Below are 72,089 nucleotides of genomic sequence, written 5' to 3'. Positions count from 1 at the left end.
GTTTTCAGTTAAGAAAAAGAAAAAAATGGGGTCACCAGACCAGTTTTAAAAAATATGTTAAATCCTAACACATTCTATTGTAAAAGTTCCTTCATTTGCATTATCTGCCCTTGCATTTGAGTTGCCTTCCCTTATGTTTTAAAGGTGGAAAAAATTTAATCAAACAAAAGTTTATCTGATTTTTTTTTAAAACGGGTTGTAGGATTCGTCAAACAAATTTTACAGCGGACAAATCTTTACCTGCTAGCTAGTTTTACCATGTGTCAGATTTGCACTCAATGTTTTAGTTTCAGAAACATAAGCCTTAACCTGTAGTCTTAAATGTTTCAGAGAAGAACATTATTGTAAAAGATAACAAATATTTAAAAACAAACGGGATAAAATTTACTATAAAGGGTAAACATTCTTAAGGGGTCGACAATTTGGTCATTTTGGCGTATTTGTAGATCAAATTTTGCTGAACATTATTGCTGCTTACAGTTTATCTCCATATATAATAAAGCTCAAGATAATAACAAAAAACTGTTCCATTCCCAAGAAATCACCAATTCAGTGGTTGTCGGATTCATCTCAAAGTTTTAAGGCCGATAGATCTTAACCTGATGAACATTTTTTGTTTGCTCTAAATGTGTTAGTTTATGAGATATAAGCCATAAACCACATTTTACCCATATGTTCTACTTTAAGCCATGTCTGTCATGTTGGTTAGAAGTCGGGGTCATCGGACATATTTTAAAACTAGATAATCTAGTGATGATTGTGGCCAAGTTTGGATAAATTCGGCTTAGTAGTTTCAGAGGAGAATTTTTTTTAAAATTTAACAGACTATTACGACGACGGATGCCAAGTGATAAAAAACCCACTTGACCTACTTGCCTTGTAATTTTATATGTCTTTTATCCTTGAACTGTGTTATATTGTTTAATTCGACAAAATTTACGTGTTATGAGACTTATTTATTTTTTTGTTTTGTAATATTGACACAGTTCAAACGCTATTCATCGTGTTGCCCTGCCCCTTTTTCGTTTTATGAATTTTCCATGGTTTGACTATTTAAAACACAATGCAATTCCTCTGTAATTCAGCATAGGTGAAAATGTTTTACTATTGTATGTGATTTCTTTTTTTAATTGTGGTTTTTAATGTTGTCTGCTCACGAATATTTTCAACTCCTCATTAAAGTCACAACGTGTTGTAAGTACACAATTATAGGTCAAAGCACAGTTGTATTTGAAGCTTATAAATTTGTTTTTTTTTGGGTTTTTTTTTTGCTGCTTAAGAATTTCAAATGTGAGGTCATTTTGTGTGCCTTTTCACCACTTCGTATGCGACGTCACTTATTTTACTTTTTGAGTTGAGGCCTAGACTAAGTCGGGTGTGTCTATTTTTGGTGTAGGTTTATGAAATGTATCCAGGTTTTGTTTTCTGTAATTAGTTAATACTCCAATTTAATCATGTTTTATCATGTTTATTTGATAAATTTTACTATAACATAAATTGCTCTAAATAATAAGGATGTTCTTATCCAAAGCAGAAAACCCTAGCCATATTTGGCACAACCTTTTTGAACTTTTGATCCTGAGTGCTGTACACCTTTGTACTAGTTTTGACTTTCGACCTTTTATATCTGAGCGTCACTAATAAGTCTTTTGTGGACGAGGCGCGCTTCTGGCGTATTGAATTTTAAACCTGGTGCCTGTTGTTAGCTATTATTCATGTGTTTTTTTGTCTAAAATGTTCTCCTATTTATTTGTATTGTAGTCCAGTAATGTTATACATGTATTGTCATTTTAATGTTATACTTAACATTGCCATTGAAGAGGGAGGTTTGGCATGCCACAAAAACAGATTCAACTCAACATCTTTTTTTTAAACAAATGTTCTGTGTCAAGTCAGGAATATAGCCATTGTTATATTATAGCTCGTTTCTGTGTTTGTTACATTTTAATGTTGTGTTTCCGTTGTGTCGTTTGCTTTCTCTTATAATTCACAATTTACTATAAGACGTGTCACGGTACTTTTCTTTCCCAAATTTATGTAATTGGTTTTGATGTTTTATTTGTTATTCTCATCGGATTTTGTCTAATGCTTAGTCCGTTTTGGTGTGTGTTACATTTCAATAGTGTGTCATTGTTTTCCTCTTAAATATATTTAATGCGTTTCCCTCAGTTTGAGTTTGTTACCCCGATTGAGTTTTTTGTCCATCAATTTACGAGTATTGAACAGTATTATACTACTGTTGCCTTTATATATGACACATGCATTAGCTTTTAGGTTGTAATAAAAGTAGTAACTACTATAATGTATATGCTTATTTATTAAATCTAAAATTTAAATAGATCAAGTATTTTAAAACAAACAACAAATATGACAAACATAACAATTATAAAAAAAAACATATTACATACATGTATATTACAGAAGATATATACAGAGACACGCAGACGCTTATGGAAATGGGAAGTTAGATTAAAATAAGGATTGTTTTGTCATACTATTAATTATATCTTCTTGAGTGGCTATAGATAGCAAAAAAGCTGAGAACGCTTGGGAGTTGTTCAAATAATAGAAACGGTTGTCTGTCACTTTTGAATATAGTTAATGTTGTCAGTCTTTACCGACTTTCCCTCTTTTTCAATCTAGAATTTGTTCTCATTCGGTTTACTTCGTCAAAACAAATGACCTCCATGACACAGCACAGAGTGTCGAAAGTTGCATTAAACACCAATCAAGCAATTTTTAAATTAATTATTCATTCGTTTTTAGAAAAGTGTCCTGTAATAGAATTCTCATTTTGACCAATGATCACAGAACACAAAGGGAGCATTAATCCTGAAGAAATTGAAACCGACACGCGAAACAAGGGAAAAATCACAAATAGACAATCATTTCTACAAAACATAAAAAAAACTGAACTGCAAGGCAAATACAAACGAGGGAAAGTAAATTAAAAATGCAAAAATCAAACGCCACCAATCAACAAAACGTGTGAAAAAATCATATTCGTGACTTGGTGACGTCACTTGCAAAAGAAAATGATTATAAGATAAATAATGGTTTAGTCCTGGCTTTAAAGTGCTATGGCTAAACCTCCGACAATTATGACAGCTGATTATGATGCCTTTACATTGATTTAGGTGAGCAACTAACAAACGGGACCCAGCATCACAAACTTTATAATTATACATCCCAGATTAACAATTTCAAAAATTACAAACAAACTAACCAAGGATTTTAAACAAACTAAAAAATAAATCTAAAAGAAAACGACAACATCAAGTGAAGTTCAATGTATATAAATTTTAACAAGAAAACAACATAAAATAGTTTGTGGTTGATAGTACACACCGAATATATACACTTTGTCGATAAGCTACGTATATATAAACATAAAGGAAATACAAAATAAAACAATACTATAAACACCCTTTATGCCTGGAACGATCCGTAGAACCAACCTTCACTAGGATGGCCCATCGTCAAAAAGTATTAAACAAAAATTAAAAAAAATTATAGCGGATTGCATCATTATCCTTTCTCGGCAAAAGTATAAATATGATATAAAAAAAGTAAAACAAATAATATTTTAAATAAACGAAATCATATAAAACATGACAAATAAACAAGACAAAGGCAATTAGACTCTTTAATACCGGTGAGTCAGAAACATGAACTCCATCAAATCTGGAGATATCGATGAATTGGTTTAAAATATATTTACATGTACATAGATATAACATGTTTAACCTTATTATCAGAAGTTGTTTTAATGATTTTTTAAACCTCTTGTTTTTGATTTTTTGTCAGATATACGGGCTCTTTAGGTTTTCTTCCTATTAGGTCATGAAGAACTTATCCTTTCTTTTTTTTTTCTTCATAATTTTATTACATATAATAAAATGGTATTAATGGTAAATATATGAAAAATTTAGGGAAATAATTTCCAGACAAGTTTTTAAGTGATTATATCTCGAAAACAGGCACACGGACCCGTCATTTCAATCTGCGTTTTTAGATTCTGTACTTATATACGATCAATGTATAACAGTCATTAAAAAAATATTTGAAACAGAGCAGCGAACATCCTCAAATAGCATGTATGTCTTAATCGCCCCAAAAACAATTTGTTTCTCAATATAGGAGCGTTTTGCATGTGTAGTAAAACAAAGCAACTTGTTTAGTAGTATTGGTAACGTCAATGTAATTAATTGAAACTCACCGCGTTTATCAGATTCCGCTAAACTATTGAGCCTACGCTCAGTTATACAGTATTTAAATGTGTTTATTTGTGTTTCAAGTGTAGCATTTAAGCACAAGTTATGAAAATAAAGATAACAAGAATGTGTCCATAGTACAAGTATACCCCACTCGCACTATAATTTACATGTTCAATGGACCGTTAAATTGGGGTCAAAACTTTACTTTGGAATAAAAATTAGAGATATCGTATCATAGGAAACATGTGTACTAAGTTTCAAGTTCATGTGACTTAAACTTCATCAAAAAACCATCTTGACCAAACACTTTATCCTAAACTTCGCTCTATCATTTTCTGTGTTCAGTTTACCATGGAATTGGGGTCAAAACCATACTTTGGCATTAAAATAAGGTAGATCATACCATGAGGAACATGTGTAGTAAGTTTCAAGTAGATTGGACTTCAACTTCATCAAAATATACCTTGGCCAAAATCATGGCAATCAGCTTAAATAGACTAGGCGACAATAGGTGTACATATTATATACAGAGCGCTAAGTGTGTGTATCGGTGAGTATGTAAAATAAAGATAACAGTAGTATACAGCTGTGTAAAATTCATTAATCAATTGAGAAAAACAAATTCGGGTTTAAAGCGAGGTCAATATTAGGTAAATTTGCTACTGATTTCTACCAATTTTAAAAACGATTTCTACAAATAACCACAGCTTGGTGAAATATCTGTATCGAGACCATTGTTGCACGAATGTTGCAAGGTTTAATCTTATACACTTCAGACTTTAGAGTATGAAAATCAGAAAACTTATATTAAGTACATGAAATATAAATGTACTATAAAACACTTTAAAGAAAAATCGATTCAGCTTTTAAATATTAGTCTTAATCAGTCAAATGTCATCGACAGTATGCAATTTCAAGACTTTCATTCTTTTAACAGTATGAATGACTTCAATTTATATAATTTAGTTTTTTTGTGAAATGTAAAAGTAAAAAATTGCATTGAAATCATACACTCGGTAAACAATCCAGCATTATAATAAAAAGAATAGACAGGACAAGTACAGCTATACCCACACAACCAATGTAGAAGGAGGACATTCTAGGATCGTCGGCACTCTTGTATCTCCTTTTGTAAGAGGATAATGACTTTAAATCAACTTTATAAGGAATATTAATAGGACGTACATCATTATTACTGTTAATATTTCCAGTAGGTTGGCTTGAACACTTGATGATGCAAGGAACATCAGATGCAGATATGGTATGCCCTAAAAACGTGGTAGGCATGATTGTGGCATTACCGTATTGTACAACAGGCTTGTTAACCGTGGTAACCGTTTCGTCTGAACTCCTGTTGGGTCCTGTTGAACTTGAACCAGATGCGATACTTACATCATTAGGTGTTGATGCTTTTGTCCCTTTTGTAGGATTTGTTTTGATTTTAGATGTTTGTATGTTATCTGATGTTGATTCCAATTGTATTGATGTTTTATTTGGTATGGTAGTAGGAGTTGTCTTGAATACAGATGTATACGTCGTTATTTGCATTTCAGCTGAAGTGCTTTCTGTCCGTGTAGACATTCGGGTTGAAACGGTAGTTTGCGAATTATCAACGGCTGAAAAATAAAGATTCGAAAGGTGATTTAACTTGTCATGTATGTACATGTTTTTAAATATCAGGTTAAATGATATCTTGCCATTATTGTTCTTTATAGTGAACATACGTATTGTAGAATTAGGAGTTTCTAAGATTTTAATTTAGTGAAGTATATACAAATTGATAATAACACCTTCAACATGTGGCAACATATTATAAAAGTCGCATTTTAAGGTTTGTTTTTATTGGAACCACCGGATGTTTGCATAATATTGACCAGAACCTGCTTACTATTCGAAGTACAATATATATTCCTGCTTGTCGGTGTTGCCTATTCAAAAGTGTTTTATTACGTCTCGTCCTTTTTCTTAACAAATCGATCGTAAGGTTTCAAGGCCTAATTGATAAATATTCCATGTGAACTTCACAAATAATACAGGATAGTATTGACGTACAGATTACAGGTACTGACAATGTTTATCACCTTGATAAAGTGTTATGTAGACAGATAATGTGGTATAATTGCCAATAAGACAACACTCAACAGGAGACTAAATGACACAGAAATTAACAACTATAAGTCACCGTAAGACCTTCAACAATGAGCAAAGTACCTGTGGTAGGTGTTGTCTTGAATTCTGATATTTCATCCGTTGTTCGTGTTTTATCAGATGTTGATTCCAACTGTTTTGATGTTTTAGGAAGTATGGTAGGAGTTGTCTTTAATGCAGATGTATACGTCGTTATTTGTATTTCAGCTGAAGTGCGTTCCGTCTGAGTAAACTTTTGGATTGGTACGGTGGTTTGCGAATTATCAAGGGCTGAAAATCAATATTTGAAAGATGATAACAATTGTTATGTGTTTGTTTACCAAATTTACATATCGAATGAGATTGTATCGTGCTATATACTAGTTTTTCATAGTTATCATGGTTATCTACGTATTATAGAATCAAAAGTTCTTAGGATTTTAATTTAGTGAAGTATCAAAATATACATAATCATATTGTTAACATTGTTATTTAAAATCTTAACTTGAGTAAAACCCATAAGGTATATTCCTTCTTATGACAAATTTCGGGTACGCAAAGCAAAAGTAATTCAAGGAAACGATGAGTGTGTAGTGCGCTTTATTTTTTAGCTTTTTCTCTGTGGTTGCCTTGACATTGCAAATCTCATTTTGTTTGCTTAAGTTTGAACGTCCCTTTTGGATCTTTCGCTCTCTATTGTAATTTTAAAAACTGTGATAATATGATTGAGAATTAAGGAATGTAGATGCAAACCCCTTACCATCTGTCTCACAAATTACTCTTTCTGATGTTGTACATGCATGATTGTAGAATTCACCATTATGAATATATGCACAGATGTAATCTTTGTCTCGATTGTCTGGTTGTTTCAGTTTTCCTGAATATGAAATATTTCAATGATGTTACTAGAACTTACCACTTTCGAATAAATACATTCATTAATTTATAAAATGTAACATAAAAAGAATGCAGTTTCTATACATAATGTTTGCAGTTAAAAGCGCATCATTTTTTTGCAAAACTCTGGTCAAATTTATCAAAACGTTTCAAAATGTGTTTCAATGGTATACATATCTTTATAAAGTAAAGAACATGATATTTAAATACATGTCTTCCTTACCTTTATTTAGCTTATTATTTGCATAAACATACAAACAGACTGTTCACATTGTGTTAAAATGTATGGAAGAGCCATTGATGAAAAAGTAATATCATGATGAATGCAGAGCTGGAAGGTAATTTTCACACAAAATTGTATAGTTTTTTTAAAATCAATATAAAATCATCAAATATTGCATACGTTCACACAACAATGTTTATAAGAAATAGGTTACTTGTTGGTTGCCAGGTATGATATTCAGTCTCTGCTTATTACTGTTGTTCTTTAAATGCAACTGTTATTTATATTGATACATAGGTTTTTGATTCACCAAGTCGGTATTTCCCTGATATATTTTAATTTGTATAATTACACACACAAGCATTTATAGAATATATAAAAAATTGATGTCTTGGAATCTAAAGAAACTGACATTTCTAAAAAGACAGAGGCTTTGAACGAAATATGGGAGGCAAAACAAATGCTTGGACTGAAACGTAATAAAGCACTTAAACAAAAACTGGATAAGTAATATGTACTGTGGTCATGCATGCATACAACCGTAACAAGATAAAGGTAAATACTGTTGAAAATATTCAATATATATTTTTCTGTTCTCCTAGGCCTCTTTTATGAAAATTGATATTTAAACGTTTTACAAATTATTCTAGTCTATAACGGTTGAACCATATTTTTTTGTATGAATGCTTGTATTATACATGCATGTGTTTATAGAATACAAGAATTTATATACAAAGTAAGTTAAAACCTTGTACATAAAAAGATAATATCAAAAACAGAAACAAACAAAAATAATGTTCATATTTAAGAGATTCTTACTATTAGTACTAAAGTACAGACTAGACTGACTTATATAAGTACCATCTTCCCATGTGTATATATGATCTACGTCAAAATCTGTAACTCCTACCCAACAATGTCTGTAGATAAAACAAATAGTGATCGGGTTAGTGCTCAAATATGATCGGAATATGTGAACTTTTCAATCTAAAGAGTTCGAATGTCAACACTAACCTTTACCTTACAAGAAGTTTTACAATTAAATACTTCATCAAATACAAAAATGTGTTGTTAACTCAAACTGATTGAACTGTCTTTCAATTTTGGTCTAAATCTACATAATCTCTGGAAGTTATTCCAGCAAATAAATAAACAAAACCTGCAGGTTTCTACTAACACATTATTTATATTTTAAATGAATATACCTATGGGATCATCTTTGATTTATATATATATTAAACATAGACATATATGAAGATTAAAGGCATGAACCTCTGCGGGCATAATATATTGTTTATTGAGAGTAGTCGATATATAGTTAAGGGGTTTAAATCTAAATAGTTATCAAAGGTACCAGGATTATAATTGTACAGGATTATAATTATAAATAGTTTAATACATGTATTGATATAAAGTGGCGTGTTTGTATTGAAACGCTCATCTCTGCACCGGAGGTTTTTTCTTACACAAATCGAATAATCATGTTCATATCTTATCAACAATCATTCATATATATCTCAAAATGTGCAAGTCCCGCTAATTTTTTTTTATAATATCTTCAATAAAAAATGCTTAATGTTTACAACGTGATGCTTACCCTCAGTCTTATTAAAAACAAACGACGACAACATCTGTAACCTTTCGATTGATATTCCTTTCTAACAAATTCGATTTATTACTTACTCCCCACAGTCTAAAGTGACTGTAATTTCCTCTGCTTCACTTTGTGAATGTGGCATCATAACTAAAGCATTCTCATTACTACAAAGTGTCCTTCCATCACTAAAGCTAACACCGGGATTGGTCTGTTTTAGTCTTTTGAAGCAATGAAATCCAAAACGTGTCCAAGTTGGTTCACATTGATCTATGTTGAGTAAAATGTATAGGATGCACTATATAGTAATCATTTAAAAAGAATTAAACATTCATATTGCTTTCAAAACAGTTATCAACATATTCAAAGTTATACTTCGAAAAATGAAATCAAACAAAAAAATCAACTTACTAGAAGTACAAAATATTACATATTGTCATTATTCTACTTAAAAAGTAAATTTACAAAAATACTGAACTTAGAGGAAAATCAATTCGGAAAGTCCGTAATCACATGGCAAAATCAAATATCAAAACGCATCAAAAACGAATGAACAAAAACTGTCATATTCCTGATTTGGCACAGGCATTTTAAATGTTGGATTAAACCTGGTTTTATAGCGCTAACCCTCTCACATTAATGACTGTATCATCAAGTTTCGTTATATTTAAATTGATGCGTTAAATAAACAGACACAATAAATAAAATAGTCACAATATGGGTACATCAGTCATCATCGTATAACAATTTTAAAAGTAACAATTTATCAGAACACAAACACATCTACTATCTACGAACATATTCATTGATTTGAGTGTCTGACGTCAGAAAACTTTATACGTCACATAAATTTGTCGTTCAATGTGCATACAAACAATTTTAAAAATCACATAGGCAATGTTAGCACACAGGGTTTAAAAAATCAAAAGTATGTAAGAATAAAATTTAGAAATAGACCGAGATTTAAACTAGTCCAAAAGTTATATATAGAATTTATAAGAATCCACAAATAGTTAATTCTACTTCGCGAAAAAGGTAATTCATGATAATCGATCATACATTTTATTTCTGTGAACTTAACAAAAATAGACGAGCACTGTCTGAAAAAGTATTGATATTATATCTTATCTGGACATAGGTTTAGGATAAATGGAAAGACTAATATAGTTGGTACATAATGTCACATGGAAAAGTTTACTTGGAAGATTAAAATCATATTTTAGTTTTGTTTTTTTATCATCAGAGCACTTAGTTCGATATAATTACCTGATACGACGATATCTAGATCTTTCTGGCAAATTAATCCAATGGACTGAAAGCAATCGTAATCAAATAGTAACCCATCAGGAAACAATCCCATACATAGCTGAGGTAGAATAGGTGTACCTTTAACAAAAATATTTTATGGTAAAATTTAAGTTTAATTTTGATACGTTTTATGGACTTGACCCTTTTTTCGTTTATCTTCAAGTTTGGTATTTTTGTTAATGCTTAAAAGTCGTATTGTACATGTTGTATTGGACGAAAGTAGGAAGTATAAAAAGTATATCGTTTTGAACTGTTTTAAATATAATTTAACGTGTTGAATGTTTACTTACTTCCCCATGTCACTGGTTCGTTTGATCCATTGTCCCAAATCCATTCTGCACCATTGCGGAAACGCAGTCCGACCCATATTTTATCACCAAAACTGCAAGAATTTACATATTCAACATTGATTAAAATAAATAGCCCAATAAGCAGCAAAATTTCAATCGCTTAATTTTACGTGAATTTTGTCATACCAACAACTACTGCAACGATTCCTACCATAACCGTTCATCTACCAGTCCTATTGCAACAACCATGCCTACCAAAATCCTGCTGCTATACAACTTTCACTTCCAAACCATTCTTTTCGTAAACTTATATAACTTTGACATATATTATGATTGGGTTGTTTCAAAGTGATGCCTATGAAAGTGAGAACACACATTCGATAATTGAATAATCTTCCACCATTGTGTGAGAAATTATAATCCTAGTATTGTTTTGTAGGAGATTTCCAACTGTTTACTACATTAAAGTGATGTATTGCATTTCTGCGTTCAACTAATTGGGCAACACAATATGTAAATATGGTTACGATTTGGTATAAAGAATAATCATGTAAGTTTGTTTTCAAAACCGGATTATAAAAGTTTTAATATAAAGGATATTTTGTGGAATGTTTTAATTTTCTGTTATTCATTATCCAAATTCCTTTTATATTGTTTAATACCTTACTGAATATATGAATGTTTTGAAGTAAATGCCTGTCGATTTGCAAATGAATTCTTTACCACATTTGAAATAAATGACATACCTGCAGTAGTAGTTTGCTTATATCGCAGAAAACAAAGCTCTTATTTAACATATATATTGTTCCTTGGTGAGCGCTGTTCTTTCATACTTAAAGACAGAATTTATCATTGGGATTTTGTCAAACATGCCAAACAAAAAACAAAGTGTAAAATGTTTTCCTCTATTAGAACAATAGTAAGAATTGTACATTAAATTGAGCATGTTCATACAAAATAATTTCTTCTTTTAAGTAAAGAATTCCTACCGCCAACTTACTTAAATTAACAGGAGATAATGATCATTAAAAGATTGTTTTCACAGTATTTTCCAGTATAAGTATTTATCCCGGCTTAGTATATATCTACGATTTTGATTGGTTAACGCAAAACGTTACAAAACCCATAGCCCCTGGGTGTTGCTAAATCATATCCCCGGACGTTGCTAACCATTATCCCGGGGAACTTCACGCAAGTTTTTTTTTTGTTCTATTGTTGCTCCCTGTGAAATATTGAATTCTGTAGATAATACGTGATGTTTGTGATTAAATATTTAATTCATTAACGATTTTGTCCTCTTATGCTGATCATTGACACTCATTTCATTAAATGCATCACTTGACTGCCACATTTTCAAGGAATAGGACTTCTGACCTAGCTATGCAAATGACCCACGTTAACGTCACATCATCTATAACGTAACTCTCACAACATTGTGCGCCAAATTTGACTAAATCCAGTTCCTATGTCTCCTTATTAAAAACGTCTTATATTTGACAACCCGTAAAACATATGTAAAATTTCCAAATTTCAATAAAACTTTTTTAGATAACGAAAAAAACGTTGTTTTCACGTTACACTTTGTACCCGAATTTCCATAAAACTCGGCCGATTCGGACTAAGACCGGGGATAAATTCGTTAACTACATTCATATCCGTAGATATGGATATTTTAACACGCCTCATGGTGTACTGGGGTACTTCAGAGTGTTAAAATATCCATAGCTACGGATATAAACGTAGATAAATTATAATCTATTGACATTTGATGTGTCTAAACAATAATGACAGACTGTGAAAAAAAACTATTGTTCAGGAAATATTTGTAATTCTATATTCTACTTACAACAATGTATCAACACGTGTTGCCACTGTGCTTGTAGGAGCTAGCATCAATATGGAATTATGATCTTCCATGCTACATCGTATCTGTCCATCTAATGGACTTCCATCAATTATTTTATAACATTTAGATCCATCTAACACCCAGTCCGATTCTTTACATGTGAATGTTCCTAAATATCAATTGATATGTATCTTTTAATATCCATTTAGAGTCACTGACATGTGCTATGCTCTAACTAACAATTATCAAATTGAATACATTACGTTTATAAATAAAAAAAGATCTGGTAAGAGGGACAATGAGACGAACATGAAAAGTCAACAAATATAGGTTAAAGTACAGCCTTTACCGGTGTAAAACCAATCAAACTAGAAAAGCAACGATAATATCTACAATGAAGAAAAAAAAACATTCATGACCCACACCACTACAAGAGGCTCTCAAGAGCCTGAATAGCTAACCTGTTTTGTTTTGCTTCAATTGTTCATCAATGATCATTTTTGCTTTTTAATATATATTTATGTTTGGCTTACTATTTCCATGTAAATGTTCTTTGTATCCAAAAAGTGCATTTTATCCATATTTTAATTATAGCCAAAGTGGCTTTGTTTCTTGATGTACAAGGAAATAAAATACAAAAGTTATACTAAATTTATTTTAGAAGATTTTTTTAAGTTAGAATACATAAACAATTTGTGTAAAATTGTCCTTAAAGGGAGGGCATTTACTCCTGTCGGGGTCTCTTTACAATTTTGTTCAAGTTGACTTGTTTGTAATTTTACTTGTTGAACAATTTTGCTGTTTACAGTTTATCTTTATGAATTCAAAACTGCAAAATGTTCTTTAAATTAGAAGTTTTCTGGCAGTTGTTTGAATTTTCTGAAAATTGCAGGGCTGATAGAACTTAATCTAGTGAACATATTTATCATCTGTCAGATTTGCTCTAAATGCTTTAGCTTTCGGGATATAAACCATAAACTGCGTTTGACCTCTAGGTTCTATTTTTAGCCATCCATGGCAGCCATGTTTGTTGATAGATCATATTTTGGATACAATTTACAAACAAGATATACTAAAGAACATTCTTTTAAAGTTTGAAGGTATTTTACCCAGAAGTGTCAGAGAAAACGATTTGTTAAATAGTTTACGACAGACGACGGACGACGACAGACGCCAAGTGATGGCATTAGCCAACATGAAGCCCTTCGGTCCCGTTGAGCTCAACACGACACCGATTGAAGACCAGGATCCTGACTACGGACAGATGCATACCAAATGCAACACGTTTTAAAGAGGCGTCATTATTTTCATATGCAAAACTTTTATTTCGCGTATGATATATTAGGGTTATGGCGCGGTAATCTTCGTCTCCTTATACAATTTATGAAAATAATGTTATGAATTCTTATTTATGGGTTTAATGTATTGTAAACCAACTTTTTGTCCCGTTTGACCCTTTCTAACTTACTTTGTGTGTTTCAATAAGAAACAAACGAGTTTTACATATTTGCGACGATTTATTTTTGCGGTTTTTATCTCTACCTTTTTTGTGTTACAGTATGTCTGTCACCTCATAAAAAAAAAACACGAATATAAAACACAGGAAAGAATTAAACTAAGCAAATCAGGACACCCTGTGTAGCTGAGGTTCAACAGTATATTCAATAGGATATGTTTTGTTTTGGTTTATCATTTTCGAACACACACACATACACACTAAAGAAGCAAATATGTGTTAAGGTTTATGTACCCTTCTGTAGCCATTTTTCATGCCTCAATTGTATCAAAACTACAGATAAAATGAATAATAGAGATAGGCCAGTTAGTACATATTCCAAGGGGAAACTTGATACAAAACATTCTTTTTTACTGTTTCATTATGCATTTGATAGAAAAAGAGGATTTTGTGGCAAAAAAATCAATTTTTTTATAGGAAATCCACAGCCTTTAATACAGAGATTTTTGTTATAAAATTTGAAACACAAGTTACTCGCTTGATTTTCTATGATGCGCTAGTGTTTATTTTTTACAAAAAGTTCTAAGCAACCTGTAAATTCCAAAACACCTCGTGCTGAGTCACTAAAGTCGAGCGCACCCTAAAAGGTGAACATGATTTTGGCCATATTTATATTTGTTTTAACCAATAACTACATTTATAAACTTGTTTTAGGGAAATCAATGCTAGCACTGCATACAATAATCCTATGTATACTAGTCATCAAATTGCCAAATATGAGAGACCAAGGATAAAGGCTGTGGATTTTCTACAAAAATCTTGATTGTTTTGCCACAAAGTCCTCTTTTTTCTATTAAATGCAATGAAACAGTAAAAAATAATGCTTTGCATCAGATTTCCCCTTGGAATATGTACAAAATGGCCTATCTTTATTATTCATTATATCTGTAGTTTTGATACAATTGAAGTTTGAAAAGTTCGTACAAAAATGGCTACAGAAGGGTACATAAACCTTAACACTAAGTTTACTTTAAGAATACGATCCCTAATAAACAAAAACGTTTCAATCCTGTGCGCCCAGTATTCAGATACTTATAATTCTTTTCAGTATACCTTGTATAAAGATTCCTGGTATAAAGTCCACCTTGTATTCCATCTTTAATTTCCAGTTCAATGAATTGGTGCATGCTAAATTTCCAGTGGCAAATATATATGTCATGCATATTCAATAGGTCTATGAGACCACTAAATTTTTAACTCATTTTGTATTTGATTATGTCCTTGTTTTTACTTGACCAATTGTAAAATATTACTTGAGTGCATCATATTTTTATTTTCAATATTTTGCAAGATGAGCAATTCAGGAGTAGTTTCACAACAAAATTACGACTAAGATTGATCGCAAGTCATGAACAATCCAGTATACTTACGAACGATCTTATTAATAAGTTTATTTTTGTGAAACCAACTCCTGGCTCGTATGAGTCTACAGAATTGACACTTGTTTTGTTCCATATAACACTTTTCTGATAAGAATCAACATTTTCAATTAGTTGGTTTGTAAATATTTGTTCAGTAAGAAAAAAATGCCCTTCTTCCATAATGAAAGACGATCATTAATGAACGACAGAGTAAGTACAAACTCATAGTTGTTGCTCTATGGAGTTTCTAATTATAGACATTAAAACTAGTAAAACCTGAAAACTTAATCTGCAGGCTACATTTGTAAAGAATAATATTAATTTTATTTTACTCAACCATTTTTTGTAGATTTACAATGTATTTTTATCATCCTTTTCATGTATTTCATATTTACACAATTTGCCTGAAACAGACCAGGCGATTTGTGAAATTTCCATTAAAAATTTCAGGCATTTTTCAAAATGACTAGGTTTTTTAGGCATTTTGTAAAATGCCTGACAACTTTAGGCATTTTAAAAAATGCCTGAAAATTCAGTCATTTTACAAAATGCCTAAATTTAGAAAATGCCTGTAACATATACATATACAACTTTTTTCTATAATTGTGATATGCAATATTTTGTACAACCGTTCTATATTAACGGAGAAATAAGTAAAAATGCGCACGAATTGAGTGAACCTTGCCTCGAAATTGTTTAATTTCTCGTTAAATTGTTCACATTGTACAGAAAGAAAGATACTGGACGATAGATACTGACACGGATATTGTAAAACTTGTTTTTATAACATCTCAATACTTGTATTTCTGAGTATGGAACGAAAGAAATGAGTCATGTCAAAATGGAACCGGCCGGTTTCGTCAATGTGTACCACCCGGTTTGGTCATATATTCCACAATGCATAACCCGGTTTGGTCTCATAAAAAAAAATTCTAATCGCATTGCATTACAATTGATAATTTAACTTCAGTGTTTCAGTGTTAAACAATTTTTGTGACCGGGTCGTTGGAAAACAAATTATTATTCTTTTACTTTTCTACATTAGCTAGAGGTATAGGGGGGTGGGGGTTGAGATCTCATAAACATGTTTAACCCCGCCGCAATTTTGCGCCTGTCCCAAGTCAGGAGCCTCTGGCCTTTGTTAGTCTTGTATGATTTTAAATTGTGGTTTCTTGTGTATAATTCGGAGTTTAGTATGACGTCCATTATCACTGTACTATTATGCATATTTTTAGGGGCCAGCTGAAGGACACCTACGGGTGCGGGAATTCTCGCTACATTGAAGACCCATTGGTTGCCTTCGGCTGTTGTCTGCTCTATGGTCGGGTGGTTGTCGCTTAGCCATATTAACCATTTCCTTTCTCAATTTGATCTTTCACAAGGCAACGGCTTATCATTTATATGATTAGTCTCAGATTGAAATAAATGATAAACAAGCACTTGAATAGAACTCTTATAGAACAAAAATAATTTTAATTTTACTTTGCTTTCAAAAATTATTTAACAGCAGAGTAGAAAGAAATGAAATTTATAACGCAAGTTCAGGTTAAAGCTCTCAAATATGCGTTTTCTATATGAATTATGGAAAATATGTTTAAACTAGAAATTAGAGTTAAACTTCACGATCTTAATTTTGTTTGGAATTCTTGATTGTTTTTAGCTCACTTGACTCAACAGGAAAGGTTTTTTATTCATTACTTGTGAATTGGCACCGGTGGACCGTCGTTCATTATCTTTCAATACAATTTTTTACATAAATGTTCACATCGAAAATTACTAGCCCGCTTTTAACAAACCCTTTATAAAATCATATGTCTTTTTAATTATAATTAGGGTATCTAGTTTTAAAACGTTTACGGTGACCCCGATTGTCAACCAAGATGGCCTTCATGGATAAGAAATAAATAAAGGGGGGATGCAAGTGTATGACGTCAATTATTTAAAAACAGCCGTAGACATAGACAATTCGAAAGGGTCAGATGATTATCTTCAAAATGTTGAGATCTACCATTTGTCCATTCACTATAAAATTCTCAAGTTAGTTCTTAATTCAATTCAATTCAATTCAGTAATTTATTGGAAAGAGCTCAATAGAGGCGTGATCCAAATACAGACAATTATAATATTTTAAAACAACACATAAATGAAATAAAGATTGATGGGCCAATTCTATGTATACAACTACATTATAAACTGATATTGTTACCATAAACTTATATGTCAGTATTATTCTAGATTTTCATATATTTACTGAAACACACAATATTTGATATATTTTAAAAGTCTATAAAAAGGACCAACCAGCAAATTTACTATATACCGGATCGTCTAGAATATGCGGTACTATGCAGATAAGGAAAAACTTATATCAGTCTAAAGTTTTAATCTAGCGGTGTACTGCAGTTCATGATATATAAGGCATGGAGATACGTCAGTTTTAATCTAGCGGCGTACTGCAGTAACATTATAACATCTCCATGCCTGATATACAATGTACTGCAGTACGCCGCTAGATTAAAACTGACGAGGAAAGGTAACACACGGCCACTGAAAGCTTTATTTTTTGTACAGCCGAGGTGGTCGTGTGGTCTAGCGGTACGGCTGCAGTGAAGGCGATTTGGCGTCACGATATCCCAGGAACATGGGTTTGAATCCCGGCGAGGGAAGAAAATATATATATATATTTGCGAAAGCAAATTTTTGGTTCTTCCCTCGCCGGGATTCGAACCCATGCTACTGTGATATCGTGACACCAAATCGGTGTACTGCAGTTCATTATATGTGTTCCGGACCATATGAGTATTTGGACCATACGCGTATGGTCATGACCATATGCGTATACTCATATGGTCCGACCATACACGTATACGCGTATGGTCGGACCATATGAGTATAATACTCGTTTGGTTATTAACGGGCCGGACCATATGAGTATTTGGACCATATATGTATTTTTTCAAATATACAATAGAAATAATACGTATTAATTTTTCATTTCATAAAGCTACATAAACATTAAATATTGATGCTACAGTCGCAGTTGATCTTAGTTTGCATCGCTAATTGTATTCGTGTATGCTTTTGTATACTTAGAATGACATTCACACGGTACCATACATGTAGCTTTTCTGCGATTGCTTGTTTTAGCTGCGTGTAGTGATATCGACTCAGACAATTCCGATGTGTCTATGGTGTTTTTAAGAAACTATAGATCTCCAATATCGTAAAATATCATGATTCTTGCCGGTGATGTCACTTACTTTAAACAATAAAATTCCTTTTACAATATGTTCATTTGATTTTGACATCTTCTTATAATTGTACTTACAAATAGTAAGTAATATTAACTGTCTGAAATTGTTTTTTTTTTAATATATAATAAAATGACATTTTAGTGACGTAACAACCAGAAGGGTCACACCTAATAAAGAGTTTAAAAGTATACGTGTTGATTACCCCGACCATACGCGTACGGTCCGACCATACGCGTATGGTCGGACCATATGAGTATATACCCATATGGTCATGACCATACGCGTATGGTCCGGATACTCATATGGTCCGGAACATATGTATATTTAAATGTATTCAAATTTTAACTCAAATCATCCAAAACATGTAAAATTAAATATACCTTTTAATCTAGCGTCAAGAATAATCACTATTACAAGTACAGACATATTACGCAATAAAAGACTGGAAGAATTCAAAGCGTATTTGAAGAAGCAACACTACCCGGAACAAGTAATAAATTACGGAATTCAAAAGGCACGGACCAAAGGACCAATTGCTACAGAATTACGGCGATCCAAAAATACCGAGGAATCATCTAACAATTTAAAAAATATTATTCCGTTTGTCACAACTTATAATCCGCGAGATTATGACATATTTAGTTTCATGCGACAAATTGAAACAAATTTACACAAAAGTGAAAGAATGGACAAAGTTTTACAGAAAAAGAAGATTATCAACAGCACAAGACAGTCAAAAAGTCTGAAACGATATTTAACATCTTCGAAATTTGACTTCAATGAAACTGTGCCAATTGTAAAAAAAATGTACCGATAAACGATGTATGACTTGTCCAAATTTAATAGAAGAAAGTTCAATGTATTTTACGGGTAGACTTTATATACATAAATTAAGTGGTACGAGAAAGGCAAAACGAGTTTGTTAAATTTGTTGTATGCTTTTTTGTGATTCTTCGTTACATTTGTTGTTTTTAGAGTGATATTAAGATGATAACACAATATTGACTGCTGTTCCCCTATTTTTGACATTTTTACTCTTTGAGTATGTTTGTTTTGTTCATACATCGTTGACAATGTAATGGAATTTGATGCGACTGTCATACAAGTGAGAGGTTTAGTTAGCTATAAAACCAGGTTCAATCCACCATTTTCTACATTAGAAAATGCCTGTACCAAGTCAGGAATATGACAGTTGTTATCCATTGTTATCGTTTGATGTGTTTGGACTTTTGATTTTGCCTTTTGATTTTGGACTTTCCTTTTTGAATTTTCCTCGGAGTTCGGTATTTTTGTGTTTTTACTTTTTACTGTTAAGCAAAATATGTCTTGTAAAAGTTCAAACGTCATCTATTCTCTCATATGTTCAAATTGTGAGGAATTCTATAACCTAATAAAACTTATTGACCTTTAATTATGATTTTTTTTTTCATTTCATTGCGTTTTTTCATGACCGTCACAATTTTGACCGGACGTATTATTGTTTACATCCGTCCGTCCGTCTGTCTGTTTCCTTCCATCCGTCCGTTCCTCTATCTATCAGTCATTCTGTCCGTCCGTTCGTTCGTTTATATATCCGTCTATCATTCTGTCCAGCGTAAACATGTCGCGCCGTAACTTGAGAACAGCTTATCTAGTTTTCATGACACTTAACAAAGTTATTTCTTGAAATGGTCAAACGATCTGTAAACCTTTTAGTGAAATCAAATTAAATCTTTTTGAGTTACAGAACTCTGTTATTAAAACAGGAGTGTGGTTTTTTAACATGTCGCGCCATATCTCAAAACGATTTATCATTATTGTATCAAACTTTATATACTTCTTAGTAATATAAATCTTAACTTCTGCACACTTTTTGGTGTTGTTTTAAATAATGTTTATTAAGCGTTATTTATTTTTTTTGTTAAAAAAAAGGGGGGGGTCACATATTGCGATGTATGTCAAAACCTATATTTTAAAATATCATAATGTGAATGTTAAAAACATAATTAGATATAAGTGTTTGCTATAGAGTATTTATATTGCATTTAAAATTAGTTTGAAGATCAGTGAAATAACGGATACGCCTTTCATTAGGAAAATGTGTAGTACTATAATTAACTATGTAAACAAATGTAAACACGCCAAGTTTACTCTATGATAAATATATATGTAAATTCTTTCGAAAGACAGTGTTCAGATCCGTGTTAACGTTGCTTTTCATAAATTGTTGGTTTTAAAAAAAAAAAAAAAAACCGGGTGATTTATGTAGACGAAACCGGGTGATTGTGTAGTAAACACCAATGACGAAACCGGTGTATTTTAATTTGACATGACCCATTTATGTCATTCCATACACAGAAATACAAGTATTCAGATGTTCATAAAATCAAATTTTGCAATCTCCGTGTCAGTATCTATCGTCCCGTACCTTTCTTTCCGTACAATGTGAACAATTTAACGAGAAAGTAAAATAGTTCGAGGCAAGGTTCACTCAACTCGTCATTTTGACATGCATTTTTACTTATTTCTTCGTTAATATAGAACGGTTGTACAAAATATTGCCTATCACAATAGAAAATAGTTGTAGATGTATACATATTCTTCGATATCATTAAAAAATAAGAAAATAAAGAAAAAACTATATTTCTCCTGTCTTATGATGTTCCGTCATTGTGCCGGATGTTAGATACCATCGAGTCCGATCAAATGTTGCCATTGTGGTTTAGACACAGTGAGATTTAAACGTACTTACGGGACACATGTTGAATTTTTGATGTAGGTAAAATTCAATTATAATAATACAAGAAATAAATATATCTATACGTATGAGGATTGAAATCAAATATTCAAATACTTATATGGAGTTATTTTCTTTCAGAACCATAGGTCATTCTTTCTCAGAATAAACCCGGACGATACCATGTTTCAATGAAAAATGCTCCAAGGCATAAAATATTGACCTGTGGAAGGTCATTATTTTCCTTGATAAAAATGCAATTTACAATCTACATCAAAATTATATTGGTCTGATATTACCGATTTGGGAATTTTACTTTAAAATTTCAATCGATGAAAGGTGTAAAAGAAATTGTCATTCATTTGCTCTCATTTTAATCTTAGAAAGTATATATAACGTGAAGATTTGTTAATTTATCACTTCAATGCAGAAACATTATCTTCTCTTCAAGTGTACGTATTTCTTAAAATCTCTTAAAAATAGTATCATATCAATAGATAAATGAGTGTTGTGAGCAATGTTTTAGTTAATGAAGAGTTAATAGAGTATTTGACAAAAATTATGTATCCTGCTTAATTAATACTATAGACGTCAAATTTAGACCATTGCACTTCAGCGTATCCACCAACGCACCACATTGTATCTACCAACGCACCACAGCGTTTATAACAACAAGTTATATTAGCGTCACAATGTCATCATCGCACTTCAGCGTGTTAACAAACGTATTCCAGAGTGGACCATCGCATTTCAGCGTAACCATCGCGGTTTCGAGTCCTACACATAAATGTCCATCTTTAGACACCGACAAGAATAAATACAAACTTGTAAATGAATACAAATCATAATAATTCAGGGGTTTGTTATCTTATGACTTAGTTTCTTTGTAAACGTACACATGTAAGTATTATTGACGAGCTGATTGACCGCTGAAGTGAATAATGACTATCAATGATAGAAGGAAACTGACTAGAGTTCTCATTGGAAAAACAAATAACCAAATCGCAACAATTGTTGCTAAAATATTAGAGGTAAACGCAAACAATGTAATTGAATTGTTATATACTACTGTTGGAAGGCATCTAAGTTGGTGAAATGAAAACTATTAAGAAATGAGAACATTATAACTAAGGCCCTAAAAATTCACATCGAAGAAACATGTAAATTATAAAATATATGCATTTCTGAATTCCAGCCTATTATTCATTAATCCCATTTCATCAATCTCGTTTAAAAACTTTTGAAATAAAAAAGTGTAACAATTTCGGACTTTTTCATACACAATTAAAAAAAAATCCAGTTTTTATTTAACAAATTATTTACATTTAAAACACGGATAATATGGTGTGGTAAAGTATAAAAGACGTGCAGGTAAACTTTGTTCATATACGATAATCACTTTTTTAGGCTTCTTCTTAGAGTTTAGTTCCTTTCTTTGTCGGTGTCGTAATTTTGTAGTTATAGACCGTTGTTTAAAACTTAAATATAGCTTTCCTACAATTTTGTAATGATTTTTTTTCTCGTCTATAGAATCACTAATTTAATACAAGACGCCATCAATATAACAGGACAATAATATAAAAAATCCGGAGATTTCCTTTAAAGACTAAACTATAGAAAGTCAAATTCTTATTTTACTTATGGTCTGAAACTTTTGGAAATTTTATTCAGAAATTACCAAAAACAGCATGTAGTGTTACTTATTTTTGGTGATTTATTTATGATAAACCATGTAATCCTTTGTTGTTTATTTACAGGTTCATGTTAGCCTTTCTACTGTCCCATACGCTTTACTACTTTTATCGAAAGCGATGAATTTGAAGTTTGGTACTTTTGTTATTTCGCTTGTTTTTTAATGGGCTTTACAACTGGAACTGTTTCGTTATTGTAAACGTAAGACAAGAGCACACACGCTATGCTTCCTCTGAAATACTGACCAAATTTGCACCATCAATAAGTCTACCGTATGCGATGGTTAAAACAGTAGGAAATTTAAAAGGTGGACATATCTCACGTTCAAGTTCATGGGGAAAATATCAGACTTGACACATTTTTGCGTACTTTTAGTTGCAAAACTAAAATGTGCATTGATCCAATTGAGAAAGAAGTATTTTTCAATAGTAATTCATAATCTCTGCTTTTTGTAAGTGCAAATTAGCTAAGAACAATAAGATATTGGTTTTCTACCAAGAAAAAAACGTTGACATCTCAGCTCTATAGTCCTTTTATTTCACATTTTTCACTTTTTGCGTAATTTTTGTACCGAAAAAAATGCCTTCGTGGTGATTCATACTCTTTTTTGAAGCGTTTAGGTCCGTTAACTTGAGGGAAATTAACATAGAAAGCGATTTCGGAAATTTGATTGAAAAGGGGGAGTGTGTAAAAATGTATAAAATTCAGAATAATACAGTGATAACGATATGTATTAAAGAAGTAATGAACTTCTGAATAATACGAGCATCATTTATTAGGGTTTCAAGGCGAAAAGATCTAAGACATGAAAAGAAAATATGAAAATTGTCACCATTTTTACAAAAAAATCCAAAATTGTTACAAAAATCTTTTTTTTTTTTCGCAAAAATTACTTCTTTTATTTTTGAAAAGTATTTTTTTGTTAAACGTACATAATTTTTCCATTGACAGCAGGAAATGAATCTACTTGTTAATTTTTCACGCTTCGACTCTGTTGGTCATTTTTCAATTTTGAATTATTTCTCGATTTTAAATCAATTTTCACAAAAATTGCACCGTACGATTTTTTACGCCCGACCAAAAAAGGAAGTTCAGATATCATACTATAACATATAAAAAATTCAGCTGTGTGTTAGGTGGGTGCATTAAAGACACTAACTAAGCGTCTTTTCTGAAAATGTCACTCGCCTATATTGTTTAAAGCCTCATATATATATATATATATATCTGTAATTGTTAACACCGGCGTCCGATGGTCTTCGGTTGATTGTTATATCATTTGTGAATACTGATGAATCTAATTATTTATATGACACAATAAAAAAATACCAGTCTGGTGAAAATAATGACATAAGAATTACAAAATGTATGAAGCCAGACGTCATAAATTGATAATAAGTATCAACTTGTATAGTAAAGCTGGCATTTGTATTACTATAGACAAATATCAAACTATCATAATAAGCTAAGTATTTCCCTTAAACTTGAATTTGTTTAACTACATAAGTAGAAAACTGATTCTTATTTTTTTTATTTTAAAACATGTCAATGCAGTAAATAGCCAAGTATGTATTAATTAATTGTTGTTTGAGAGTTGACTCATTCTCAATCAAACCACCTACTCTTTTTGTAACATGAACATTTTCAGCTCAATTTATTAGCCTTATATAAAAAAAAAAAAAATAAGCATAATAATCATAACTTACCTGAAACAATTATTGGTCCAAACAGGCCCAGTCGTATCAGTGCTAGCAACATTCTCAAAATAATGCTGTTTTTGTCTGACTGAAAAACTGCATCATAGTTTCAATATATATACAAGGTTAGTCGGTCAACAAAAAATTAAAGGCGGTATAAACTGATCAATCAAATGTGAATGCATTGTTTGTTTCATCATGTGTATATTATGCATTATATACATAAGAAGCAAATGTATCTATCATGATTGAAGCACGTGGTTTCAATTGATACTAGTGGTAAAACCTTTTTTTATTCTAAAATGATATTGTTGTATATGTAAAATGAAAATACAGTTCAGACAGAAGAAAAAGACTTTATCTAGTTTACCGTAATAATTCATGTAACTAATTCATTTGCAATTCATTGGACTTGCGTTATATCTTCTAATTGTTTGAGATTGGTATAAATGCTTATGGTGATCGTGATAAGTTTTCTTCTCAATATGTAATAAAGGTTAACAATATAGTTTACATACGAATTTTGCATTCGAAACAAATAGGAATTGATTAATTTACTTGGTTTCTTTTATCAAAAAATGTAAGCTCCTTCAGCGATTAAAATGGCATGTACAGTAAAAAAAGTATTGGTTTTAACAATTTAAGAAGTCTATTCTTATAGAAACTAGTTTATTTGCCGTCCCGGATACCATGATTGTATGTGTGTCCTTACATACAACGTTAAAATGCTGGTTCTGCTAAGAATTACACGTAACATCTTTTTAAACAATAAATATCAAATGTATAAGCAATTACAGCCGTAGAAAGTATACATCCTTGTTCTTTTTACAATAATATAAAGCAATAGACTTCTTTACCCTTTTCAATAATATTCCTCTTTCAAAATTAAAAGTTAGGACGAAATATAAGTGCAAGATATGGAGAGGTTTCCAATGAGACTTTTAAACTCATAAATCGAAAACAAACGGCCAATATTTATCTTTAACAAAAACATAAAAACAACGAAAACACATACTGCAGTACTTGATTCATTTTTCCATTAAAAACATAACCAACTTAAGTTCAAATATCAAATTTGACGAAGGGAAAATATAACTTTGTTTAACAAACAAAATCTACGCCGATAAAACACAAACATATCTGACCCTTGCCTACTTGGAAAATACTACTACATGTATGAGTTAACGTTAGACAACCGTTATTCTTATAGGAACCAACTGTACGCCTATTTTTGTAAAATACAATCCAATATGTTTCACGGAAAATGTTTTAAAAATCTAGCATTAACAACTCGTTCCGCTAATAAGATGACTACCTTTTACTGAATTATTTAAAGTTTTGTTATAATGTTATTATAAACTCATCCATCTAAACGAGGTTGAAATAAAGGATACAGCAAATACATTTTTAACAGATATAAACTAATTATTTTAGATCTTTATTGTTGGGATATCATAACACATGGTTAGTTTTAGAACAATTTACATTAAGCCATTTTATTGGTAAAAACCGTCGATTTAACTTATGAGTACTAACAATGTAAAAGAGCTGTGTAATTTAGGTAAATTTATATTTTGATCTTTCAAATTTAGAACTCAAATGTTAAAATAATGTTTGTTTATTATCATGTGTGAAGTGTTAAATAAAGTCAACAGTAGTATACCGCTGTTCAAAACTCATAAATCCATGGACAAAAAACAAAATCGGGGTAGCAAACTAAAACCGAGGGAAATGCATTAAATATAATAGGAGAACAACGGCAAAACACTAAAATGTAACACACACAGAAACGGACCAAGCATTAGACAAAATCCCACGCGAATAACAAATGTATCATTTAAACTAGTAATTTTGGGGCCCGTAATAGATTGCTGTTCTGTGCGAGCCAATGCTCAGTTTTAAATGCGGTACTTTGGCCTATAAAGTTTACTGTTTATACATTGTGACTGGAATGGATATGTGTCTCACTGGCATTCATACCACCTATTCTTATTTATGGTCACGGATTTCACTAAAACTCTCATATTTAATTTATAAACTACTAACACAAATATCTAAAATAAGAAAGATCTAAAATAGCATTTGACATTGCATTGACTAGATAATATTTGTCAGGATTTTGTTTATCTTTTAATTTTGTCACCATTTAATTTATTATCCTTATTACCTCCGAAGACTGCCGATGTTTATGTAACAAACAAAATAGATTAATATATACAATGTACCTTATATTTTTTGTATATGTTTGATATCATGTTACAGGTACATGAATTATGTTTAGCATTGTGTGCTCTTTACCCAGAAACTTCTCCAAAAAGAGATATGAGGTGAAAAATCCCCAAAAATACTCTCCGTAAATTTCATGAACACCATCACGATTTCATTGATATATACGTAAAGTCTGTGTCTCATCTCACTAGCGACATTTGTACCAGATTGTTGTTTACCATCGATTTAACCTGGTTCACTTGGTGCCGAACGTGACCTGTTTTCCTGAGTATGATTTCGCATTGTTATACGACGTGTATTATTAGATATATAGTGTGCTAGTGTGCTTATGGAATTTAATGACCCTGTATATACCATATTACGTCACTAGCACACTATGTAACGAATGTATCTTACCGACTATCTTAACGTGTAAACTTTAGACTAGTGACCTATCAAAACGAGCAAGTCTTCAATACAATTAGCATTAACAGGATTAAAAACTACTTCCTTTGACCCTACAAAAATAAACAAATGCCAACAATGACAACTTGTTAGATTTAAATGTGTTTTATTAATTTATTTCACTTTTCATCACTTTATTGACTGTTGAAAACTTTAAGATTTTTTCGGAGTACTGTTTTCATTTTCTAAAAGGACGGAACACCACTACTCACCGTGTATGAAATAAGCCCCGCCTCCTAATTACCTTACATGGAATATACAGGCACGTAACTCCACCACTTACCGTGTAAGGAATAAGCTCCGCCTCCTTACTAACCCAATATTAAATATACACAGTTTCCACGAGGACGCTTGTAACCAATCATATTCCTAGAAATGTATAGGAGGTAAGCTAATGATAAATCCACCATTCAGGTATTTAGAAATTATCTGTCTTATGCAAGTCCGATTGATATTTTGTTAATTTTTTTTGTCACTTTAAGTCGTTAGGCATATTTATCTCGCTTTCTGGAATGTTGTTGTAATTTTCTTGTATGTAGGTCCGCAAGGTCATTTTGTGCTGTTATTTTTCTGTTTATTTTCGTGTTTTTCTAGGGCAGAAATGATTTTGGAATGACATTATGCAGGTTTAAAAGATATTTTTTTTTATCAGGACCTGAACTAATATTAAGAACATCATAATAATATAAAAGATATGGATGCAAGCCCACCCTGACGTCTTTCAACAAAGTGTTTCTTTTTTAAATCCGAATTGTGTTTTTTAAATTTTGTATTAATCGTATTTTTTCCTACTAAAAGAAATGAATAGTTTTGAAAATTTTGAATGAGAGACTTCACAACCGAAACGCAATTTATTTCAACACCAATTAAAACTTATATTGAGTAAAATTGGAAAAAAAACCCAGCCGCATGCTTAAACCATGAATCATTTGTGACTCTATACATAGTAATGTGAAGTAACGAAGGGATCACATTAATATTCCCTATAATGCCATCAAATCAAACTGCAATATAGTCAATATCTACCATCATCTACCAGTCATTTGTATTATGTGTAGAATTTTCAGTTATAATGCATTTAAACCTCAAGGTTACAAGTACCCAAGACTAATTTAGCAATTCAACTGAGATTAAATAGTGTTAATGCATTAAAACTATTTTACCAACTGTTGTTCGTGGAATATGAAATGTAATTAATCACTTATAAGCTACATTTATGCCTGAAGTTTTGTAAAAGTTTACATAATTTATTGACAAGCAATGTCACAAAATATATTGATTGTTAGTCCTTACTTTTTAAATTTAAAAACATTACATGTCTTAGTAAATGCATGATAATGAGTTTATTTCAACTGACATATTATAATCTTAAATGTTCGAATGGAATAAAGGATTTGTGTTACATGGCTTTTTTTTTAATTTAACAAGTGGGTTTTTTTTGTTTTTTTTTTGTCAATTGTATTATTTGCGTTACGTCTAAAATTTCTTGACTTCTTCATTTATTGTTAAACTTTACACGCCCAATATTAAACATTTTGATTTGAGTGGTGGTGTCTTTATTAAAAATACGAACAAAGATTTAAACTTATTGATTTGGTACATTAAGATTTTATGTTATGTCAATTATAGATGACAATTATATTTAGCAAATCACTTATGAAAAAGGTGTAACAAATACCAAACTTCAAGTCTTCAAGGGAAATTCAAAACGAAAAGTCCCCAATCAAATGACAAAGGCAAAACCTGAAACACATCAAACGAGACTAAGTGGAAAACAATTGTCATATTCCTAACTTGTAACAGCAATATTCTATCAAAATTCAATAGAATGTGTGAATAAGTGATAAAAGCCATATTGTTTTGTTGTAGAAATTTATTCAAAAATGACTGCTGCAAGATTATAAAATAAAATATTTCGAACTTATACGTTGTAAAGAAACCATGAAACACATTGGTTTCCTCGACATCTTTTTTTTACATGTTTTAATTGCATGGCTTAGTTTTATTTGTTTTTGTAAAGATTATAATTATATCGCATACCTACACAAATGTTTTCCGTAAATACTAATTATATCATAAATTATGCATTATGATATTCTATTGAAATGTATAAACAACGAACAAAAACTAATATTCAATTCAATAAGTTACTTTTTTATAACTAAATACGTAACCATTGACACACAAAGCGGTCCTGTTGTAGGCTAATATTATAAAACTATTATAAAAGTGACACCCTTATTAAATATTATAATCATTATACAAATTGTACTCTAAGTAATTGGACTTGTTGAATTAAAGAGTGAAAGCACTTTAAGCCTTCATTTATCAATATAATTTTCAGAAATATTATTTCTTGTATAATTTGGCCCTTAAACATGCTAAAGATTGAATAATAATAATAATAATAATAATAATAATAATAATAATAATAATAATAATAATAATAATAATAATAATAATAATAAAAATAATAATAATAATAATAATAATAATAATAATAATAATAATAATAATAATAATAATAATATGGGTAATTGCATGAATATTCTCCAATATTCATGCAATAACCCTTTTATTGTATAGCAGTATAATATATATTTGAAAGTAAACATTGGTTTAAACTAACATTTTGTCGTTGATGATGTCATGAATTTTGAAGATCTGTTGCACTAGTGCATTATTTGAATTTATTGCACTGTAACTTTTGGTTACTTTCTGTGGAAAATGTTATATTGTTATACAATATTAATAATAATAATAATAATAATAATACTAATTATAATAATAATAATGATGATAATAGTAATAATTAATAAGGCCATGACCCATTAAACTTTATACTAAGACGTAAACTCGTCAATCAAAATATATAACTACATTTTCGTATTACGTTTATGTACATGTACAAGTGGAATCCTGCTCAAATGTTTTTTTGTTTTGTATCAAAAATGAATAAATTAGAAAACACTATTTAGGAAAATGCTTAATAAAGAGTGTTTCACATTTTTTATTATCATAAAAGAACGTAAGTGAATCAGCGATAAAAGCGCAGAACTTTTAAATATTGAAATAAGTAACATTCGGTCTCTTGTGGAGAGTTGTAGTTGTTGTTGTTATTGGTTTTGGAAGGCGGCTTACCTATGTAGTAATTGCGCCTTAAATTCAGATAACATAATTTAAGATATTATGTATATATACTTTCAGTCTTTAATTTATTTTTAGTATTACGTTTTGGCGAGTAATCTTATGAAACTTTGACGAACATGGTTGCTGAATTACTAGGAAATATATTTATGTTGAGAGACAAAAAAAACAAAACAAAAAAAAAAACACATATCAGAAGGTACATGTACTATGAAAATGAAAAAAAAAATCAAGGGCAAATGATAGTCCCTAATGAAATGTACATTATTAATTGATAGGTGTCATAAAATTGTTCAGAAAATTTATATGGTTGTTCACCTTTGTGTCGTCTGTGATATACTTATGTACATGTATATAAGAAAAAAGTATATTTAGAAACCGGTAACAAGACATGTGCTAGTTATATGCTACCAATGTAAGGACGTCTCCCTCGATTGGTGTAGCAAATAAAGAATCCTTAATAAAGGATTGATTGTAGTTTTTCCTTTTCCATAATGGTAAGTTGCATCAATTTTTTCCAAATAAATTGCCAAAGACATACTGGTATTTTGTGATTCCTCATTCCCTGACAAGAAAAAAACACTTATGTCATTGAACGAGCAATCATCCCTACCTATGCCCCTAATCGCCTATTTAGATTTATATATATATACAGTGTATAATATATAAATGGAGCAAAAATAGAAAAATATGAAAAAATTTAATACCAGTATATTATTTAAACAATGACATTGTTTGATTTTATTTTTAGTACAGAGAATGCCAGCGAAACAGAAGTGCTGGGATGTGCATATGTATAATTATACAATAATCTGTGTGTGTTTGTCTAACTGACATCCTCTAGTACAAATTTTAGAATTTATCATTTTATTATCATAGAAAAGGATTCAACTCTAAGACTTGTTTCTATTCTAATAATGTATGAGCGTAGTGATTGTGTTTGTTTATTTTTCTTAATTAATATCAATAAGAGTATGACTATAGTTGTCAGTTTATGAAAATCTGAGAGGACATATTGTATTTTTGTTTAAGCTTGAAAGACTTTTAACATATAACGTTAAATAATTAAGATAAATGTTAGTGGCACTTTCATATAAAAAAGGCCTGTAACAAATGTTTCTATTGTTAATTATCTGAGCATAGTGCGATGTGTTTGTTGTTTTCTTATCTTTAAAAAAATATGACTGTAATTGTCCATTGTAGAGAATCTTAATGTGATGTTGTCTTTTCCCTTAACATGTACTGTTAACTTATCTAGTATACTAATCTACAATAGATCAGAGTGATTAAATTGAATGTCAATACTTGTTAAATTTAAATGCGTGCATTTCATGGTCAATTAGTACTGGTGTTTGAAAGGTGAATGATTTACAGATGTATGACACAGGTAGAAAAAGTATGTTTGATTACGCTCAAAGGACTGACACAAAGGTGAAGTGTGCATTGCACTTGTGACTTGCTTATGCTAGTCTAAATAAATTTAAAAAGGAAATTATTTCAAATTCGGGTGAGTTTTTCATTTATCTATAATCTTGCTGGTTGTATACTGAATTGATGAAATATTTTAACTTAGCGACCATCTGAAAACTAATTCATATACACTTGTTCCAAATACATAATTATTTGTTTTATGATCTCTAGACCAAAGCTAAATGGCACTTATACATGTAGTTGAGAGTCTTCCTATTTCCTTATAAGTATATTAGTTTCCCGTAGATAGTTATGCACGGGACTGAAAGTGTGTGTGTATCCAGATAGAAGGTGTTTCAACGAGAGATCTACGACTCCGTTATTTTTAAGCATATCAAACATCTGTTCACGTTGCACATCATATTTTGAGCAGACTAATAGGAAGTGTACTACATCGTCTGTGACTTTGCAGTTTTCACAAATTTCACTCGTACTTTTCCCTATTTTGTGTAGATATTTATTTACATTAATAGAGCCAGATCTTAATCTGAATATTATTCGTTCATTTTCTCTATTCATTTGTGGTATAGTAATCTTAAATGATACAATATTTTGGAAGGAGTGTAGTAATCTACCCTTTGGGTTGTCTGACCACTGTTTTTGCCAAATTTGATTTAAAATGTTTTTTGTTAAACATTTGATGTCTTCTTTATATAGGGGAATATGACAATCTATTGTATCTTTATTAAGAGCCACTTTGGCAGTCTGGTATGCATTTTAGTTTCCTAAAATTCCGACGTGGCTTGGGATCCACTCACATATTATGTTGCTACCTAGTTTGACTGACTGGTTGTATAAAAATATAATGTCGTATAATAAATAATTTTTTACCTTAAATAAACTACTCTTGAAGGCTTGGAGAGCTGATAGAGAGTCGACAAACACAACGACATTATTTGGTTTAAATTTTTCTAACCACATAAGAGAAAGAAATATTGCCATCAGCTCACAAGTGAAAATTTACATATTCTTAGGCAGTTTGAAACATTTTTTTATTCCCATTTCAGGTATTGCGAAAGCACATGAGGTTTTAATAGAATTTGGATCTTTAGATCCATCCGTATATATTTTTAAAAACTGGCGGTACTGCGTATCAATCATGAAGTTACTTTCACTTCGAATTAAGTGTGGATTATCCTTTTTCGAGATGAGACTTGAGAGTTGTGTACATACACGGGGTTTAGTCAAATGCCAAGGGGGTGTCGGGAATTGTTTGTATTTATATATTTGATTAATATCAACATCATGTTGATTAATCATATCTTTTGAAACAATAAAATATGGTTTTTTATTCTGTTTTATTTCCCTGGAGTAGCAGAGAAATGTTGCCTATTTTGCTAAACTTTCCTTAGTTGGATGGTTGTCTTCATGACTAGATATATTTGAAAACGATTTTGTAATAAGGCACTGCCTACGTTCTTCGTAGGGTGGGTCACCCATTTCTACTTGCAGTCCACTTGTGGCTACATTTTTATATGCACCTGTACAAATTCGAAGTGCTTGACTTTGCACCCGGTCCAGTATTTTCTTTACAGAATGTGAGGCAGAATTATATACTTTACATCCGTAGTCTATTTTGGATCTTATAAGTGCAATGTATATGTTTCTAGGAGAATGGCTGTTTGCTCCCCACTTAGTACCTGTTAGAAGTTTCATGCAATTTCGGACTTTACTGCATTTTGCCTCTATATATTGAATATGTTTTAACCAAGTCAAATTACTATCAATAATTATTCCTAAAAATTTCACCTCATTGACTACTTGTAATAGACTGTTACCTAACATTAATAATAACTTCTCAGACTTTTTCTTTCTACTAAAGACAATAGCTACAGTTTTAGAGGGGGAAATGAGAAATCCCCATTTATCACACCATGATTTTATATTGCCAAGATCTTTCTGTATTCTCCTTTGAATATAACCAATATTTTTACCACACAGCCATATTGCACTTTCGTCTGCAAATTGGGAAAACGAACAATTATTAATACATGACGGGAGATCGTTTACCATAATATTGAATAATGTCGGGCTGATGCAACTTCCTTGAGGGGTACCATTTTGGATCGTGAGAATATCAGAAAGAGTGTTATTTATTTTGACCTGTATTGTTCTGTTAGTGAGAAAACTATTAACCCAACCGAGCATGTTACCCTTTATCCCAATGTTAACCATTTTGTTTAGAAATCCATACTTCCATATCATATCAAATGCTTTCTGAAAGTCAATAAATACTCCAATTAAATATTCTTTCTTTAAAAATGTTTTTTGTATATCGTTATCAAGTCTAATTATTTGTTCCATCGTACTTCTATTTTGACGAAATCCGCTCTGATAAGGTGAGTAAATATGATTTTTCTCAAGGTACCACCTCAGTCTGTTATTAATCATCTTTTCCATAATTGTTACAAAATTAGATGTTAAAGCTATTGGTCTATATGCATGTGGGTCACTTGAATCTTTCCCCTTTTTAAAGCTTGGAATTATTATTGAATGTTTCCAAGCCAGAGGAAGATCTTGTGAGAACCAAATTCTGTTATATAATAAAAGAAGTACACCAAGTGATTTGTTACTAAAACTTTTAAACATACTATAGGTAACTTTATCTTTACCAGGAGATGTATCTGATGTATCAGCAATAGCATCCTGTAATTCATTAAGGGTAAATGGTTCATTATAACTCTGAGAGTTTTCAGAAAAATATTGTTTAAGTTTTCAGCTTCTTTACACTCAATATGTTCTTTATGTGATATAAATTCTTCTGAATAGTTACTTGAACTACTTACATTGGCAAATGCTTCAGCTAATATATTAGCCTTTGCTTTAGTAGATTCATATATTTTATTTTTATAAATTAAAGTAGGCAAAATTAGAGAATTAATAGTTTTGCCCATCATTCTCTTAATTGTATTCCATACTTGCCCTATATTATTATTATTATTCAAACCACTGCAGAAGGTTTCCCAATATTGTTGCTGTGTTAATTTAATAGTATTTCTACATTCCTTTTCTTTTTCTTTGTATAATAAATAATCATGTCCACCCCCCCCCCCCCCCCCCCCCGTATGTCTGGCCTTGTTACGAGCTTTATTGCGTTCTTTTACCACCAATGTACAGTTTTCATTCCACCAGGGTACTTCTGGTTTATTATTTTTCCTTCTTTTCTTAGAAGGGATGTGCTCACCAGCAATTTTAATGATAGTGTTAGTGAGATGAGTACATGATTCATTAATATTGTCAGTAACCATGTTCTCACTAAGTTGTTTATGACATGAGCTGGCGAACCCATCCCGATCAGCTTTTTTATAGTTCCAAATCAACTTTTGTTCGCTGTTTGAACAAGACGAGGTTTGATTCAAATGTCCACGTTATTTGATGTGCTAACTGTACACTAGACATTGATATATCAATACATGACAATTGTAGATCGGAGGGGTTTTGTCTAGTACCTGATCCATCATTTATAACTATAATATTATTGGTACTAATAACATTGTGCAATGAGTTACCTTTAGTGTCAGTTTTATTACTACCCCATAGATAATGATGAGCATTAAAGTCTCCACAGATAATAAATTTACCATCAATTTGATTCAAGAGATTTATATAATCATCTTCTTTTGTGTCTGTTGATGCATCATAAAGGCTAATAATGGTGACCATATCACTGTTTATTAATATTTGAATTACAGAAGTTTCAAATTTTGAGTTTATTTCTTTCTAAGTGTATGGGATGTCTACTTTGACATATATAGCAGTGCCACCCCCCTTTATACCGTCTCTAACTGAGAAATCTGCAACTGTGTAACCGTTAATTTCAATAAGATCAGTTTCACTTTTAAACCAAGTTTCTTGTAGACATATTACATCTGGGTAAGTAGAGGAATTTGATAAATTCCATATATATTCTGGACCATTGCTATGAAAACTATGGCAATTCCACTGATGTATGACAAATGAACTAGTCATTATTGTTAATAATATAATTATAAAATACATAATGTTAGTAATGATGTTCTTCAAATTAATACTCTTTAAGTATATATATATATATATTATTTTGAATTTTATATTCTGATGGACTGGCTTTTCTCAATATAATGATTCATTTGATCTGTGTCAACATTAGACAAGTTTAGAGTTTTGGCCACTTCACTGATGTACTTTACTACATTCTCAACTGTAATTCTCTCTTTTGGAGCATTAATTATATGAGTTATTGCAATAGTCATTATAGATACCATTTGGGAAGCAGTAATATTTGCTTCACCCGATATGTTTTTTTTTTGTGGGTTTTTGTTTTACTGATATGTTGCTTATTTAATTCTTTCTCAGCAACAAAGGTCTTGGTGTCTTCACCTTTTACAATTTTAGTGGCTTCACCGACTGATATCTTTAATTCTTCGCTCTTTTTGAGAGCTTTTTGTTTTTCCACTCTTTTAGGGCAATCTTTTGAGTTAGACTGATGAGGACCTTTACAATTTACACACACTTCTGTATCAGAATTACACTGACTTTCATGTCTTAAACTACACTTTACACATGCTTTTTCCCTTTTACAATTTGTGGCCACATGGCCAAACTGTTGGCAATTATAGCACTGGATTGGCTTGGGTACAAAAAGTTTGACTCTGTATTTTAGAAACCCAATGCATACAGATGTTGGCATTTGTGGTGTGCTAAAGAACAACTTTATAGTTCTAGATGGTGCTCTGTTGCATTTTTTTTTGGCTTGTTCTTTGTCATAATATGTAAGCCTTATGGCTTTTGTGACCCCATATTCATTTAATGCATATTTAATGTCTTCCTCAGAATATTCCTGAGGTACATTATATATGCATCCTTGTGAGCTCAGAAGACTTTGTGGTTTAGAGCACTTGACTTGCCATTCACCTAGCTGAGTCGCTTTCATCAGTTGTTTTAGTTGCATACCATCCATACAGTTTACAATAATGTTACCAGATCTTATTGGTCTAATATTTTTAACAATTCCATACTCCTTTGAAATATTTTTTTGAATTTTGATGGGATTTTCTTCTGCTAGGCGAACACCTCTAGCACTGATAATAATATGCTGGTTATCGGGGACAGAGGGTCGAGGGGTATTGCGTAAAGGTCTATATCGGACTGTGGCTGGGGTTTGGATTGCATGTGCATAACTTTTATTTGGACTAGGGGTTGCAAATTTGCGTTTCTTGCTCTCTCTTTCTATAGAATTATCAGACATACCTCTTGTGGAGAAGTCAGACTCATAGCCTCTGCCTACTGAAGAGCTTTCTTCAACAGATTCAAAAAAGTCGGACTCCGCCATTTTGTTTGTACTCACAGTATACAAACAAGAAGAAAAATCAAATTTTTTTCGACTAATGTAATAAAAAACTTACAAAAATAGCGATACTCTACAGAATAATTGTCTAAGGAAGACGTACAATCTATTTCATAAATGAATACCTCAATAGACTATCAATAAATTGATTTCAAAACAGATTCTTCTCTCAGTGAAAAAAAAAACCGCCGATTGATCCGGGACTCGCCGACCCGAATCGGAGAGTTGTCTCATTGATCATTATATCACATCTTCTTTTTATATTTACGGGCATTTTATAGAATTTTTTAGAGTAATATTTCTCGAACTAATATGATGTACGTAAACCATGTCACAAAGTGTTCTTATTGATACCATTCATTGAATTTAAAGTTTTATTTACTTTTATAATGATAGTGATTATCTCTGACGAATAAACAAGGTCTGTGTTAAATGCTGCAAGTAATAATATATTATACATAACGATATACAATTAAAATGTATCAATATAGAAAATATATGATTAATGCAATTATATTGACTTGTCATAACTGAATACAATGTACGTAATCATTGACACACATGTCGTATGCGTTCTTGATGTAGGCTACAACTCAAAGCAATTATAAATGTGATTGAAATAGAATGTTCGTCTTGTATCAGGTCCATATTTGTGATGACTAAATTTTAGAAAACAAAAGAAGCCATATGGATTGTATGAAAGTACATTCGATAGAAAAACTAATACAACAGAAAAATGAAATTGAAAACAGAGAAAGTTAAGGATAAAATTATGATCATTTGGTTGTCGTCGAGACATCCATAATTTCAAACCCAATCTTGAATAGACAAAAATATAATCTTTTCAGACCTGAGAAAGTTTTAAAATATTAAGCCTTACCAATTCTAGTTCAGTTATTAAAATATTGCAAAATACCTCTTTTGTAATTTTGAGCAAAATTTGATATATTTTATTCGGGAGTTTGTGTAGAGAATTAGAGTAGATAAATCAAAAGGATTCGATATGTCTCACAATGAATCATTCCGTTTCATCCTTTGTTTTTATAGATACACGAATGTATCATGTATAAAAGTCGAATATAATTCCATTTTATTGACACCAATGTATGAACAAATTTAACACATATGATAGGTTAACATTGAGGTACAGCAGTCAACATTGTGATATAATCTTAATAACTTGAAACCATGTCAACAACGACAAAGCACTGAAGCATAATTCAGAGAAAAGAATAAAGAAAATGAACAAAGTACAATAACACAAGACGGGTTGTCTACATATGTACCCACCCATGCAAAAACGAAATTTCCAAAAATTCATCGTAATGATATTGTAGTTACATGGTATCATAGATCAAATTTATTTGTTCAGTGAAAATTCTTTAGTGTTATTGTGTCTTTTGATTAAGCCATTTTACTTCGTTCTTTAAATTGTATCTTTCTATAACACTTTTTTCAGATAAGGCTGCAGGTTGGTACTTTTTAGACGTTCAAACTGCGGCATATGTTTGCACCTGTACATGTTATAAGTCAGGAATCTAATGTTCAGTAGTTGTCGTTTTTTATGCTCCTCATAAGTATTTCTCTTTTCTTGTGTGTTATATAGATTAGACCGTTGGTTTCCTGATTGAATGGTTTTACACGGTATTTTTGGACCCTTTATAGCTTGCTGTGCTGTGTGAGCCTAGGCTCCGTGTTTAAGACTGTACTTTGAATATTATTTGTTTACTTTATTGAATTGTGACTTGGATGAAGAGTTGTCTCATTAACACTCATAAAACATCTTCCTCTATATATACTATATCTCATATATATACATGAGGTCATAACTGCATAAAATGTATTAATCAAATTGCCATAAATTAGAATTCAGCTTCTGAATTTACCAATTCACACAAATATGAAAACGAATACAATGCCTCTAAATCACAACAATAAAATGTACACGTGGATTTTCGAACATATTCCCCGTGTAATCTCAGATAGTAGTACTGTTTGGTCTTTAATTCACGAAAGGGCACCTATACCAATAAGACAACTTGAAAATATCTAATAACATGAATAAAACCAAAAACAGGTTGGATACAGATTTGCAGTGAGTTTTCTGTAGAAATATCGTAGATATCATCTGTACATCAATAGATTGATATAAAGTGTAAACCGGGTAAGATCTATAAAAACAGATAAACATATGTTAATATTCATATAAGTTGTACAATTGAGAATTGGTTTATCAAAAAATTTTAAATAAATTCAGTGACCGCAGATATATACCGGTTTGTAGCATACTATGTTTGTAGGTAGACCTCATCGATTAATGTTGATGACGTCAATGGGTTAACATTTTGTGAGTTCTGCATCACTTTATATTTTTTCTCTCAGATACTGATCGTAATTTTTGTTTGTTAGATTCAAATTTTAACCAGTCCTCCCGTCTCAAATTGATGTATAGATACTGCTGGTTTTGATGAAAAGATTTTAGATTCCTGTCTGCTGCAATGTTAATTTTGATGAGATGAACGTTTTATAAAGCAATGTGGAATTTCAAGATAATAATTCAATTCGGTGAGTTTGCTTAAAAAGTCTTATTTGCGTGGTTTTAGCACATTGGAAGAAAATTACATAAAATGTAGCCATAATAGTAAAAACGCTATTGTTACAAATGTAACACCTTTATATTTTTGTAAAAGTTTATGCCAATGTTTTTTTATAATTTTTCAAAAAATATGCATTTAAATAAACTCATCATGGATACCAAAACTTAATTTGGTATATACGCCAGACGCGCGTTTCGTCTACAAAAGATTCTTCAGTGACGCTCGAATCCAAAAAGGTTAAAAGGCCAAATATAGAACAAAGTTGAAGAGTATTGAGAGTAAACCGTTTTATTACAAGTGCGGTTTTAGCAGAAACAATTATGGCTAAAAAATGAATTTTTAGTCTTTGTGACTTACCCTCACATAGTTGAAATTTCGATTCATTTAATTTTTATTTAAATATGTTATATACGCTTAACACCATACCATTTTAAGTTTGTATGCACCTTTACAAATGCATAGTCCACGAAACGTTTTACGAACGTTCGGATGTTATGCATCCTAACACATCTACATCAAGATTGCTTGTACTTAGGTAGCTGTGTATGTGTGTACCATTGAATCAATACCTCTGCCGATGCACGGAAAACTCCAAGTATGTCGATTTTTTTCATCAGACTGGTATTCAGTTCCGCGGTATTGACATTGTTAATAAAAAAAATAACTGATCAATACTGCTGATGTTTGAAAACTACTTATTGTATAATCAGCTCAGTATTCAGTATATTAATATTCAAATGATTGATTTCATGATTATTTTAAGTCTTTGTTGATATATTGAGAAACTTTAAAAATAAATATAAGGTTAAAACCACCTTATGCAACTTGACCTCATATGAATTTAGCTATTCGTTTTACGTTTAATCATACAACTTCATTCACAATTACTTATGTTTTGGAGTGAAAGTCCGAGTTGTGTGCAACGTTTACCTACAGTATGCATAGTGCAAGCTTATTGACACCTATGTTGAGAGGTTTAACCCCTTACATGTCAATGTTTGTTCGATGTCACTGTTTATCGACAAGGATAAGCAGTTTCCCTATCAATCATTGTTTGTTTTCACCTCATACTTTGACTTTTTCTCAGTATAATCAACGAGCCGTCATCATATGCACAAGGTAACTGTGAGTGGTGTTTAAAATTAATTAGTAATCAAATGAAAGTCAGTAAAATTTTGGCGTTTAAGCAGTTCTGATTAAAATGAGAATTACTAATTCAGAACTGGACACATAAATTATTAAGTTTATCTATTCAATTATTAAGAATTTGCTTGAATAGGGTGCATCAATTTTAAGTTTCAATCTGTTAACTTACAAAATCATCTCAAAACTTCAAATTAATAGGTAAGTTCCTGACAGTATCAAACATAATATGATGAACCACTCAATAAATATAATACAAAGGCAACAATTTGTTTTTAAATTTAATTTTATTGTTTGTAATGTTACATTTAACAAAAGGTACATCCTATGTTTTTAATCTTTAAAATAACTGACGGAAATATGTACATTCCCGTGGATAGGAAATCATTATAATGTTAAGTGTTCACTCATATCAGAAAAAGAACTAATACCTGATTTATTTTACACTAACGACACCTTTTACGAGCAAAGGACCTCCTTCGTTCAAAATTAACGCTGGCCAAATGGTAAATTCAACTTTGGTTCCACTTGATGTATATTCCCGAAATATATTTCTGTCATATGTTGAACCTGGTTTTGGTCCTTCTTGCAGAATCATAGGCGGATCTTGCATTATCATCATCCAGCACAACGTAACACACTTTTCGAAAAAAGTAGTTGGAAGAATATCTTTTATCATATCTTTGTCCACCTTCAAATGTTTCATGACAGTTTGATCTTTAGGTAATCTAAATTCCTTAAAAATGATAAGACATATAAACTTAAAAAACGCTTATCCAATATGCATTCCAACATGAACAAAATTCATCAAGGGTGTAGCCGAATCAGTATAAAATGTATTTTGCCTCTGACAGTCTATTCCTTGTATGCTTAGTTGTACATTATTTGATAATTAATATTTAAATATTAAATAGGCATTGACAGAAGTCTTCTTTGAATTTTTAAAATAGGTTATAATGATAGATGTAAAATATTTTTGTTATAGCACTGTTCTTGTAAATACAATGTAGATATTATGCCCATGTTTATTTCTTTCCTTTCTTCTTATTTGTTTATAAGGGTGTAGTAACATCTATGAAATATAGCAACTAACCCTATTGTAAATTGGATTAAACTTTGGAATCTTATTCAGTATGATAATATACAGTTTAATTTTGAATTGACAAATACGACATAAATGGAGTTCTTTGACAATGATATCAAGCTTATCATGTTTGGTGTTTGATTGCCAATCTATTCGTTGCGATTGCAGTACTTATTTTTTTCTTTAAAGTACTTGCCTTTAATAATAGTGCAGCTGCTGTTTCTGCATGCTGTTTCCTTAAAGGTTTAGCTTGGTTAATCACCTAAATAAATCATATCGATATGTCAGTATAAGTACGTATACAGATCCTAAAAATGGAACATTTAGGTTTCAGATCTTCTGGAATTACTATACACCACAAGGAACAAAAACCTTATACAGACTCAAAACATCCGGTGTCGCTAACATTGGTGTATTTGTATATTCAACAAATGACACTGCCCAACACTGTAGACGAACAAGGAAGTGTTATTCAAATAGTCGGACCAGATGAAGAATAATTTAAATGAAAACAACATTGGTATAGCATGCATATGTTCCCTTCTATGACTTATAAGGTTTTATTTTCATGTAAGAACTACTTAGTGCTTTGTTTCTATTAATGATTTTACGATCACATAAGCGATCCGGAATGTCGTACATATATGTATTTTTTTACAAGAAAATATAATGTTTACAGAATAAAGATCGTGCAAACGAATGTGACATATTGGAAAGTCTTCAAGTCAGTTGTATCTGTAATTCTGTTTTAGTCTATTGCAAGATTCTTTAATTTTACATATATTCCTTCGATTATATCAGTCAAAACTAAGTCCCTAATCAAATGGCAAAAGCAAAAGCTCAAACACATAAAAACGAAGGAATAACAACTGTCATATTCCTGACTTGTACAGACATTTTCTTATTTAGAAAATGGCGGATTAAACAAACGTAATATTTGATTATTGAATAATCGACATTAGTTTCGGTTTTTTTTTTTATTACTTTAAAATAAATACAAATATATCAATTCAGTAAGTAATTTTTTGATATATTTAGAATTTAATAAAAAAAATACCAAATTCGGGGAAACAATTACTCGCGAAAAGAGTACATGACTTGTACTGTATTCTTTTTCTTTACCTCTTCCTCAAGCCCGTTTATCATGAATACTTTTGCTGCACTTTGGATTATTTCCTTGACCTTCTCTTCAAGAGCGGTTGATTTTGTAATGCATAGCTGGTAAGAGCCCTGAAGGGAAATAGTTTCGTTTTGAATGTTTATTGAATATAAGTCTGATTTATTTCAAAACAATATATTTCATTTAGTTTTGACATGTTAGTACAAATGTTTATATTCAGATTCATTTAAATAAAGAGCTATTTATGTCATAATTAGACAACTGACAATAAAACAAAATTTAAATTATTATCATAATCATAAATTATAATTCACTGTATTACAATCCGATTCAATTCTTTAGTTTAATCTGTTAATCCGTAATGTGTACTCAAGTGGTAGGGTATAATGCTAAGCAACTATGTCATTGAATAAAGAGGGATGGACTTAGAAATTTTCCTTCCAAATAACATAAACGACTCCAAAAAAGTTCTCTACACTTATTTGGGATCTATTTTCACTATGCAATATTCATTACTCAAGCAAAGATAGATAACACCATAGCCAAATGAAGAATACGAAAAACTTAATAGTTTACAAAATACCACGGCTTCATCATCGATCTGACTTTATGATTTTAAGTACATGAACAGACTTTTTGCTAGCCTATATAATACACCAACGGACATACAAAATCATATTCTTCTACTGTGAAGCGTGGTGCGGATGCTATTATTTAATACACTAATTATACTAAAATTAAGCCGTTAGTTGTTTTCGTTTGAATCGTTTTACATTGTCATTTCGGGGCGTAATATAGCTGACGATGCGGTATGGGTCTTGGTAATTGTTAAAGGCCGTACGGTGACCTTTAGTTGTTAATTTCTGTGTCATTTGGTCTCTTGTCGAGAGTTGTCTCATTGGCAATCATACCACATATTTTTTTTTTAATCTGTTTTTAGAAGAAACGAAATTAGTGTCATTAAGAATAAGGTTCTGAGAGCATACTACGAAATGATAGTTGTCACATATACTGACATATAACCATCTTAAGAAAAACTCACCACCAAGGTAGAATAGAGAGCCTGTAATACTTTTGGGCCCTTTGGTTTCTTTTTACCATTTTCAAATTTATCCATAATATCTGTCCATTCATTATCATACAGTTCCGAATACATTTCTGCTATCTTCATAGGTCTGTTTGGATCACCAAGATTTGTTATGCTAGGATTACCTTCTGTTAGACGTGAACCTGCTACTTTACTAAGCCTTATAAAATAAGACATGTGTACAATAATGATATATAAACTACATCTACGAAACCGCGAAAGGAATATAGAAATATGTTATATTGCGCATTTTTGGTCTATTTTTCTTTCTGATATCAATATGTCTTTTGGTCGACTAAGGGATTTGACTTCCGTAGAACTAGAATAGATGTCAGGATTTGAATTCCCTCAACCGGACCAGAACAGTTATTAGGATTATATTGGTTCTATCGTGTAAAGACGAGAGTCATTTCGAAAGGAAACAATTTTAACGAGAAAATAACAATTTTGTTTTGAGTTATTTATTGAAATTATTGCACGCTGATAATACAAACTTTTTAAAATAAAACATGTTATGGTAGAGTAACACATACATTCGTCGAATCTTATCATTGTGAAGAGATTTCCCCTTTCATTTATGTTATACAATTATTGAAATTAAATGAGGTTGATACAATATATCATCGTCTTTTCCAGTTGCTAATTTTTATACATTCAAATATTCAATAAAGTTTACTAATACAAATACACAAGAACAAAGCGAAGAGAAAAAAAAACGGGAATTTAAAAGTCGTCATAAACCTAAGTCATTGACGTTGTCTTGGATGTAATTCCTAATTTTTTCACCCGCTAAAAAAACAGTAAATCAATAGTCATATTATCATGATTATAATAATATTTGTTTTCTAACATCTATGTAATATATGCTATATACTGAAATTTCGTTTAAACATTTAAAATAAGTACGATTTTAAACAACTTTATTGAATCTACCTTGTCTGGAGACCCTCATTTTCTTCCTTTAACTGTTTTATTTCATTCATCCTTCAAAAAAGCATCAGTTACATTTATTGTGTTACAGTAAATAAACGAACGACTGAATAGATATAAAAAGTTGTGGTATGAATGTCAATAAGACAACTCTCAATCCAAGTCACAATTTATCGGTCAAAGTACGATAATTCATTGATTGTTATTTGCATAACACAAAATGCTAGTTTTACATGACTACTCAGGACTAGTACAAAATATGAAATCAAAAGGTTGATTACACATATTGGGATGACCAGGACGGATGTGATGATTTATGTCTGCCACTGAAAATTAGTATGTTGGATCATGTGCAGAAATTTTGCCTTGCAACAGGCCACCTATGGAATACTAAGTGTGTGATTTCAAGAGTAACTTAATGTGAAAGGATGTACTTAGGTAAAAATTAAAACAGAACGTGTCCTTAATACACGGATGCCCCACTCGCATTTTCATTTTCTATGTTCAGTTGACCATGAAATTGGGGTCAAAATTCCCATTTGGTAATAAAATTAGAAAGATCATATCATAGGGAACATGTTCACTAAGTTGCAGGTTGATTGGACTTCATATTCATCGAACACTACCTTGATCAAAGACTTTAACCTGAAGTGGGAAAGACAGACGAACGGACAGACGCACATACCAAAAAAAACATAATGCCCCGCTAATATCGTAGGAGGGGTATACAAAAATCAAGAATTTAATATTGATGCTAGAAGACGAGGAACAAATTGAGCTATAAATATCTCCTTTTCGAGATATATGAATTTTTAAATACGGCAAAAAAACGCAGACTCGGACTTTTACCTTATTTTTGCAATGGTATTATTTGGGTCTCAAATCTTAAGAAAAGAAATCTAGAATCTCATTAAATTTTGGTAAAAAACTCAAATGAAAATGTCTTATCTGTATGAAAACATTTGACAACGGAAGATAACATAATATAATTTATAGAAAATTATGCAATTTTCCTTTAGTCCAGCGAGATAAATATATTTCCCCTCCTCTTCAGCTTGAGGAAGAAATTTGTACCCTTAAATTATGTGTGCAAATTTCACGTTTTCAATTGAATCACAACTAACAGTATTGGAAGAAAAATAGACTACAGGAAGACGAATGTGTTGATTGTTGACTGTTAACTGAATCAACGTAGCTTTATAATAACATGAACGCTGTAATGTGAAAGGAATAAATTGCTCCACTGCGCGCAGCTGGATACGACCACAGAGGTCAAACCCAGAACAGTTGGGGCAAAAATGGACACAATATTAGCACTTGATACAAGTCTGATTTTAAATTGTAATTAAATATTTGAAACATAATAGGTTTAACTGTAGTCAAAGAACTTAGAATTGGTTATATGATTTGAATTAATTGACCCTTCCCTCCTCTGTTTGCAAACAAATAATAATATTTGAAGAAACTTTCTTTTTAATTTCTTTAATCTGAAAACAAAACATAAAAATACACTGTTCTTTAAATGTGATTGGATTACCTCCCTTACACTGCTTTAACATTGTCTTAATTGTCCATTAACCAGGAAAAACCTAGTTTTTCCCCCTTTGTTGCCCCTTATTCCTAAATGGTTTGAGCCATAACCCCACAAGGTCAATCCTTACCATCCCTTTGTGGTATAAAAACTTGTGGTATAATTTCAGAGAGAATCATACACTTAACACAAGTTATTGTCTGGAAACTACTAAAATGCTTATTTGGGCTCCTTTTTTGGGCCCCTAATTCTTAAACTGTTAGGATCATAACCCCCGAAATCAATCCTAACCTTCCTTTTCAAGTTATAAATTTCATGAATTTCTATACACTTTTACTAATGTTATTATCTGGAAACCAACTGTCTTCGGACGACACGAACGACGACGACGACAATGTGATACCAATATACGACCGCAAAATTGTGAATAAACTACGGCAGTCATCGTTGTGTTATTATCTTAATCACAACTAAAACCAAATGAAATATATATCTATAGACAAAGCACATATTAAACAAAAAATGGACTAACATGTTTAACCCCGCCACATTATTTATGTATGTGTCTGTCCCAATTCAGGAGCCTGTAATTCAGTGGTTGTCGTTTGTTTATGTGTTACATATTTGTTTTTCGTTCATTTTTTTACATAAATAAGGCCGTTAGTTTTCTCGTTTGAATTGTTTTACATTGTCTTATCGGGGCCTATTATAGCTGACTATGCGGTATGGTCTTTGCTCATTGTTGAAGGCCGTACGGTGACCTATAGTTGTTAATGTCTGTGTCATTTTGGTCTTTTGTGGATAGTTGTCTCATTGGCAATCATACCACATCTTCTTTTTTATATTTACGGTAAGAATACAAAAAATTACTTTGAAAATTAAAATTTACACAATTTTGAATGCAATTCAAACTATCATGAGGAATAAAGTTTAACATGTTGAGTGACTTAAACTTACATTTTATTTTGAAACTGTGCTTTTTCTTCGTCCAAACTTTTGACCAGTTTTGATAACAATGAATTAAACTGTATGACATCATTATCTGTAGAATTGTTTTCCAAATTAAACTGTTGAGGTCTATTTGTATCTTTCGTGTACTGAACAGCTGATTCTGCCTTTCTTAATATATCATTTCTAAAGTTTTCATGTAACCTTTAAATAAAATATTTATTTCATTGTATTGTTATGTAACATACTTACAGTACAATGGTTTTGTTTTATATGTATATATAATATAGCCAAACTTAAACAGGGTGACATGTGACATAGTCACTGTTAATATAATATAGTATGCATCTCTGATAATCAAAACGCGCGTCTGGCGTACTAAATTATAATCCTGGTACCTTTAATACCTATTTACACCACTGGGTCGATGCCACTGCTGGTGGACGATTCGTCCCCGAGGGTATCACCAGCCCAGTAGTCAACACTTCGGTATATATAACTTGTAGATTATTACGCGATAGCTTAAACTTTAAACTCCTCATAAAGTTTAAGCTATCGCGTAATAATCTACAAGTTATATATACCGAAGTGTTGACTACTTTTATCAGGCCTATTCTTGAATATGCGGATACAGTGTGGGATAATATACCAATTTATTTAAAGGACAAACTAGAGAGCATTCAAATAGAAGCGGCTCGTATAGTCACAGGTGCCACTAAGCTTTGCATTAAATCTAATCTTTATAATGATACTGGTTGGGTATCTCTGAGTGAAAGAAGATGCAGACATACAATTATTAAATTTCACGAAATGTTTCATGATCAAGCTCCTAATTATCTCTGTAGTCTCGTACCTCAACAACTATATCAAGTCTATAACTATAATACTAGAAGTGCATTTAATGTCCAAAATATGAACTGTAGAACTACTTTTTATCAAAACTCTTTCCTACCATCTGTTATTCGTGAATGGAACAGGCTTCCACAAGACGTTCGATGTAATCCATCAAAATTTACACTTAAAAATTACATAAATCGAGATACTAAGAAAGTCCCTACATATCATAATACTGGTTGTAGAAAAGGCCAAATACTTCACGCCAGACTCCGGTTGAACTGCAGTGGCTTAAATGAACACCTTTTCCATAAAAATGTTGTTCTTTCCAGCCTGTGTAAATGTGGGCAAGTTGAGAGCAGCAAACATTATTTGCTAGAATGTCATAATTATAGACTCATCAGGGCACAAACCATTTCTACACTACCAATATATAATGTACAAACATTAGTATCAGGTAGTGAACTCATCAGTGATGAGGAAAACGAAAATATTTTTAAATTTGTACAAAGATTTATTTTAGAAACAGGGAGATTTGGTCCATAACAATTATCTTTATGTCGATGTCGATTTAGATGTTGAAACTTTGATTTAATGTTACCTTTTTTTCGGAACATTTACATATTTCTCAGATACATGAACCATAATTATAATAAAAAGAGTTGATCACATTTTTCGATCAAACTGACTTCTGAGTAACGGGCAAACCACAGAATAAATATGTTAAATGTGAATTGAAAATTAGATTATACGAGTTTCTTATATACTATGTTCCTAATTTTGTCATTTTTTCTTAAGGGAGACGGATTTATATAAGTTTTTCTTGTTTCCGAATCCCTGTATTTATATTGTATATTTATATTTCATGCACTTTTTGAATAAATATTGTTTAAACTAACACTTCGGTGTTGACATGAATATCAATAATGTGGTCATTTTTATAAATTTCCTGTATACAAAACTTTGAACTTTTTGAAAAACTAAGGATTTTCTTATCCCAGGCATAGATTACCTTAGCAGTATTTGGCACAACTTTTTGGAATTTTGGATCCTCAATGCTCTTCAACTTTGTACTTGTTTGGGTTTATAAATATTTTTGATTTGAGCGTCACTGATGAGTCTTATGTAGACGAAACGCGCGTCTGGCGTACTAAATTATAATCCTGGTACCTTTGATAACTATATATAATCCGGACATTACATCTTTAAGAAATAAACAGAAATATTTTAATTTCATTGAACATGGCCTGGATGATGATTTTCGCCTTGACCTTTTCAAACGCCTTTGTGTTAGGACTGTTTCCAGTTAATTACAGACTAAATAAATGACTATGTGCGTTTGTATAATGTCAATAATACATTTTCTTAAATATTTTGAAGTTTTCTGTTAATAAATTATCTAATGGAATGAAAACATATGGTTACAATTTCTTGAGGCAAATTTAACGTAACAGTATTTTATGTCATTCCTGTACGTGTAGATCCCTTTCGGAAGTAATGTTCTTCCTACATATTTTTTGGGCTAACATGCTTAGTATAATATTGTAAATCATTGACATTCGTTAAAGTAATAATATTGTGTTGTTCTCTGTTTGTTTACTGTCATTAATGTTATTGGTTATTATGTTATTATGCTATAGCATTATGTTTGCTTCTGCAATAAAATATGTTCATTCATTCATTCAATATGTTAACATGATTACCGCTGATTTTTTACATCTTTTGAGTGCTTGAGCAGTTTAGAAAAGCATTACAATTTCCATGTTTTCATTGTGCCTGAGGTAATATATACTTTTTAAAATTGTTTATTCTGAAAGGCTGTTTTGGTAATCTTCCGGTATCTTTTAAATAGTTTAAACCTAGGATATATTTTTGCATTTATGTGAGCAAAATTGCTCATTACTGTATTTCTATTAATGTCATGTAGTTTTCACTTTTGCATATAGTGTATATATCTCCCAAATTAAACGATATTCCAAAGTTACGATTTCCCATCATAATAACATTGATAGAGGGTTGGGGTTTCAAGACAGCTTCAAACAAGAGTTTCCAGGCGGTGAAGTTTAAATTATCCCTTCGGAAATTTTACAGATGACATCATAACTTTGTTGAACATTATTGAATATCTGTTGCACGCATGACAACGGATGTGTTAAAACTGTTGTTATTATAATCTCGCCCGCTTTTCTTCGAATGGTACTTATCAAATTAAACTTATCACGTTTACTTACATAAACAACACAGCTGAAGAGTGGACCAGGCTCTTAGAGGTAAGCAACACATACATGTATGGTACTATGTCGTATATATGCTGATAGACTGGTTTTAATAACAGAATAAACAAACTTTGGATAAAATTTTAATATAATTATAGATTAATTATCATACTGTTCTTTTTCGTGCTCAAATTCATCTGATCTTATCAATTTTATCTTAGCTTTCGTTGACGTTTATTTGACGTACCTGATTCTATCGTGTGTGCTATGTGCCACCCCATCTGATGTCTTTACTAAATCGGTGATGTTTATCTCTGGTTTGCTTGTTTGTTGATCTTGGCTGGTAAATCGCATCAGGAAGGTTTTCATAGTCCTACAATAGGATAATGGTGGACTGTATCATCATAAAATAATTTGATTATGTTAATATGCAATTTTATATGAATCATAAGTCTTAGAGATATTCTAACTTTATGTTTATTGTTAATTAGTACGAAAACAGCAAACGTACATAGCTGACAATGCTTGATTACAACGAAGTGTTTTACGATTTTGACTTCGATGTTAATGATACATTTTTGGACTTTAGAAAAATATATAATCAAATTATTTGCGTTTTCTATTCGAATTCGAATATCATGCAACAAGTCTTTGAGTTGTCATTCTTCATAAATATTTTAGTTTGTATATAATATATATCTTATGTATAAAAAAAACGCGCATCACACTTAATTGTAATATCCCTCAAAGTTAACTCTTATTATACACTTCTCTCATCTACCTAAATTGCTCTTATGATTTTTATAGGAAATGTTAAGTGTTCTGTTTGTAGATTTTATTACCATGTACCTAATTATTTCGCGATTTACATATTCTAGCTATCTACTCTATCCATATATAGTTTAAGCTAAGAATGAAAATAAGAAAATTCTTTTTGAAAGGCAATAACTCTTAAAAGGATTCAGCTGACGATTCCGACCCTGCTGACTTATTAGAATATTTTGTCGCATTTGCTATGCAAATTTTCTCTGTATTTTTCTAGCTTTCAAGAAAAGACAATAACTTTGAAACGGTTACAAAAAAGTCATGGATGCACAATCAAACAATGTTTATCGAGTAGACTGACGATTTCGTATTTTTGAAATATCTGTTACATTGTGTCTATAATCATGATGTTTAATGAAAATTCTAAACCATACTACCCTTTTTATTCGATCTTAAGTAAAGCTCCAAAATTCGTTTACGTTTAAGATGTGCAAGGTGATTTCTAAGACGACGATGGGGGCTGGTAAACGTAATTTATCATAGTGATTTCCTTTCGACTATTCTTTAAATCTACCTAAATTACTCTACCTAAAATATATATACCTAAGCTTTCAGTAGAATTGTAAAAAATAACCTACTGAAATTTGTTTCCACTTATGGGATTTTTTTTAGATTTTAAAGATATTTCGACATCTTGTGGCAGTAAAGTATATTTTCTACATCGGGATTAGTATTGCCAAAAACGATAAACGAATGATCATTTTGGTTTCAATTAGTTACAAAGTTATAGCAAAATACTGATATCAAAAATGTAATTTTGTACTAAACAGCTTCAATATGCTTCTGAATCTATTAGAATCTGAACTGCCAAATGATAACTTTTTGAATACATTTGATGTGTGCGTAACAATGAATAATATTATAACAGTTTATGAAATCAATATCTTACAAGAAGCTAATCATAAATGTTTATGTGCAGAACATACAATTTTTCTTTCAATTTTTTTATTGATAATAAGATTATTATCAGAAAATCATACACTATATTGTATTTTGGAATTTGCACAAAAATTCATTTCGCCGATATATACTAATTGTGGTTTAAAACTATATAATGTTGTCCACCTCAATTTTGCCTTGTTATATACATGTATTTTATAACTTTAAAAAGATTTATTCCTGGGTTCAAAATCTTTAAAAAATATCACGATAGGCTTTGACTTTTAAATGCTAATCTTCAGTCCTTTATCCTGAAACGAGCAGAAGCGAAAGTTTCGCTTATTACACATTTTATCCACTAACCTGTAACACTTACACTCGTCGACATTTGCTTTTATAATAAAGAAATAAATTCAATGTGTTTATATTTTGAATGAACTTGGCATAAAAGTAGAACACTTTTGATATTACATTCCATGCGTCAGTAATGATCGGAGTCATGATATTAGTAAATTCACATTTTAAATTCAATTTGGCAAAAACGTTTGAACACGGTTTATATTAGGGAAACACAATATTAATTTTGAATATTCCAAAAACAATATGATTGATATATATACATATTTTTGACAAACAATCATTTATCAAAAGTATGTCAATCTGAATTAACAAAACGTTCGACCATAGAATATCGTTCATAACTCCGGTACGTGTTTTATTTTTCGCGTTGACTACCGGCGGTTCAATACAATTCAAATAGTACAAACACGATATAGTGCTATACATACCAATGTTCCTTTTTCAAAGTTCCAAGATCTCTCAAATTGACTGCCATTTCTATAATTTCACAAATTAGATTCGGGAAAAGATTGGAAGAATCCTTTTTTACTTCTTTTTTATTTTTTATTTCACCGTAAATATCTGGTATTTTCTCTTGTGCCAATTTCAACAGTTCATCTTTTTCTTGTTTTTGCTTTTCATATAACCTTTGTATGAAATAAAGAAATCATCTATAGATTAGATCAAACATTGTACTTTTGGACGAGTTAAAATAAATTTGATTTCGATTACATTCACTCTCACAAAATATCCAGACGAATCACATCAAAAATTATTTATAAGATATATGAATGAATGAAAATAATACTAATATCCACACACTTACTCGACCCCCCGATAGGTCAAGTTCTACATAGATCATCAGTAGAGGATTACATGCAGGTCGGAGTTATCAACGACGGCTGGTGGATTACATGCAGGCCGGAGTATATCAATGACTGTCGGAGTAATTGCAGTACTTCTGAATGACGGGAATTGGCGTTACAGATAAATAAATGAATTGTTGGAGTTTAAAACGACGATCAGAGGAGCAGTTCACTGGAGTCGGGGTTATGAAGACGGTCTGCAGTTGATAGTTGCGCCTTTTTCTACGAATAAGAAGTTTCAATATTTGATGTTATGAGGGGTGTTATGATAACTTTAACAACTTTAATAGTTATTCACACAAGAATTGAATTAACTATACATTGCTGAACATTTAGATGTTGTTTGAACTTTTGAAATGATTTTGTTTATGAATATTTTTTTGTTGTTTTTAGGGAAATTTGCAAGCATTTATATTGTCACCGATTTTAACTAAAATATAAAATTATATTTCTTAAGAAAGGGAGGAATGTGACAATATGATGGGCTTAAAATATTTATATTTATGATTATATATTCTCACAATGTTAAATTGAATAAAATAAATACAGGGGAATATCTATTAAGAAAATCACGACCTTGTAAAAGGTTGTATAATTGACCGCTACGTTGCATATACCATGTTTACATGCAGACCAGGTGGTGACATGTAGCAAAAACAATTAGTTAAAACACTGGACAGACGTGTATTCTTCAAACATCAATTTCCAGGTTGGTCAAAACATGCCAATAAGAGTCAACTTAATAGATATTCATCCCTGTATCTTTTGATTTAAGACTATAATGGTCAAATAAATACAAAACCTTGACACTGTTTATATTCTGTATATATACTTATGTATTTTACTGTATAGAGGAGACCGTCCGTTATGGACACTGGTCCAGGCAGGCTTTAATAAACTACTATCCCAAATAACCATGTGTTGTGTTACAGTTGTGGGTTATATTAACGCTTTAAAAGGTAAATTTTAGGGAAGAAATAAGTATTTAAAATAAGGCTAAAACTTAGTCTTATAAGAAATTTTTGTGGTCCTAAATGACAAAATAAACAAGGAGAGACCAAGTAGGCACGACAATTTATCGTACTACGTTTATAGAAAAATGACCGACACACGTAGTAAACCATGTTTTTGTTATTTTAATAAATCTCATAATTTAATTACTCTTACACTACATTGTGTTACAAAACATTGCGTATATTTCTCCTCTACAAATTACTTATATAAACATGTTTTTCGACTCGAACTATCACTTATATAACAATAAATAGAGGAGAAATCAATTTACATAGATATAAGAAGAAGTGGTATAAGTGCCATTGAGACAACTCTCCATACAAGTCACTATTTGCAACAAACTATCCATTATAGGTCAAATTGCGGTCTTCAACAAGCAGCCTTGACTCACATCGAACAGCAAGCTATTAAGGGTCCCAAAATGACTAGTGTAAGACCATTTCAACAGGAAAAACAACGGTCTAATTTATTTTTTTTTTAAACGAAGAAACACTTATTTACCACATCAAACAAACGGCAACCACCGAATATTAGGTTCCTGACTTTATTAGGACAAGTGCAATAGATGTGCCTCATAAGCCATAATAATGTGAGAGTGATAGGGAATAACATGTTGATATATATAGGAAGAAGTGGTATGAGTTCCAATGACACAACTCTCCATCCAAGTCAAAATTTATAAAAGTAAACCACTATAGATTGATTAACGGTCTTCAACATGGAGCCTAGGCTCACACCGAACAGCAAGCTTTAAAGGGCCCCAAAAATTACTAGTGTAAAACCATTCAAACGGGAAAACCAACGGTCTTATCTATGTAACAAATTCCAATTAGTTTGTTAATATAAAATATCAGAGAACTATTATAACATCATGTAATTATGACATTTCAATTGTTTGCATATTTAATGTTTTCAACGATGCTATTTTTTGTTTGTTTGCTTTAGTCAAGGATATTTGTAGATTTGTGCTCACAAATTATACCAACCTTGCAGTCTCCTTTAAAGTTTCCACAATACTTTGTGATTCCTTCGTTAACATTTCAATGTCAGTCCCGTTCTTACTTTGCATACTTGTTTCAGTTATTTTCTGTAAACAATTCCTCATTGTCCTACAAATTAAATTAAAAAAAACGAATACACACGATATCACCATGATAAAATAACTTACAGAAGAAAATTTCATTCTTATTGATTAAATACTAACAACTGTGTTTGCTTGTGCGTTTGTTTGGGTTTTTTTTACGCAAGATAGCCTCAGAAAATCGATTACTTAATAAGGAGACGCGTTTTTTTAAACGTGGTAAAAACCAATGTTTTAATTATTTGCGAATTCTTTTGAATCCGATTGTTTAATCCAGTTTACTTTATGTACATTAAAGTAGCCAAATACAGTCCTGTCGAAAGGGACTTCGTTTGTGAAAAATTTATCAAACGTCCCTAATATTTCAGATAATCTAGTTGTCGTAATGGACCAAGTACCTAAATGTATGGACTCAGAAACCAACTTGGAAGAGCAGGAACACTTAAACTCCCATGGCCATTCATTTAAGAAACTTTTAATATTCATTTGCATTACTAGTATTTAAAACAAAACCAACTTTTGTTTTAATTTCAAACGATAACACATACCTATACGAAGGAAATAATTAATTCTTCTTGGAAGTACCGATTTTTATATTACGGAATACACCTATCTTCATTTCATTTTGTTTCTATGCAGTAATCACTAGTGGTACATGTATTTTATTAAAAGGAAAGAGTTGATATATGTCCTCCATATGCGACAATACTTATATTTTCTTAATTTTCCACTTTTTTTAATAAAAACAATGCTAAAATAGTTATGCGTGATAATATTACTGTTACAGTACTATTTCTTTTTAGAAATTGAAAGTCACATGGTGGAATTGCCATCTACAAAAGGGCCTTGTTAACAGTATCCATGGCCACCATCACTTTACATCAAATTTATGATAATTTGGAAGTCTTTATCAATAATGTTTAAGAAAAATATTTGCACTTGTTTCAAAATTTTTGTTTCAAATATACACACTGCAGTTATTTATAGATAAATAATAAGAAATGCATAATACTTTTTCGTCTCAATCCAGGAAAATGGTATCCATGTAAAATGAAGGAATTAACAGATTCGATATTATTTTTCCTTCATGCATAAATTTCGCATTTTTCATACATCAAGATTCTGATCTATCGTATATACTTTTTTATCTTGTACATTTCTAGTTCTCGATTAAATTTATTTGATTAATATATCAATCTTCTGAATTTTTAATTGACAAAATGAGCTCGGACTTATGATATTAATGTTTTCTTGATGGCACTGAAAGTCTATAGAATTTCATCATTGATGTTAAAATAAAAATGTTTACCTCTTTTTCTTATAAATATTAAAATATTTAAAAACAATCATACTCATTTTCTTTCTTGGCTTGCTTTTCGTTTACTGCATCAAGAGCTTGTCTTTTGTTTGTTGCAGAGTCAGTCGTTTTCATTTGACCATGTAAAATGGCCTGTACTTTCTCAAAAGCTTGATGTGCTGTGACCTTTCCTTGTAGTTGTTCTGTTACTTTCTTTTTATGTTTGCCTTTGTCATTTTGACTTTCAAATCCTCCTTGTTGGGCTAAGGATAGCAATGACCTATAACATCGTCCAGAATACATTAACTCGTTTTTGTATTTACCAAAATATTCAGTGAATTAACCCATTAACCAGCGTCAAACAAATACTATTCCTTTATGCAATGTTTTATAATTGCAAAATATATTGAAATTGAAAACATTTGCGTATAGTTTGAAAGGTTCTGTAATTTCAATCAAGTTAGAGGTTAAAGAGTTAAATGCTATCTAACCCTTATCAACTTTAAATCAAATGATGTTAATTCCTCGGTTGAATTCAAAACAATCACTAACAGTTTTTCTTGAATTGCCTTATGGTTTATTTCTTTTTATTTAATTTAATCCTCGTTTCATGGACCTCAAAGCCATATGTCTTACATGTTCTTAACACAAAATCGTTCTACTTCTTAAAGTACATTTTAAAAGGTAGATAGCATTTAAAAAAGATTTCAACTGGATTCTGCTTACACGAAATATTTTATCAAATTTAATGTTCTTCCCAAACTGTTTAATATCTTAGCCTTGACACGTTATTGTTGCCACCAGGAATTTGTTGATCATATAGGAACTGTATGAAAGAAAATTTATCGTGGACATTGTTTATATATTTCCCACTCATGCGGAGTAAGCTCTTTTTCAAATTCCCCCTATAAAAACCACTCTTATCAGCATTGTCAATGAATTCAATGTATATAATTCATTTAAGGAAAATCCCATTTGAACTTAGTTTATTGTAACTCTACGATTATAAACTTACTGCATATCTTTTTCCAATATGCTTAGTTCATTTATTATCTGCGATATTTCTGTTTTGATTTCTCTTATGTTGTTTACATGATCATCAACTTTTATATCGGTCGATTTCGTTTGTGGGTCAGTCTGCATTGGTCGTTTTGATTTTGCATCTTTTGAACCCTCTTCCTTGGATTTAAAACGGTTTTTCAGTAAGTCTTTTATCTCTAAAATTGACTCACTTGTTTGTCGATAGATTCTACAATGATACAGTTGATATTATAAACGGTTCTGTACTTTTATAATATAAGAGAAGAAATATGTAAGAACTGAATGCTTCTTTTTATAAATATATTGGGGTGTAAAAGCGTTTACCGACGTATATTTTGTATGAACCGCGAAAGCGATGCATTCTAAAACGTACGCACGGTCAACGCTTTAACAACCCTTAAACATTACTAATAGAAGTATTCAATACTTATGGTTATAGGATCATAAAAACACAGTTTATGTCAAGTTTTTCTTTTATTACTTGTGCACCTTATTGTAGAAGCTCATGTCATCATGAATGTTACATTTCCTTTGGAAATTAACGTTAATTTCAGATGGACACAAGATTGATGTTAGCCAATTCCAATTACATATAATTACATGACTTGTATGTTTCATTCTAATGCAACAAACGTTTGTAACTTTCATTTTGATTGGATTTGATTGGATAATGTCACTAATTTTCATGGCATCAATTAAAAATTGATGATATGGAACGTAAGCGCAAGCGCAGACGATATATGATTTTAATTACAAGTTTTAACGTTGTTTTCTGTTAGTTTCATTAGAATGGAGATAGCAATATTGTATTTTAAGCTCCGACGTCATTAATTGGTGATTTTATGGTCGCAAATACCCGTTTACTGTCTCCGATAACGCGTCGCCAGTAAACTTAATTTGCGAACATCAAATCACCGATTGATACCGTCAGAGCTTAAATACAATATAAATATCTCCTAAATACAAGTCATGTAATAATACGTAAACGAACCAGCAACCCAAAGCACAGTTGTTACAGAAGATGTCTAGAGAACGTCGTGCGTTTAATAGTAATGAACAAGTGTCAGTACCATTCGTTAAACACTAAATTTGGTCAAAACAAGCTCAGAATAACGTACCAAGTACATCAAACGACCTTGTAAAAGTTTTGTGGAGTAAAAACAAACTCTGGTTTCTTTTTAATTTTTCTGCATTTCCTGATCAAGCATATTCGACTCATTAGTATGCGCAGAAGTATCATCTCGATCTTTTGTTTTGTTTTGTTTTGGTTAAAATATTATCAGTAGCTTTCCTGATAAGGGTTTTAGATAAACAATCACCACAGGATTTAGTCTGCTGTCAGCAAAAGGCAACAACCAAAGTTGTTTCTCTTGTACATATAAAAAAGAAGATGTATGATTGCCAATGAGACAACTGTCCATAACAGACCAAAATGACACGGACATAGTATGTCTATTTCTGATTTTAAACTTACTTAACATCCGCTTGTAATGTTTTAACTTCATCAATAATTCGTGTGATTTCTGTGTTAATTACTGTAACATCGTCATCCTCATTTTTGTCTTTGGTCTTTTTTGGAGTCGGCGGTTTTCCTGCTTTGTTGTGCTTGCTACCACTAGACTGTTGTTTTTTAGCCTCTTCGTGGGGTAGTGAAACTTTACAACTTTGCAAAATGTTTTTTATTCCTGATAATGCTTGTTGTTCTTGACGAAAGCATCTATAGAATTATATTTATACACAGAGTTATAGACTTTTGTCAATATCAATAACTATAATGACATGTCAAATCATAAAAAAAATGTTTAGTCTCTAAGAAAACTTGTCAACTGCAATGTTTGCTAAATGGGTGCAATTTGGGTACTTAGTGCAATTTGGGTGCTATGACGTTACTCGATTAAACGATAAACTACTTAGAAAAAGAAAAATTCGCAAATGGTTATCTGGCAGTGCTGAGTGCTCTAGATGTTTCTTCTATCTTAAAAGTTTCACGTTCACAATAAATGAAATTTCATTACTATTTCATTAACTAATAAGTTCAGTATATGTATTTAGGTTTACTAATTTTAAATAATTTTCTAGTTTTACCTGTAAACGTACAGAATTTACAAAATGTACACATTGTCAATATCTCTGTTTTTAACAGGGTCATTATCAAAAAAAGTGCAAATTTGGACGAGGTAATATTTTGAAAAATGATGTCATTGTTTTAAACATTTAAATGTGTCCCTCTATTCTATAGTATGGTAGCAACGATATTCAGAAATATGCAACGGGAAATATGAAGAGTTCCTTCAATTTTAACAATTTTAGGTCATCCTTTGATAGAATCGTGTCAATGGTCTTACCACTTTAAAACATACGTTTAGGTACTAAGTATTATTGTTAAACATCAAACAACTGTTCCAGTTTTTTGTTTAGGTTTAAATTACGAATTATTGACATTATTCATATAGCTGTGCATTCTATTCAAACATAAATTTCAGAATACATTTATGTAAAATGTATAATATTAGATGATTATAATATACCTAATCTTTCGTATACGATCTAAAAACATTTTCATTTATGGATAGAAAAAATAAAAAATGTCACATTTTTACATAGTAACACCACTGACCCTTCAGTGACTCCAATGACATAAAAGTATCACCATTGACATCACATTTCAAATTTTACTTTTATTAAGTACTGAACACAAAGCCAAGAACACCGAGCAAAAGAAAAAGATGAAAAATAATTCTTAGGCTAAAAAATCTCAAATTATATGACATAACATCCATTACTAAAAATGTCGATAGTGCTACTAAATAGTGTCATTGGTGTTACCAGCATACATCAGTTTGTGAAAACTTTGTATATGTAATACATGATATTGTTAAAAAATTGTTAAATAAGTATTGTTTTTTATAAATAATATGATGTTTCGCTTGTTAAACATGAAAGAAACACAAAACAATGCTGATTGTCATGATATATTCAAGGTGTATTCTAAGATTAAGTTACGAAATAAGCGCTGAAATCTTGAGATACATATAACTCTTACCTTACCAGTTTGTCTGTTTGTTACACCATTGACTTAACAAATGAGACTTTTAAAAATAAAGGCAACAGTAGTATACCGATGTTCAAAACTCATAAATCGATAGAAAAAAACAAATCCGGGTCACAAACCAAAACCGAGGGAAACGCATTAAATATAAGAGGAGAATGACGACACAACATAAAAATGTAACACACACAGAAACGCACTAAGCATTAGACAAAATCCGATGAGAATAACAAATATAACATCAAAACTTAAAACACGAGACTTTTCCTTTTGGTGTAACTTCTTATTATAAAACCAACATACACCTCCCAAATCATTACAAAATGTTTGTATTTACCAAAATGCAATAAAAAAAGATAAATCCTAATAACAAATGATATGAATACTAGTCCTATTTCAGGTCTGAAAGGATTTATAGTAAAAAATAACAGTTGATAAAACATTTAGGATGTTTTTATAACATTTCATACTGTAAACTGTCTATAGTGTATCACAAAACATTCATATCTAACATATGCAAGTGTCATTTTGATACATTTAGATTATTTTCATGTCTTTTAACTTAAACATACCAAATAACATTGTTTTGCATGTTTTTTTTTTATAATGACCCAGAGTAGAATTTTACACATGTACTGTATTTACAGGCAATTAAAAGTGTAGGTATAAGCTTATATTATGGACAAAATACAGGTTGAACATTTGTTTGTCTAAAATCAAGGAAGACAATATTCAAGACAAGGTTGACCGACATTGTTTTTATGACTAATTGAATTCTTGTTCTTTCTCCTATGGCAGGTACTTATGAGTGGCCGTTCGTGTCATTGGCGGTATAAACATACCGTTAAAAATTTCAACGCGTCTGTTTTCATTTTCAACGTGTTGGTTTTCACTTTCAACGCATTGGTTTCTACTTCCAACGCGTTGGTTTTCACTTTCCACGCGTTGGTATCATTTTTAACGCGTTGTTTATCATTTTCAACGCGGTGGTTGTAAAAACTAACTCGTTGATTCGTAATTCGTAATATCTTCACACACGTTGCATGTATATCTGTTCTCTAAAAATTTACAAAAGAATTATTTTCTAGTTTTCTTTCCAATTTCTTAGCTTTATAGAAGAACATGTATTTAAAACTTACTTAATTTCTTCAGCTACCCATGTAAGTTCAGAATCAATCTGATTTTCTGTTAAAGCGTCTGTCTGTGGTTTGTTTGCAGACGCACCACTTGCATGTATTTGAATCAATTTATTGTACGTCAACTGCAGAAACGGACTTCTATATATATATAAAAAAAAAACTTCTATCAAAGAACTTTATATCATACACTTTTGTAATAAAGATTTATAAAGCTAGTGAAATTAACTATTTTTGGAGTGTAAACAATTCTTTGGATGTTTTAGATAAATTATATGTTTTTGATAGTCCTTTTCGGTTTTGTTGACTCGTTAAAAGCACATGAAAGATTTGAACTTTATAGAATTCTCTAAATTTATATCTCTGTGATTATTGTTATTGTTTATCATGTTTGCCGTATTTTGAAAGTTTAGTAAAGGTTCTTAAATACTCACAGACTCTGCGATTCATCATGTCCTCCCTTTGGCTTATGTTTTGCATTGATCTTTTTCGCATCCGGTCTCTTTAATTACAAAAAAGGCATGTGCGTAACACGAACAATCTAATATTGTTTAAGAAAAATATAGTTAGTTCTTAGTAAGCATAAATGGTGATTAAAAACATTTACTATTTGAGTCATAAAACATGAAGAAATCAATTTGGAAGGTTTATAAATAAAATGTACTAGTTACTACGGGGCGCCGAATGGGACTCTTGTGGTTTTGTACTCGAAATTCAATTTTGTACGGACAAAAGTGAGTTTTGTTCAACAAATATGAGTTCAGTTTAACAAAATTTGTAGCATAGTTTTACTACAAATTTAAAATTTTGTCATACAAAATTATCTTTCAGTGGACAAAAGTTACTTTTGTGATGACAAAATTCATTTTTGTAACACAGACTTTACTTTTGTTACCTAATTTGAAACTGGGCGACAAAAGTAAATTTTGTAGGCGAATTAGTTTAGTTTGGATTCTGTGAACTAATTTGGATACAAAATTTTGTGAGACAAAATTGACTTTTGTGAGACAAAATTGACTTTTGTAAAACAAAATTGACTTCTGTGAGACAAAATGTACTTTAGTGAGACAAACTTGACATTTGTGAGACAAAATTGACTTTTGTGAGACAAAATTGACAAAATTGAATTTTGTCTCACAAAATTGAGTTTTGTCTCACAAAGTCAATTTTGTCTCACAAAAGTCAATTTTGTCTCACAAAAGTCAATTTTGTCTCACAAAAGTCAATTTTGTCTCACAAAATTCAATTTTGTCTCACACAATTGACTTTTGTGTTTTAATTTCCATATCAGGTAACAAATTCAATTTTGTATGCAAATAAGTTCATATTTGCATACCTTTTTGACAAAATTGACTTTTGTCATGACAAAATGAATTTTGTCTACAAAAATGAAATTTTGTCATGACAAAAATGAATTTTGTCTACAAAAATGAATTTTGTCATCACAAAATTGAAGTTCTCATAAAACAAGTCTGTATCACATAGTTTTGTAAGACAAAAATGATTTTGTTATGACAGAATTGAATTTTGTACAAAACCACAAGAGTCCCATTCGGCGCCCCGTAGTTACACACTATCCACACCAGGGACTATATCCAAAAAAAAAGTACGATAATTGTGTTCTCGGACCATCGGTGACGCTTGAATAAAAAATAAATACGACAAAAAGATATCCAAACATTAGTGTGTGCTTATTTTAGCTTTACATTGCTTTTATTCCAAAATATAAAAGATCTCTTTATTTCACCCTAGTTAATGGTTAGGCGTCTAATATTTAAAGAAATTGTTTATAGTACATACTATATTCTCTGTAACTGTGTAATTTGTAGCTAATGAGAAATAAAATTAATTCATTCATTCAAAATATCGTATCGTACACCGCTCACCACAATGTGATTGTATTTTAGATTGCAGTGAACGTGGTGCGATCATGGTCTAGTGTGACGGAGGCTTTACCTGTTGGAAAATTGTAACTTATTTTTTTTATAGTGATTTATTACATCGCAGATTATTCATTGGATAATAATTATCCGCCAATAAAAACAGTCGATGATTACAAAACAATAATCTAATATCAGAAAGGAAAACAATTTGAAGCTGCCTTACGGCCGAAAAATTAAGTAACGCATACTTTTGAATTTCTGAAAATTTAACCTTATTATAAAATTGCATCTTTAGCAACTGGTTACATATTATAATGGACCAGGAAATTCTGATGGCAGACATATGATGTTGCATAAAAGTGTATGAGAACACGTGCCTCGTGCAACAACGCGCAAGAAAAACAACCATGTAAATTATCAAACATGCAGTTTTCGATCTGTTTTTTTAAATACTGAATGATATATTTGACTTCTTCATTTGACTTAATTATTATTTTATCTAGAAAATGGCATATGCTTAAATGATAAATATAGATTCTATCACTGCATCGAGTATGATACGATATTTATCCTCTCGAGACAGTTAAATTTTCAAATTTAAAACGCGAGGTTCGTTATTTACTGTCGAGAGTGGAAAAATATCGTATTACACGAGATTTGGTGATGGAATCTGTTTCTCTAATTTTTGTGCTATTTTCACATTTCCTGACCGGTGTGAGAAAAATATTTCTCCTCACTAGTGAAAAATCTGTTCTCGGCAAATGATTAGTCGAAATTTGATTATGACGTCTAAATGTTTTGTTTTCTTCTGAATTTTCCTATTGTGACGCCATGAAAAAAAGGCGGCAATGCCTGATGACGTCGCATAGAAAGAACACAAGTTTCTGAAAATCTTTGAAAAAGAAGGATAAAAATCATTAGAGAAACAGATTCCGACACTATAACTCGTGTATTACGATATTTCTCCACTCTCGACAGTTAAATTTTAGTTATTTAAAGAGCTCGGCAAGCCTCGTGCTTTAAATAATAAAATTTAACTGTCTCGAGTGGAGAAATATCGTAATACACTTGTTGCAGTGTAGGAATCTATATTTCTTTAATGATTTTTAAACAATACGCAAACTTATTGCTTCTTTGCGACTGCAAAATTATTTCGTGATGCTGTAATATTTAGTAAAATTAATCTTTTTAAAAGCTCCCCAGCTGTTATAATAAAAATTGCCTCCGTATTCATTTAGAAATACATCATTCAGAAATAAATCATTCAACGTGTAAATTATGTACACTATACTTATTAATAACTTGCTTTCAACGTTTCTGTTCCTGTTTCTGAGAATTTTAATTAAATAAGTTTGCTTTTTAAAAAGACATGCTAAACTCTATTTCAACGTACTAGATCATAATATCACGATCCCCGTCTTTCATCTTACATTTTTGTACATGTACTCCAAAAGAAAATTATCACACTAACTTAAAGGTAAACTTTCAATCGGCTTACGAACCGGATTTTGGTATATCATGTAAGCTCTTGCAAGTTCACGGTCCTCAATATAGTAGTATCTTAATCATTTATAAATGTTTGTTCTGGGTCAAGCCAGACAAAATTTGCCATAAACTTAGAATAAAACCACAAAAACTTAGATATCCTATATATTACAACTACATTTATCTTAGTTTTTGGTGCGCTTGAAAACAAACTATTTATTTTTTGTATTTGGTGATAAACAAATATGAAATACACTAACGGTGTATTTGGTCAAACATTGGAAAAAATAATTCACTCTGGACGTAAAGATTTAAGATTTGCATCATGTATGTTCATTTTTCACAGCCATTTACCAGTGCAAATAATATACATCAATTGACGTGTTTAGACTTCCTGTATTGTCCGTATCAGGATAGACACGCAGATTCGCAGGCTATTTACATGGCTTTTATGATCGAGAATACTAACTAGTTTACAACATCTAGCATTTTTGAAATTGTTTAATTGGTTTTCAAAGCAACCAACAACAAAATTAACAATGCATGTTTGCTTATGAACTAATAATGCAATGTACAATATAATCTTACTGACAAATGCTTAGGTCTGTGTTTGTAAATTCTTACATCTTCGTCTTCGTTTGTAAGATGTACTATTATATCTAATTATATATCTACTTGTGTGCGAAGCTACCACAATACAAAGTTATTTTGTATTTTATGAATGTTCTTATGCATATTTCTAAATCATTTTGGATATGAATGATTATCATCTAAGTGAGCATCACATTTTATATTAACACGCATGCGCACTGTTACACTCACCATATCCGTGAGGTCATATGATTTCGTCTGTTTTGGAGTCTTTCCAAATTTATTCATGATCTTTAAAAAAACATAAACCAATGATTAATAAAATAACGAATAATTATAATGCAAACCGGAGAGAGATTATAGTTTGCATGGCTACAAATGAATTATGTCTCAGAATGCAACTTTTTATCTAGTGTTTTTTACATGACATAAGCAGCACACGGGGGCAACTGATGGACCGATAATTGTCTTAATTAAAGAAATCTTCAGTAGCTAATAAAAAAACACCCTTTATTATAATTATGGTTGTTGAAGCTCAATCCTTGGTTTTGAACCTATCCATTATTTCCGTGCCATTATTGTGGTAACTCAAACTACCATGTGTTTTGAGCACTGGACAACTCAATGAACTACATTGTACGTTATATAAGATATATTTCATTCATAGAGTTATTATTTTTCTCATGTGGCCGCAATACTAAGGATGAAACACAATTATGATGTATGGTGGCATGAAATATATGTAGATCAGCTGGGGTTTAATTCAGTCGTTCTAAATTTGCATATTATCTGCTTGAGTCAGTCCGGACTATACAGTTTACAGTTCACATTACAGCCGATGATGAAATGTATATGTGGGGTTTGTAACGCTAGAAACAGTACAGGGGTAGTGTCCACGCTGTCATAGAAGTATTAGTGCACATCTTGCTAAGGTAAGGACAATAAATTGGGAAAATATCGCTTCGAAGACCTACATGTATAATATTGTAGCACGGTAGATAATTTATTTGAATCTGAAAACGCATCACACGGTTTAACTGACTTCTATAAACCTTGAAACCAAAAGTTCAGAAATCCTAGTATTGTAGTTCCTGAGGAAAATGTGACAAAAATTTAAACTTGGCTATCATGTGTAAAATCATACAAGTGTTCGGTAAACAGGAAGTTGTCGAGTGATGAATCTGAAATCGCGTCACACGGTAAAGCAGACTAATATAAACCCTGAAACAAATTTTCAGAAATCCATGTGTTGTAGTTCCTGAGAAAAATGCGACGAAAAATATTCATTGGACGGACGGACGCACTGACGGATGGATGGATGCACAGACAGAGGTAAAATAGTATACCCCCCTTTTTTCAAACCGGGGGTATAATAAACGTGCTTATTTGAAAAAAAAAAATCTATGAAATAGAAACTTTACATGTAGTCGAAAAATGTGAAATAGCGAAGTTCCTTAAAGTTAGTTGCAGAGTCTTATTTGCACTCTCCTTCAAACTAAATTGTACACATTGAAATACCGTATAACAGCAATACACCTACTTATTTAACTATTTTTGAATATTCCAGTGATTTTTGTAGAATGTTCCTGTGTTGTATTGTCCCACCACTGTCCTATATAGCTAGTTTAGATGATGGTTAATTGCTCACAGTAATGTTCAACCCGGCCACATTTTATGAGTGCGTAACTGAAACCATAAACCATTTATTTGGTGGCTGTCGTTTAACAATGTTTAATTGATGCTTTCTGTCATAATTTTCTTTCTTCTATTTGTTTCAGCATTAATTTTGTCGTAAGTATTATTTTGAATAGTTTGTCGCAAATATGCTTCAGTTATAACTAACTTACCTGCATGTATTGAGGAAAACAGTTGTAATATCATCATCATATTTTTCTCGCTAGTGTATATTTAACAATCATATTTTTGTATCAAATTGAAATAAAGATGATAAAGAAATACCATTACCATTTTAATTATAGTGAGTGATCAGATTTTGTGAGTTAATTCGGTGTTTGCACTGACGTATTTCAAAACGAACTTGCCACACATGAGGATAAATATGATGTTTTGCATTTTTTGCGATATAATGTTTCCAATCCTTCTATAGATTTTGTGTAGTAGAATACGTCTCAACAATGCATTTTTTTTTTAAATTTTCAACACATTTTGTTTACTCCGGAATGAAAAAATCATTCTTAGTACATTGTGTATTTCATATTTACTATCATGGTCATCATGTCACTTTCACTTTAAACGTTTCCTTAAACATTGGTTATATATACATGTATGTGATTGTATATTAATTCTTAGAAATGCATAGTGAGGTTGATATTGATCAGTGTCGGTTTCTTTAAGTTTATAAACACTTTAAAAAAAACATGGTATTATCTTAGATACATATGCATAACAACCGTCAACAAAAGCGTTCGATGATAATGTGATACAACTAAGTCTTAGTATTATGTACATATAATGACTACAAAATATACTGTTATGAAGAAATTTAGCGAACTGCAACATGTTCTGTTTTATCAATCTAGATTTCAATTATAATCACATAAAAGTAATGATTACTTACCTTCTTTGATCTTAACGCTTAGAAAAGCTCCTGTTTTCGTTTTCGGTTTTTACTTCCCGTATTAGTTCTTGGTAAGAATGGGCAGATAACTCAGTAAAATCTAAATTTAAATGTACCGACAATTATAAATATAATAGAGACGTTTGGGTTTTATCAGAAGTGTTTGTACACTTGAAATAGTGTTGACCGTGTTACTTCATATTTCCTAGTTATGCTTCCATTGCTTACAAAAATACTAGAAACGTTTAAATAATCCATCTGCCTTTTTCATTGTTTATTTGAAAGAGGTGAAAATGTTCAATTAACATTCAATTAAAATTGATTTTGCTACGAAGGATTCAAATAACAAAAAACAAAAAACTTTAATTCGAAAGTCGAAATCTATCAAAAACAAACATTTTTATTAGTTTACGAGATACGATTTACAAATTAAATAATATATATTCACAGATCTCGAATATTTAAAAAAACATATATTTCAGTCATTTATTATTATGAACATCAAATAAAAAACTGACAATAGATATTTTGCTCTGGTGACAAATTATTATTTACAAGAAATAACTACCAAAATACACTCGAGAAAATATTTCTTCATTCTGAAAAAAAAATATTATTAAATTTCAACAACAATTTATTTATTAGTATCCAACTTTACCAAACTTGTCAATTAAACCAGAGACATATATACACATATACGTCTCTGGCAGTGTTTAGACGCACCCGTTATATACTTGTGAAATATATAGACGAAATTCGGTATTGGCGTGAATCTACATCTCACTAAAACAATTTTTGAATTACTATTTTGAGAGAACATTCACCAGACCAAAACGAACGTATGGCAAGTTATAACCATGCAGGTATTTAGTTTTCGTCAGACACAAGATAAATAATCACTCTCAAAAACGTATATATGCATGCAGTTTCAAATATCAAGAACAATTAGCGGTCGATGTCTATAGGTCACTGTTAAGTCTGTTTACTAACTGTTTAGCGTCAGACATGTCACTTGTACATTCTTGGAAGCCTTCGTGTACCACATTCGACGATGGGAACACTAACACTTCTCTGATAGTGTTGACAACATAAGCTTGCATGGTAATTCTGTTTATCTGTATACAAGTGGTTGGCCTCGTCTGTCCCAACAATCAAATTAACGAAACGCTACTAGTCTGCTTTGTCTGGAAGAAAAGACCTCTGGAACTCATCCTCAATGGCACTTATACGTCAGGAAACTTACAAGTATACAAGTAAAGATTGTTTCAAGAACAACGAGGTTGGGACGAATAATTCTATATAAAATCGTCAATAGCAGTTATACATTACTAAGATATGCCTTTTATTACAACTACTGTACTACTAATTTGGATAACTGACCGCTATCCTGTTCAGCATTGCACACAATTATCATGCATAGAATATAAAAAAAAAAACTTGTAAAAAAAATCCCCAAACAAAATAATGTATTAGATTAGATTTATAATATATGTATATCCATTAATGAAATAAACGACAATTGGCATTCTTTTCACAAATAATTAGTTAGTGATTGTCGGATGAATTTAAATAAGTAAGAACGAAATGTTAAAAAGAAAATTAATAAAAATCATGCATGTTGCACTGTTTTTTTTCTTCAATTAAACACTTTAAAATTGCGAAAGTTTTCCGATACTTAAGCCTCGGTCACACCTTACCGGATAAGACGAACGGACGTCTAACGGATGAAAATAATAGTTGTCCGTTGACAAAATTGTTATCCGTTGGGAGTCCGTTGATGTACTGACCTAATAAAACGGACGCTTAACGAATGCATAACGGACATGCAACGGATATGCAACGTACGAGAAACGGAAACGTACCGGACAGAACCGGTGTCGAACGTACATCCAACGGACGAGTACCGCATAAAATGGACACATAACGGAAGCGTACCGAATAAAACGGATGAACAAGATATACGGAAAAAATAAAGGCGACAATAATAATACATGTAAATCGCATAAATATTCAAAATGTTTCTGTGTAACTGGCTTTGGTTTGTACTTCAAAATGCCGCCAAAGGGCAGTGTCTGGTCTGAATAAGATCTTCTTGAGTGTAAAGACGTGCCCTTAATCTTAGATGGATTATGAATAATAAGAATTCATAAACCTTAAGAAATCTAAATGGCATTTCTGACGCGAAATTTTGAATTGGCATTTATCCGTTTCAGATCCGTTCATCATCCGTTTTATCCGTTATACGTCCGGTAGAAGTCCGTTTCACATTCGTTCAACATCCATTTTATCCGTTAGAAGTCCGTTAGAAGTCCGCGTTCCTGGATTTATCCGCCAGACCTCCAACGGATGTATAACGGACACGTTACGGATACAAAACGGAAACTAAACGGACGAGTACCCGGTCCGTACAAAACGGACGACTACCGGACGTTCAACGGACATTTCATCCGTTGGACGTCCGTTCAAAGTTTTGAACATGCTTAAAATTTTCCACCGGACAGAATGGACGTCGACGGATAAAACGTATGCAACGGATATGGACGGACGTCTAACGGATAAGAACGGACGTCTAACGGACATAAACGGATTGAAAAAAAAAGTTATCCGTTAGGCATCCGTTCGAGCTATCCGTTAAGGTGTGACCAAGGCTTTAGCATTTGAAAATCGCCAGATTTAAACACAAGTTAAAAAAATCCGGTTAAGTAAATCAGATGTGCAATAATTTTTATTTGGGAAATGCAACATTTAATTTTTAAGGTTAAAAGTACTGTTCTTTAAACTTAATATTTTAATTTTATGCTAATTGCATAGAACGTAATCGGAAATTGTTCCATTTTTATGTTTTATATACTTCCGAAATTAAAAATTTATTTTCAATAAATTTATACAATTAAATTATTGGTTCTCTAATAAGCGAGTGACTTTAACCATAAAATTTAATTTTTAATGCACCTACCTAACACACGGCTAAATTATATATCATTTGAAAGCTACACATCTGTACTATCTGTTTTGCCCGGTCGTAAAAAAATCGTATGGTGCAATTTCCGTCAAATCAAGATCAAAGGCCAAGGACGAATAAGTGCATATTTTCTAAGATTTCAGCCTGATTGCATAATATGACTTTTATATACTAAATTCACATATGCAAACAATTTAAAATTTTAGCAGAGAGATTAAC

General features: G+C 31.2%; 1 protein-coding gene across 1 annotated transcript; it reads right to left on the bottom strand.

The window, feature by feature from the left end:
* Positions 1–41,366: 41,366 nt before the first annotated feature.
* Positions 41,367–68,976, bottom strand: LOC143085329 (uncharacterized). Its single transcript, XM_076261613.1, has 16 exons — positions 68,909–68,976; positions 66,562–66,621; positions 62,806–62,873; positions 62,375–62,512; positions 59,661–59,903; positions 58,161–58,394; positions 57,201–57,425; positions 55,754–55,876; positions 53,337–53,534; positions 51,092–51,217; positions 47,804–47,998; positions 45,319–45,369; positions 44,341–44,545; positions 43,301–43,408; positions 42,375–42,440; positions 41,367–41,830 (listed from the first exon to the last, which is right to left on the bottom strand). Exons 2-16 carry the CDS (start codon positions 66,616–66,618, stop codon positions 41,531–41,533), a joined length of 2,337 nt encoding a protein of 778 aa, XP_076117728.1. The 5' UTR covers positions 66,619–66,621; positions 68,909–68,976; the 3' UTR covers positions 41,367–41,530.
* Between the last annotated feature and the right edge of the window lie 3,113 nt (positions 68,977–72,089).

The sequence above is a fragment of the Mytilus galloprovincialis genome, chromosome 8, assembly GCF_965363235.1.
Source record: "Mytilus galloprovincialis chromosome 8, xbMytGall1.hap1.1, whole genome shotgun sequence".
Taxonomy (NCBI): domain Eukaryota; kingdom Metazoa; phylum Mollusca; class Bivalvia; order Mytilida; family Mytilidae; genus Mytilus; species Mytilus galloprovincialis.
Note: the sequence above shows the minus strand (reverse complement) of the source record. Positions and strands in the feature narration are given on the sequence as shown.

Bases quoted from the DNA above. Each gene is read 5' to 3' on its own strand.
- LOC143085329 (XM_076261613.1), bottom strand. From the start codon at position 66,618: ATGAATAAATTTGGAAAGACTCCAAAACAGACGAAATCATATGACCTC. The intron at 44,546-45,318 runs GTAGATTCAATA...TTATTTTATAAG, and splicing joins AATGAGGGTCTCCAGACAAG to GCTTAGTAAAGTAGCAGGTT. The intron at 41,831-42,374 runs GCAAGTACTTTA...ATCATTTTTAAG, and splicing joins CAGCTGCACTATTATTAAAG to GAATTTAGATTACCTAAAGA.